The sequence below is a fragment of the Oryctolagus cuniculus genome, chromosome 16 (assembly GCF_964237555.1).
Source record: "Oryctolagus cuniculus chromosome 16, mOryCun1.1, whole genome shotgun sequence".
NCBI lineage: Eukaryota > Metazoa > Chordata > Mammalia > Lagomorpha > Leporidae > Oryctolagus > Oryctolagus cuniculus.
Window position 1 is genome coordinate 2926301 of NC_091447.1, and position 61326 is coordinate 2987626.

General features: G+C 43.1%; 2 protein-coding genes across 2 annotated transcripts; one reads left to right on the plus strand and one right to left on the minus strand.

Moving 5' to 3' along the window:
• The first annotated feature begins 9355 nt into the window (after positions 1-9355).
• On the plus strand, positions 9356-11510 carry LOC103352222 (serine/threonine-protein kinase MARK2-like). Its single transcript, XM_008274104.3, has one exon. The coding sequence runs from the start codon at positions 9859-9861 to the stop codon at positions 11473-11475; it is 1617 nt and encodes a 538-aa protein (XP_008272326.3). The 5' UTR covers positions 9356-9858; the 3' UTR covers positions 11476-11510.
• On the minus strand, positions 11507-44235 carry LOC103352529 (translation initiation factor IF-2). Its single transcript, XM_051834435.2, has 4 exons — positions 44179-44235; positions 43792-43935; positions 37594-38631; positions 11507-19150 (listed from the first exon to the last, which is right to left on the minus strand). The coding sequence occupies exons 1-3, from the start codon at positions 44233-44235 to the stop codon at positions 37636-37638; spliced, it is 1197 nt and encodes a 398-aa protein (XP_051690395.2). The 3' UTR covers positions 11507-19150; positions 37594-37635.
• Between the last annotated feature and the right edge of the window lie 17091 nt (positions 44236-61326).

Consider the following 61326-nt stretch of genomic DNA (forward strand, 5'->3'; position numbering starts at 1 on the left):
CTGTATTCTAACTTGGCTTTAGGAGGCCTTTTGTGGAGGGCTTGCTTTGGATACGTAAGTGAAAATCCTAGTGATTAATGATAACTTGAAAATATACAAAACATTTTTGTCAAATTCTTAAGATATGAATTTTAAGATCCTTGAAATCATCAAAACTTATGAAAAAGTCTCTGATATTTTATGCTTTGAACAGGTTTTGCCTAGGCTAAAGTTATAAATATTGCTTGGCAAGTATTTAACAGACTTTTCCTTGTTAAAAGGCTTTATCATTTTGTTTCACTGGGTTTTTTTTTTTAAATTCAGCCCAATCCAGCCTCCAGTGTTGGGGAAAGGAATTCCATGAACTGAGCAAGAAAATTCAATCATGTGTCCACTATGGCTCAGAAGGCTGAGATGCCGGCTTGTAGCAGCTGGATTCGCTTTCCTCAGGGATGAAGATTGAACATGAGATCAAATGATTTCAGCCATCGCCAAGGACAATAATTTCTTTCTTATTTAAATATTGAACACAGAGCTGAGAAATACCATGTAGTTTATACATTTTGTTTTTGCAAACATTAGAAAGGGGTTTCTGATGCAACATGTTTTTATTTTAATGCTAAAGGAACACTTTTTTTTTTTTTTTTTACCTTTAGTGATGAGTTCCAGTTATAACTGGAGACAATTTTATTAAGTCCAGTGTCCCTTTTACAAGTGAAGAAATAGAGACCGGGGTGATGAAGGGACTTCCCGAGGACACTGGTAAGTGTCCATACATACTGATACGTGTCCATGTATCACACATTCCTCTCTTTAAAGTCCAGGTGTGTTCTAACAAACGGTAAGATTTTCAAAGACATTTAAAATTTTTACTTTTGATAAATTGTGAGGCCATCAAAGACATTTCAGCTTCTGAGTTTTGACAAAGGGTAAGACTGTCGAAGACATTAAAATAAAGACCAGTGCAACCACTTGGAGAGGAGTTTATGCTTTCACTGCATACATTCATCCCAACAGCTGGCTCTTAGCAGCAGAGTTTGGGTCTGTGGATCCTGGGTTTAGGGACAAGCACCTGAGCCTTCAACCGTTCCCTCTTTCAGCTCTTCAGAGACAACTTTTGTAGAACTATTAGTACTCACCAGCTGCCTAGCAATACTCTCAAATATTGATTGCTGCCAGATATCCTGTAATCTAACTTGGATGAATTGATTTAGAAGGAAAAATGTCTACGAACAATTATATAACTCTTAAGTACTTCATTCTAACAAACATGTCTTATATATTTGGGGCAATTTCAGAGCATTATTGTCAAAGAATAAGAATGTGTAAATCTGACACTTCATTAACGTTTGAGTCAGGTGCCTGCCAGTTGTGGTTCTGATGTATTAACTAACGCTTTAAAAGAGCGGTCAGTGAGCGTTCGTAATGTGCTGTGTGCTTCAGCATGTTTCTGTTATTACAATGTATATTATAATGTATTCTGTTACTATAATGTATTTTCTGTGTAGGAAATTTAGAAAAGATAAGCAGAAAAGGAAAAAGAAAAACTCATTGTAATTGTGCTACTCAGTGAATAAATATGAATATATGTCATTTGAAAATGATATTGGGAAACAGGCATTTTTTTATGTGGTTATAACACCAGTTAGGATGCCCATGTCGCATAGTGAAGTGCTGGGGTTGAGTTCCAGCTCAGCCTCCTGATTCCAGCTTCCCGGTGATGCAGACCCCGGAAGGCCGTGGTGATGGATCAAGTAGCTGGGTTCCTGCCACACGTATGGGAGATGCAGATTGAGTTCTGGGCTCCAGGTTTTCAATACAGGCTATCAAGGATATCTGTAGAGTGAACCAGCAGAAAAAAGACCTCTCTGTTTAATCTGTCTCAGTCTCTCTCTGTTTCAAAACAATTATTAAAACAAGATTCTCCTGTCTAGTGGTCCTGAAATAATTGTAGTAATTATGCATGTGTATGTATATATATATATGTCAGACAAATTATAAGAACTATTTATTATGATGTATTATGATGTCATAATTTTCTCATCCTCATTTAAAATGCCTTTTAAAATGATTGCTATTGTTTTTACATTTTTGTACTTTCCCCCTAAAGAATCCAATCCATTTTCATGTTTTAGATTTTAGACAAAATTAACATCAGACTATTTAATTTTTATAAGTTTTGACATCTCTGTACTGTGTAGGTAATGAAGATAATTACTCTCTCTCATGCTCTATTTTCTTGTCCCCTTGTCCAAGTAGTATTTTATAGCTGAGATAAATGAGGGTCAACACTTTAAACATGAAGTATGATTTTAAAATGTAGAGGGCAATGATTTCCTAATGTGTTTAACAATGTATTATCTCTTATTTTTAGTGCAAGCTGCTTTTCCTCAGGGAAAAAGTCAACCTCCACCCTTCAAAATATATATCCTTGCATGGAGGTATCTGTCAAAGCCATTAAGGCTGGCCTTGTAAATATTTACCAAAGCTACTTTTAAAGTATGTTCCTTGTATTAATCGTTACCCATAAACCATTTGCAACTGATATGTTATAGGGAGTAAACAAAGAGTTCAATCTAAATGGTCTGTTGGTTGCCTAATGACCTGCAAAAGCCCTGTTAGAGAGGTAAGAAGTATGCATGTATTGTGGAAATGACATGTAATTTTAGTGAATCACAATCAATACAATTTTAACAAAATACATTTGTTTTATGAAACTTGAACTAATTTACTTATAAACTAGATGGTTTATCAATGATTATTATTTAATATTATTAAAAACTAAATCTCCCTGAGTGATAATTTCATGTTTGTCTGATGAATAATCAGCTTCTTTAAATGGTTCCAACATTTGATTCTTGAAACAAGGAAAAGAAAAATGTTATTTAATACAATCTGAAAATTATCTTCCATGTTAAAAAATGAATTAATCAACAGTAAACTATTTTTTAACTGTTTGCAATGTATGGAAAATTGAAATTGTTCAAATTGTATCAAAGTATTAATGAATGAGTCTTATTTAGTTGTCATTTAATTATTCTTCTGGAAACATATTATATGATATCTACAGTTTGTTTTCTTATACACATAACTAAAAAATCTCTTGCTTTTCAAGCACCCATAGTGCATTTCTACTGTTATGCCTGAAGTGCATATTAACATATACATATGCATAAGAAGTCCTACTTGTGCATATACATTGCAACACTACTTTATTCTGATTTTGTATGTTCTCTATTTTATTAGTCTTTTCTTATTCATCTATCACTCTTTCATTCCTTTAAGAATTTTCAGGAAATTACTGTGAGCAGGAAAGAATGGGAAATAATTACTAAATTAAATAACTACTAAGGGCTTTTTCCATCAATGAATTTACATATAATATGTAGCCAATGCATCTATTTTATTGATGAATGTAATTGTTAAACATGGTGAATATTATTTAAAAATTCTTACTCTAAGATGTCTATTCCTGCTCACTCACTTTTTTTCCCAGCAAAGGAACTTAGGTGAATTTTAAAATGTCAGTACAGTGTGCTTTATCCTTTCCCAACCAAAAGTACCAGCATGGGTTCTTTCAGTCTTTTCAACATTGTGAAGAACTTGACAGAAACCCACCATATCTAGTATCAAGGCATTGCTTCACAAAGAGTAGTTGCCTAACAATGGGGATGTGTGATGTATGTAGATCAGCACCTAAACCTTACAGTCTACTGGGCCTTACCCAGCTGGAGATTTGTGTAAATAAAGCTTTATTGCAGCACCACCATGTCCATTCCTTCAGTGTTGTCTGTGGGTGTTGATGCAGATGTGGGTGCTGTAACAGAGACTGTCTCCTAAAATACTTGGAACCTGGTTGTTTACAGAAAATGTCTCTGGGCTTTGACTTAGATGGAACAGATTTCTGACCATAAATTAATTTTATTGCTTAGTAGTCTGTGTTTGTGAGAGACATATGTAGGCATATATAATATTACATAGTAGTATCAATTTAATATTAATGGATGACCCTAAAAATGATACAAGGGATACACAAGATATTACAGTTATGAAGTCAGATTGAGACACTTGTCTTATAAACTAAACTTTCTGTTCTGTAAACTTTCTTTACTTCACACAAGTTTCAAAGACTGGGAGTAAACAGGAAAACCTTGGAATGATGATTAGAAGATGGAGGTTTGAGTGTGGACACAGGAATTCAATGGTACTAAACTGCCCAACAAGTGGATAGATACACAAACACAACTATATACATACTGAAGGATACTCATGGCAGTGGAGAGACAGCAATACAGAAAAAAAAGGAAGAAAGAAGAGAAGGAAAGAAACTAGCTTGCTGTTAATGTACAAAAATCATTCTGTAAAACAAAAATGTCTTTCCTGAACACATACAATTTCATCATTCGATGTTTTACAAATATTTTATGCTGTACTTCCAATCCCATCCTCTGTGTAAACGAAAATTTTAAAGATGTTTATTAAAGGAGGGATGGTAGGGTGGTTAGTATCACTATGTTTCTAAATTGGTATACATGAAATACGTGTAGTTCATATACTTTAAACAGCACAACTTTAGGGAAGGCTTTGGAATAAAATGGCAGAGAAGAGGCCATATAAACTAGGGGGACACCGTGGATCTAGGTGGAGGGAGTAAAAGTACACAGCTCGGGACCCCAGGAACCAACAGCCTCAGCACCAGCTTTGGAGTGAGGTGAGACCAGAGTGCAGCAGCCAAAACCACTGGCGATAAAGTTGCGGAAGAACCTGGCTTGAGTTTGGCTCGGAGCTTTGTGGGGGACAGTGTACCTGCCAACCTAGAGAGGAAAAAAGGGGGCACATTTCTCTCTCCTTCACCACCCGGCACTGGCATACTATAACAAGTTGAGAATGGTCAGGTGCCATTTTGGAATACATAACAGCTGTGCCAGCTCATGTTCGTGTGCCTAGCAACCAGTTGAAAGGAGACACCTGAGTCTGGCTGGAGACTTGACAGGCACTGTGAGCTCGTGACTGTGAGGGCCCTGGAGTGCTGGGCCTGTGAAAACACTATGGCTGTGTGGGAAGTCACAGGGTATGGTTGGGACTTTGGGCAGTTGCTGTGGGTGACTCCATGTGTTCCACCTCATTCCCTGGTAAGGGTCATTGTTGTAGGATTCATGTTCACACCAAGGACTGTATGGATCATTTGTGTGGTTCTTGTGGCAGTGTGGATGAAAATTGTACCCACTGGGGCTGCCACACAGGCATTGCTCTCCCATGAGGAGAGGAGATAAACACGAGACTATGCCAACAGAGCAGAACAAATCTGCCTTATGATAAAAAAAAAAAAAATGGAGATTTACTATACCCAAATTGGGAGTCACCTTGGACCTCCCTTGTACTGGAGCACTGAACAGAGCTCCCTGACCACACCCAGCATATGACTCTGGGTATTCACTGAAAGAGCAGACACCCCACTAAGCCACAGAGGCATAGTCCAAAGATAAAAACGATCACAAGGAAAAAAAGAAAGAATCACCACAAATGCCTAATAATAAATGCAGCAATTCGAGAAACAAGAATAAACCACTTCAAAGCTAGAATGTGAAGATGAATAGACTGACAAAATGACAGAAAAGGAATTCAAAAAATTGATCCTAGAATTACTGAGAAGGAATCAGAAACAAATTCATGAACTAAAGAAATCCATACAAGACATGAATGAAAATTTTTCCAAAGAAATTTTGATTTAAAGAGAAATCAAAACCAAATATTGGAAATGAAGAAATCAGTAGAACAAATAAAAAATATGGTAGAAAACCTTAACAACAGATTTGGTGAGGCAGAAGAAAGAATATCCAAGTTAGAAGAAAAATTTCTGGAACACTTACAGTCAGACCAAAAAAAGAAGAAATTAGAGGGGCTGGCACTGTGGTGTAGCGGATAAAGCCGCCGCCTGCAGTGCCAGCATCCCATATGGGTGCTGGTTTGAGTTCCAGCTGCTCTACTTCCAATCCAGCTCTCTGCTATGGCCTGGGAAAGCAGTAGAAGATGGCCCAAGTCCTTGGGGCCCTGCACCCGTGTGGCAGAACTGGAGGAAGCTCCTGGCTCTTGGCTTCGGATCAGCACAGCTCTTGCCATTGTGGCCACCTGGGGAGTGAATCAGCGGGTGGAAGACCTATTTTTCTGCCTTTCCTTCTCTCTCTGTGTAACTCTGACTTTCAAAGAAACAAATAAATCTTTTTTTTTTAAAGAAAAAATTAGAAAACTAAGAAACAGTGTCAGAGATTTAGAGATTTATGGGATACTATCAAACAGAAACAACTGTCAACCCAGAACACTGTACCTGCAAAGCTGGTACAGAAGTGGATCAGAAGTGGAGCAGCTATGACACAATGCAGCACCCATATGGGATGCCAGCAAACAATGGCTTTACATACTATGCCAGTACACTGGCCCCACTTTCTGTATTTCTTTTCTTTTCTTTTTTTGCAAGATTTATTTATTTATCTGAAAGAGTTACACAGAGAGAGGAGAGGCAGAGAGGTCTTCCATCCACTGTTTCACTCCCCAATTGGCCGCAACAGCCGAAGCTGTGCCAATCTAAAACTAGGATCCAGGAGCTTCCTCTGGGTCTTCCCAAATGTGTGCAGGAGCTTGGGCCATCTTCCACTGCTTTCCCAGCCATAGCAGAGAGCGGGATTGGAAGTGGAGCAACAGGGACTAGAACCGGTGCCCATATGGGATGCTGGCACTGCAGGCAGTGGCTTTCTGTATTTCTTAAAGAAACATATTACTGGCTTATCTCAGAGATAATAGTCCTATAAATTATGGTCACCCTATGATGTTTAGTATATATAAAATCTTTAAGTCAACTTTAATGATTTCTATTTTGGAAAATTCAGGTTAAAAATGAACTTGAAATGAAAACATATTTCTAGATATTGTAAAATCAAAATTGATGTTTAAAGATACTAAAGTAAGGCAGATTCTTTTTTTATTATCATTCAAGTTTAATTTCACATTCTACTGGAAATCCTAGCTAGAGAAATTAAGCAAGAGAAAAAATCAAAGATATCTAAATTAAAGCGGGAGGCCCAATTTCCACTTTTGGCTAAGGATATGACCTTACATATAGAAAACCCACAATGACTCCACCAAAAACCTGAGAGGACAAATATAGTGTCAGAGTGCAATGTCAACATACAATAATCAGTAGAAAGCAATACCATGTTCAATAGCTACACTAAGGAAAAAGAAAAGAGGTGGGAATACATGTGACCAGAGAGGTAAAAGTTCTCTACAATTAAAACTATGAATCATCAATGAAAGAAATTAAAGAGTATTTTAGATATGGGATTAGCATGTACTACTTGGAGTTTTATGGCTACAGTTCACTGTTTCAACACATACGCTCAGCATAAATCGATCATACCAGACAACTAGCCTTCCCAGAGATCTTATTTATTTTTGGCTTTGCCGTCCTGTCCAGGGTCCTGTAGTTCAGCCTCAGATTCCTTTCATGCAGAGCAGGCCTAGTGGTGAGAACTGTCCATGTCCCTCCAAACTTCATGTTCAAACTGCAAGGTCAATGCTACAGCATAAAGAGGTGGGGAATCCAGGACCAAGACTCCACTCTCTCTCACAGGATGAGTTTCTTTTTTTAAAAAAAAAACAAGAGAATTATTTATTTATTTGAAAGTCAGAGTTACAGAGGGTGGGGGAAGGGGAAAGAGAGATATCAACCAACAGCTGGTTCATTCCCCAAAGAGCCACAATTACCATGGCTGGGTCAGGACAGTCCTGAACTCCATCCAGGTCTCCCAAAATACTTGGATCATCATTTGCTGCTTTACCAGACATGATACTAGGGAGCTGGATTGGATGTTGAACACCCAGACCTCAACCAGCACCCACATGGGATGCTGGTGTAGCAGGGTTTAACCTGCTGGACTGCAGTGTCAGCCGCAGGCTACCTGTCTGTCTAAAGGGCTTGACGGGGTGAGGTCTGTGCTTTCACCATCTGAGGACACCCCAGGAAGCCATGATCTTTCCTTAAAATTTACTGGGGAGTTTTGGACTAAGGTGTGGTACTTTTTTAAGGACTACAACGCCACTCTCCACACATGTACTTGGCTTCAACCAGCCACAGCAAACCACCAGCCTTTCCATCTTCCCATCTCTCTCTGAAGAAGGCTCAGCAGCAGCAGAGAGGGAGCGCTTTCCAGACAACGAGTCTGCTGGAGCCCTGACCTTCACCTTCCAGCCTGCAGAACAAACACTGAGGAATGAAGTTCTGTTCTTTATCCAGGACTCCGTTCAAGACACTTTGTGAGAGCAGCCCAGGAACCCTGAGACATCAAACATGCATCAGTTTCTCCCTGCTTTTCTAAGGACAATTTGGAGAATTCGGCTCTCTCAGCTGACACTTGGTTGGCCTCCGTACCTGGACTATACCCACCCAGAGCTCCCTCTGGTCCTCCAGGGGTTCTAACAAGAAATCTGGTGAGGATCTTAGGGGGAGAGGATGATGAAAGATCCCTTCATCTCAGTTTTGTTGTTTTGAATAATGTGCCTGATGGTGTCATGGGCAACAGAACACTTTGTCAAGGTTATGAGGATGCCAGAGAAGTTGTAACATCATTCTGGGACCTATCATTCAGAGGTTCAAGGAAATGGGACGTGTATCTTGAGTGTAGACAATCGGAGGTCTTAAAGACCCAACAGTTTTTTATCACACTTTAAAGGAGAAGTGAAAAGGCCATCGGGGCATCTTACTTTTTTTTTTTTTTTTTGACAGGCAGAGTGGACAGTGAGAGAGAGAGAGACGGAGAGAAAGGTCTTCCTTTACCATTGGTTCACCCTCCAATGGCCGCTGTGGCTGGCGCACCGCGCTGATTCAAAGCCAGAAGCCAGGTGCTTCTCCTGGTCTCCCATGGGGTGCAGGGCCCAAGCACTTGGGAATCTTCCACTGCACTCCTGGGCCACAGCAGAGAGCTGGCCTGGAAGAGGGGCAACCGGGACAGAATCCGGCACCCTGACAGGGACTAGAACCCAGTGTGCCGGCGCTGCTAGGTGGAGGATTAGCCTAGTGAGCCGCAGCACCGGCCAATCTTACATGTTTTATTGTCTCAAAAAATAAACATCAATCTGTATCACCAACCTAAGCCAAAAGATCTTGGAGTTCTTTTTTTTTTTTTTTTTTTTTTTAAGTGGAAGCTTGTTGAGGAAACGCCTGAGGATTAGCCGTGGCTGTGATTGGTCCCCGCCTGGCTCTGACTTCATAAAGACCAACTGTGGTGAAATGGAAATTCGTGCAAGTCCCTGCTGGACTGCCATTGGTCCATTTCTCCCTCTGACTTCATAAGGAGCCTTGTGATGACAGGATTCCACACGCCTATATAAGCGGCTGCGTGGCCCAGGTTTTTGTCCGCTTTACCAGGGAGCTATTTCGGTGACCTGTGTGCTTGGACCCCTCTTTGCTTGCGCTTGTGTTGGTTGGTGTTGGTGTGCTGTTTTGTTTGTTTGTTTGTTTCTTGTTCTATTTGGTTTTTTCTTCCCCCCATTTTGTTTTAGTTTGTTTTTTTCCACCTATTTATTTTTTTGGCCCACTTTGTCTTTTTTTTCGCAGTTTTTTTCATTTTTGGCTTCCCCCATCTTTAGCTAGAAAGTGCTGCTAGATCTCTGAGTGTTAGTGTAGCTATTTAGTGTTTGTTTTTTTGGAGTTTTTCTGGTTTTTGTTTTCTGTTTTGGTTAGATAGGACTTAGTCTTGCCACTGTGTGTGATTAGTGTAGTTAGTATAGCTAGTGTGCCACTATAGTCAGATCAGCAGGTAGTCCCCTTGTTGTCCCTTTATTTTCTTAGTTATTGTAGTTAGGGTAGCTCCTTAGTTAGCGTCTATGGACAGGAATATTAGCCAGAGCAGAGCAGAGAGTGTAGTTAGGGACACCAGCCTGGAAGGCCGTGAGGACCTGGATGTCGACACCAGCCGTCAGCTTGATCTCCAGTTTCTGTCAGTCCTGGGCAGGGGCAGCTTCAGCAGGGTGCTGCTGGCCTGCCAGCCGTCCAGCCAGCGGCTGGTGGCCGCGAAGCTGTTCAAGGAAGACGAGAGGGACCCTTTCGGCGCCAGGCGAGTGATGCAAGAGGCCAGCATCATGCAGCTCCTGAGGCACCCGAATATCGTGCAGCTGCTGGAGGTGGGTCGCGTCGGCCATTACCACTGCCTGGTGATGGAGCTGATGGACGGGGGCGACCTCTTCCAGCACGTGTTGAGCCGTGGCAGCCTGCCAGAGCCCGAGGTCATGGTCATGTTTGACCAAATCCTGGCAGCCGTGGGCTACTGCCATGCACAGCGGGTGGCGCACAGGGATCTCAAGCTGGAGAACCTGCTGCTGGACTCTCAGCTCAACGTGAAGCTGGCGGACTTTGGGCTCAGCTGCCATCTGCCGGAGGGCGAGCTGGTGCAGGGCTTCCGCGGGACCCTGGAGTACAGCGCCCCGGAGGAGTTCCAGCGGGAGCCATATGATCCATTTGCAGCAGACATTTGGAGTCTGGGGGTCATCCTCTTCACCATGCTAGCGGGGGCCATGCCTTTCAATGGGGAAGACCGGGTGGAGCTGCGGGACTGCATCCAGAGGGGGAGCTACGAGCTCCCGTGTGCGGCCAGCCCGGCCCTGGAAGAGCTCCTGAGTTGGCTGCTCAGCATGGACCCATACGACAGGCCTACAGCGGAAATTGCCCGCCAGCAATGGTGGTTTGAGGGAGACGAGGGCGAGGAGGTGACCCTGGTGCAGCCCCTGGGGGTTCCGGAGGACCCAGAGGCCCAGGAGTACCTGGCGGGCCTGGGTCTGCTGCAGGGCGCTGGAGCAGCAGTGCCATCTGGCCCTGGGAGATCCAGGCGGATGTCCCTGCAGTTGGACTCCCGGAGCCTGGAGCAGGTGCAGCCCCGTTGGCAGAGCAATCGTCTGACAGCGGCCTCGCTGCCCAGCCTTGCCGTCTTGTGGGGCTCACTTGCACAGGCTGCCGCAAGGGAGATCCACAGTGCACCTGCCCTTCTCAGCTGTGAGCCCCTGGTGCCTCAGGGCCTCAGGGAGCCGAAGCCCGAGCAGGAGCCCAAGTTGCAGCCGGAGCCGGAGCTGGAGTTGGAGGCGGAGTCAGAGCCGAAGCCCAGGCCGGAGGTGGATCCTGCAGTGTCCGCCCCTGTGCTTGCCTCTCCCCTCCCTGGACAGCTACAGGAGAGGAGCCCTGGTGCCAGCCCAGCCCCCGAGCCCGTCCCTGTGGCCACCCCCTCCACCCCCAGCCTCGGGAGCAGTCCGCACCTGGTGGTGCCAGAGGTCCCAGCAGCTGAGCCTGAGGAGGCTGGGAACTCAGCATCAGCCTTTGTCCCGAGCAAGGGCCGGCAGGGGCTGGGCAGGAGGATTGGCAGGAGCATCCTCAGATTCCTCCTGCGTGCCTGCTGCCTGCCGGCCCCAGCCCGCAGCCCTGGCCCCCGCAGCCAAAAGGGGACCCCCAGGTAGCCTGCCTCAGTGTGCAAGCTGAGCTGCCTGAGGGCTCTCATTTGATTGAGACTTTTCTGTGCTTCTCATCAATAAAAATCTAAGCTTTATCCATGGAACTGTCGTGTGTGGTGTTTGGGTCCTGGTGTGCACCTTGGCATGGTTGGATGGAGTTGACTACCAGATGGATCTCCCCTGTACAAGGACGGTCCCCTCTCATTGCTCTGGGGCTGACACACAGGCTGACCTCCTGGACCTGAGAAGAGAGGGATGGCTCCCGGAAGCTGACTGGGGGTGGGTGGGGTAGGGAAGGGAGGTGGAGGGGGTGGATGGTGGAGTGTGGGGGGTGGAGGTGAGGGGTGGTAGGGTGTTTGTGATGAGTGGGTGGGGAGAGGCTGTGGAGGGGAAGGGAGTAGAGGGAGGGGAAGGACAGGCTCAAACCTGCTTGGTTGCTCCTGCACAGGAAGGAGGGTCTATGGATCTGTGACACAGCAGGGAGGTTCTAGTCATTAGTGATGTGCATGGAGGCGGAGCTGAGAGTGTCCATACCAATGTGCACCTGAATTGGCAATGGAGAACAAGACCCCACCCGAAGGCCAAGGACTCTGACATCACAGTGTATGGGATTGGCTAGGTGTGGACTCAGACAGCAACAGGTGGGAGCTGGGCAGGAATTCCAACTGTGGCCTGGGTTCAGCTGAGGACAGAGGGGGCCGTGTACCAGGGGTTTCTCTGCAAGTGTTCAGGACACTGGGTCACCTGGCTCATCGTGGCCTTCCAAAGGTACCTGTGCAAAAGGAAGTGAACTTAAAGGAGGGTTAGGGGCTGCCTTCCAAGGAGAGGGCCCCTAGGGCTCCACCTGATGAAGCTGTGGACACAGAGCACACCACACCCCAATGCCGGTTTGTCTTTTCCTCCATGTTTCTGGGGACGGGAGAGAGTTCTTAGTTAAAAACCCTGTCTTTCAAATCTGAAGGTAACATGGATGCTCCACCAAGATGGATCACAGCCCTTTTGCTGTTCTGCCTCCTCCTGGCACAGAATCAGGGCTGTGAGTGCTCCAGCTTCAGCAGGTGGTCAGGCCATTCTTGGAGGCCTCAGGGAAGTTACAGGGAGAAGTGACTTCAGAGAAATCTCAAGGTCACCCCCAAGAGTGACAAATGGTTCATGGTGATCCTCACTGGCAAAGTCTGTGAGCCATGTCCAAGGCAGACACGCAGACACTCCGTGTGAGCTCCCTGCACATACGTGACCTGGCTACTGTTGTCAGAGGTGCAATGGGAACACAGGTCCTGCTGGCATGTGTGCACCTGCCCCAAGTCTACAACACAGTGACAAGGTCCCAAGAAACAGGCCCTGTTGGGAGTCACAAAGGTGGCCTGGGCGGTGCCCCCAGGAGGCTTGGTTCTCTTAACCTTGCTGCTGCTGGGCCTTTCCTCCCGATGTGTTCCCTTCCTGGGAGCTGTGGCTTGGAACAGTCCTGGGAGGCTTCACCATGTCCCACCTTCAGGTTCCCTCAACCCTGGGCACCAGAAGGGAGATTGATGGTGAAACACAGCAGCCAGATGGGCTGGTGGCTGGCAGGCAAGTTCCAATGCCCCAGTCACCTGCATTTCCATGAGAGGCAGTGGTTAGTTTTGGGAAGTGCCTCAGGGGCTTTCTCTGGGGAGTCTTTCTTTTGCAGTGCCCTACAGTGGTCATGGCCAGGTATAGACCTGGGTCTCCCCATCCACGTGAGATTGTCCTTCACCCTGAGGGCAGGGCTGGGGGACAAGAAGCAGGCAGGGATGGGGTGGCAGGCTTGTTACCCTTGTCTGTTCCCTGGTGTGGATTTTCTTTATGCCCAGCAGCCCAAAGTGTGGACTCCCAGCATTGCTGTCCTTCAAAACCATGCCAGGCTGTGTCCTTTTCAGGGTAGGATAGAGCTCCTCCTCTGACACTGACCTATACTCACCTGCCCCCCTGCCCACCTTCCCTCTGCACACATTGGACGGCCTTGTTTGGCACAGATCCTGGGCCACCTCTGGGCCAATGCATGTACTCTTTCCTCTCTGAGAAGCCAGCAGGCTGAGGTCACCAAGCGTGAATCTTGGAACTGCATCTGGGTCTCTCATGTTGGGTGTCAGGACCCAAGAACTTGGGTGTTCACCTGCTGACTCTCAGAGTGTGTGTGAGTAGGAATGGGGAATCGAAAGTAGTGCCAGAACTAGAACCTAGCCACTCAGGTATGGCATGTGTGCATCCCAAGTGGGGTCTTGACATCCCCAGACACCTACACCTCTCTTGATTTTATTTAAGCTCTAATGAACTATATCTCAGTGCTGCTATAGAGAACAGTGCTTTTCTGTTTTTGAATCTTTAAACATGCACTGCATGCAAAAATGATTCCATGATTGGAATCATGATTCAGGTATTACCTACAGAAATCATACACTTGGGCTTTTCTTCAAAAGTCTGTCCAAGAGACACCAACAATCCTTTCATCCACTGTGCAGTGGTTAAGGGATTAATTAAAAAGTAAAATGTGACAATATTAAATTTGTATACACCTAATTATAGGGCACCTGGCTACTTAAAATAAATGTTAATGAATATAAAGGGAGATATAGACTCCCATATAATAGTAATGGAGGACTACAATATTCCATTTTCAGCAACGGACAGATCAATCAGACAGAAAATCAGCAAGGAAGCAACACAGATAATTGACACTATAGACCAAAGGGACCTGACAGTTGCAGAAAACATATTCTTCTTACCAGTACATAGAACTTTCTCTAGGATAGACCAAATGGTAGGCCATAAAGCAAGTTCAGCAAATTAAAAACATTGACATCATACCATGCATCTTCTCTTATCACAATGCAATGAAGCTGGAAATGAGGACCAGATTGTTTGACTGCTGAATTCTACCAGATATTTAAAGAAGAACTAACTCCAATTCTTCTCAAGCTATTCAAAACAATTTAAAGAGAGGGAATCCTCCCAAACTCCTTCTGTGAAGCCAGCGTCATCTTAATTCCTAAACATGAAAAAGATACAATAGATAAAGAGAACTACAGAGCAATTTCCCTGATGAACACAGATGTGAAAATCCTCAACAAAGTACTAGCCAGTCAAATCCAACAACACATCAAAAGATCATTCACCCAGACCAAATGAGATTCATCTCAGGTATGCAGGAATAGCTCAACAATCGCAAATCAATCAATGTGATACATCACATTAACAAATTGAAAAATAAAGCCATATGGTTATCTCAATAGATGCAGTGAAAGTATTTGATAAAATACAACCCTTTCATGATGAAAACTTTAAGCAAATTGAGTATATAAGGAACATTCCTCAACACAATTAAGGCAATTTATGACAAACCCATGGCCAGCAACCTATTGAATGGAGAAAAGTTGGAAGCATTCCCAGTGAGCTCTGGAACCAGACAGGGTGCCCACTCTTACCATTGCTATTCAGTATAGTTCTGAAAGTTTTAGCCAGAGCCATCAAACAAGAACAAGAAATCAAAGGGATACAATTGGGAAGGAGGAAGTCAAACTATTCCTATTTGCAGATGACATGCTTCCATATATTGGGAATCCAAAAACTCCATTAAGAGTCTATTGTAATTCATAGAAGAGTTTGGTAACATGGCAGGATATAATATCAACACAGAAAAATCATCAGCCTTTGTATACACAGACAATATCATGGCTGAGAAAGAACTTCTAAGTTGAATCTCATTCACAATATCTATGAAAAAAATCAAATACCTTGAAATAAATTTAATCAAGGATTTCAAAGATCTCTACGATGAGAATTACAAAACATTACAAAAAGAAATGGAGGAAGACACAAACAAATAGAAAAATCTCCCATTTTCATGGATTGGAAGAATCAATATCATCAAAATGTCCATACTACTGAAAGCAATTTATAGATTCAATACAATCCAAATCAAAATACCAAAGACATTCTTCTCAGATCTAGAAAAAAAATGCTGAAATTCATATGAAAACACAGGAGATCCCGAATAGCTAAAGCAATCATATACAACAAAAAGAAAGCCAGAAGCATCATAATACCAGTTTTCAAAACATGCTATAGGGCAGTTATAATCAAAACAGCCTTGTACTGGTACAAAAATAGATGGATAGAACAATGGAACAGAGTAGAAATGCCAGAAATCAATCTATGCATCTACAATCAACTTATCTTTGACAAAGGAGCTACCATCAATGCCTGGAGCAAGGACAATATCTTCAACAAATGGTCTTGAGGAAAGTGGATCTCCACATGCAGAAGTATGAAGCGAGACCTGCACCTTACACCTTACACACAAATCCACTCAAAATGTGTTAAAGACCTAAATCTATGACCAAATATCATCAAATTATTAGAGAACATTGGGGAAATCCTGCAAGACATTGGCATAGGCAAATAGTTCTTAGAAAAGGCCCCATAGGCACAGGCAATCAAAACCAAAATTGACAAATGGGATTACATCAAATTGAGAAGCTTCTGCAGTGCGGAAGAAACAGCAAAGTCAAGAGGCAGCAGACAGAATGAAATTATTTGTAGACTATGCAACTGATAAAAGATTAATAATCAGAATTTATAAAGAGCTCAAGAAATTCAACAACAAAACAAAAAAACCCATTTAAGAAACGGGCAAAGGTGTTAAACAGGCATTTTTCAAAAGAGGAAATTGAAATGGCCAACAGACACATGAAAAAGTGCTCAGGATCATTTGCTGTCAGGGTATTGCAAATCAAAACCACAATGAGGTTTCACCTTACCCCCATTAGAATGGCTTTCATACAGAAATCAACAACAAATGCTGGCTAGGATGTGGGGGAGAAGGTACCATAATCCACTGTTGATCAGAATATAGAATGGTACAGTCACTGTGGAAGACAGTATGGAGATACCTGAAAAATCTGAATATAGATCTACAATATGACCCAGCCATTCTTGGGAATTTACCCAAGGGAAATTAAATCAGCATATCAAAGAGTTATCTGTACTCCCATAGTTATTGCAGCTCAATTCACAGTAGTTAAGGTACAGAATCAACCCAAATGTCTGTCAACTGAACTGGATAAAGAAATGATGGGATGTGTACACCATAGAATACCACACAGCAATAAAAAAAAGTTAAATCCTGTCATTTGCAACAAAATGGATGAAACTGGAAAACATCATATTTAATGAAATAAGCCACTCCCAAAGGGACAAATAAATACAATATGTTCTCCCTGATCCGTGATAACTAACAAAACACCTAAAATGTAACCTATAGAAGTGAAATTAACACTTTGAGATGCAATGACTTTGAAAAGCCCTTTTCTCAGCTGTTGAGGAACAGTTTTTTTTTTTTAATACAATTTGTTAAACTTTTTACTTATTATAAAGTTAATCATATGCATATAAAGGTAATTGAAAATATATTTTAGTAAAAAATAAGAATGGAAATATGAGAGGGAGGGGGAAGGAGGGTGGGAGGGTAGCTACAGTGGGCAGAATCACTGTATTCCTAAAGTTGTATTTATGAAATGCATGTTTTATTCCTTTTTTTAAAGATTTATTTTATTTATTTGAAAGATAGAGTTACAGAGAGAGGCAGAGAGAGGTAGAGACAGAGAGAGGTCTTCCATCCGCTGGTTCACTCCCCAGATGGCTGCAATGACCAGAGCTACACTGATCTGAAGCCAGGAGCCAGGAGCTTCTTCCTGGTCTCCCACATGGGTGCAGGGGCCCAAGGACTTGAGCCATCCTCCACTTCTTTCCCAGGCCATAGCAGAGAGCTGGATCAGAAGTGGAGCAGCCGGGACTTGAACCAGTGTCCATATGAGATGCTAGTGCTTCAGGCCAGGGCTTTAACCCCCTGCTCCACAGCGCCAGCCCTGATGTTTTTATTCCTTAAATAAAAGGTTTCTGGGGGAAAAAAACTAGCAAACAAAACAGTATTGTTTAAGTCAGGGTTCCCAATGTAAGACTTATCTACATTAATAAACAGTATGTGAATATTGATTAAAATGTAAATATGTATTGTTTAAGACTGTGCACCAGACTTTAATCTCAGTTTTACCTTGTGCAGCCACTCAGAGTCCTGAATGCAAGGGGACAATAAAGTGAGAAAAATTCCCGTTTTGGGTCCAATCAACTTTGCCTGTGACCACTGTGCACTGCCTGTGAATCACTGTTCTTTGGAGGAACAAAGAACACAGGGAAGGACAGGGTCTGGATGGCCTAGCACTCCCTGCACCTAGCAGCCTGCTGGCCCTTGGCACTGAGCAAGGCGTGAACTGAATGGTTGCCTTAGGAAGTGTGCATTATTTTGCCTTGATTTTCTATTTTTTTTTTTTTTAGTTTACTTAAACAGAAGGAAAATCAATGTCTTCTAGATCTGAAAGTTTACTATGAACAAGTTAGTTAATGATTTTTCAAAAGTAATTTAGAAATTCAGGGTGACATTTCTTAGAATATTAATGTTTTAGCTCTTGGTTTAAGAAGTACAGGCATAGATTCTAAAAAAGAAAAAGCCAAACATACTTGACCTGCAAAACTCTATAATCTGAGATTGGCTGGTAGAATAGCACTGTTCTGATCCTTCTCCACTAATCTAGCCCTCTCTGCTCCTGCAGGTTGCTGGAGTGAATGCATCCTTGACCCAGAATGAAATGTTTCTTCCACTCATTTAAAAGCTGCTTAAAAAATAACGATTTTGCTTTTAGCAGTGTCGTCCTCTGAAATACTTTGCTGATTCACAAAGCTGTCTGAGAAATTCATGATGTCGCTGCAATATCAGCTTGAATGAGGATAAAGTATCCATTTGGAGATCAGAAAATTTACTTTATTGGCTACAAGACTTCTCCCCTTTGGAATAAAGAAAGGCAGTCGAAAATCTATTAAGCCTGAGTTATCTTCTGCAGCTAGCATCTTTTCTTGGTGCAATTAGTATTTCATTTTAATTGTGCTGCTATATAATTTCTTGAGAAAAGATACTCGGTGTGAACTCTGAACAGTTTTTTTTTTTTTACTACAATAAACTATTTTTTTCATAGAACACTTTCCTACTCTGCCACATTGCAAAGGGGGGTGTTAAAGGAAGGTAGGGCATAGGTTCATTGCTTCTCCCTTACATCTACTTCTTCTTTCCATAAAAGGAAATTGATATCTGTGCTCTTTGTGGTTGAGCTGTATGCTGTAGTGCCCAGCAACTAAGAGTCTGGTTGGATTGCATTTATGAGGCTGTTTCATAGGTGGTCACAGGAAGCATGTTCTTCTCTTTTAATACAATGAAGCTAGCTCTTCCGCTTGAGAAAAATAACATCCCGTACACTTTTCCATGGTATTTTATTTATTTTTTGTCTGGTTTTACATACAAACCATCTCCAACTGTTCTATGTGGCCTCTTTCAGTTCCCCACCTGGTATCATTAATTAAGCATTCAATTTAACACGTGTTCCATGTGAAAGGTTTTTGTTGTTTATTTCACTTTGCTATGCTGGTTGAAATATACACAAAGCATCCTCTTCCCTAAGCATTCAGCGTATTTAGGGAAAGGCAGAGAGTTCAGTGCTTGAAGAGTTTTGGCAGTGATGTCTTTTCACGGAGGAAGGCTGAGGGCCTGGACTCTGGAGGTGAGCCTTGAGGATGGGACTTGTCAGGCCCAAGAGACAGCACTAGCAGGAGTGTCCTAGAAAGAAAGCATGGAGAGTTGCAGAAGAAGTGAGGAGTCTTGTTGTTCCGTGATGAGCCGCTAAAGAGACTGACAGTGCATGTGGAAGCCAGGCTATTGAGGGTTGCTTCAGCCAGGCTGCTGAATGAATAATTAAAATGTTAAATTTTATCCCTGGAGCAGTGGGGAGTCATTGGAGGTTTCCAAAGAACAGGGTAAAATGCTCTGACTTCCTTTAGGAAAGTAATTCAGTAGCTTTGTTAGACAACAAGTGGGAAAGCCAAAGATAGAAAACACAAGAGAAATCTTAATTAGACCCAGCAATAGGAAAAAAGAGTCATTTTTTACTGCTTTCTTCACAGAGAAGTATTGGGAGTTTTTCAATGGCAGTATCTAGCTAGTGTCCTCGAAGTCAGATGGGAGCAGCTTCCTTCCATCATGAGTCCTCCCATGCCCTCTTCAGAGGGACTGTATTGTGCCCTTGCCAAAGTTTGTGTTTTGAAGTCCTAACCCCCAGTGGGATAACTTGGGATGCAGATCTTCTTAAGGGTCAGGCCCTAACTTGACAGGACAGTGTCCTTTCAAGAAGAAGAGGAGACTCTCTGTGGGTGGGCACAGGGAAGACCACGTGAGCATCCAGCAAGATGGTGGCCCTGGGGAAGCCAGCCCTGAAGGCACCTTTGGCCTCCAGAGCCACAGAAACTGGATCCTGCTGTTCAAACTGCCCATCTGAAAGTGCTTAGTTATGGTAGCTGGATGTGACCGACAGACCAGGAGCAAAGCCTCCTGTCTCCAAGTTCTGATCGTCCATGCTGCCTCTCTGTGGGGATCTGCTTCTCCAGGTCTAGGGCTGAGAACCTAGAGAGCATCCATAACAACATCAGGGGTTCATGGCAGTGCAGAGAGAGACAATTGGATTTGGCAAGTGTGTGTTTCAGATTTATAATTGCATCTGTAGTACTGTATCTTCACGGATTTGTAATTGGATCTGTAGGACTTACTCTGTCTTTATGGTAATTTGTTGCATAGGGCCTCTTGACTACAAAGAAGCACCTGGGTACCTGTCACCGCTTGTGTAGTTTTCCATGATGGACCTGATTTCAGTTAGGTCTGGTGTCACTGGTGCCCATGCACTGTTTTCCTTTCACATTGTGGATGCTGTCTCACTGTTTTTTTTTTTTTTCTTTTTTTTAATCTGCCTCTTTTCCATTCCATGGTATCATAATTGTTCATGTGTCTCAGATTCAGTCTTTAGCTACTGTTCCTTGTCTCTCACTTCTGTTTTTAGCTAGAGGAAGTGAATTGCTCCTAAGATTTCTAGTAAAACTGTGTTAAACAAAAGAACATAAGGGGAAGGGGAGCAGGCATTTGGCACATTGCTTAAGACACTGCTTGAGACATCTGCATCATGTGTCAGTGTCTGGGTTTGAGTCCCAGCTCCACTTTGGATTCCTGCTTCCCGCTAGTGCCCACCCTGCAAAGCAGCAGGTGATGGGTCAAGTGCTTGGGCGTCTGCTGTCTACAAGGGAGACCTAGATGGAGTTCTGGGCTCCTTGCTTGAGCTACAGCTGTTGTACACCTTACGGGAGTGACCCATAACAGATCTCCTGCTGTCTGTGTCTTTCTGTCTCTCAGATAAAATAAATAAATAAATAATTAAAACAAATTAATGAAAAACACTTATTTTTTTCATTACAAGTCTTTTTTTTATTTATTTATCCATTTGAAAGTCAGAGTTACACAAAGAAAGGAGAGGCAAAGAGAGAGAAAGAGGTCTTCCATCCAATGGTTCACTCCCCAACTGGCCGCAACGGCCGGAGCTGCGCTGATCCAAAGGCAGGAGCCAGGAGCCTTCTCTGGGTCTCCCACATGGGTGCAGGGGCCCAAGGACTTGGTCCATCTTCCACTTCTTCTCCAGGCCATAGCAGAGAGCTGGACTGGAAGTGGAGTAGCCAGGTCTCGAACCAGTGCCCATACGGGATGCCGGCGATTCAGGCCATGGTGTTAACCCACTGTGCCACAGCGCCGGCCCAAAACAACTAACATTTTAAAATCTACAGTGTTGGGGCAGGCGCTGTGGCACAGTGGGTTAACGCCCTGGCCTGAAGCACCGGCATCCTATATGGGTGCCTATTTGAGACCCGGCTGCTCCACTTCCAATCCAGCTCTCTGCTATGGCCTGGGAAAGCAGAAGATGACTCAAGTCCTTGGGCCCCTGCACCCACATGGGAGACCTGGAAGAAGCTCCTGGCTCCTGGCTTCAGATCAGCGCAGCTCTGGCCGTTGTGGCCAATTGGGGAGTGAACCAGTGGATGGACGACCTCTCTCTTTCAAGTAAATATTTATTTTCAAATAAATAAATAAAGGGGCCAGCACCATGGCTCACTTGGCTAATCCTCCGCCTGCAGTGCCAGCATCCCATATGGGTATCAGATTCTGTCCCAGTTGTTCCTCTTCCAGTCCAGCTCTCTGTTGTGGCCCAGGAGTGTAGTGGAGGATGGCCCATGTGCTTGGGCGTCTGCACCCTCGGGGGAGACCAGGAGGAAGCACCTAGCTCCTGGCTTCGGATTGGCATAGCTCCAGCCATGTGGCCATTTGGGGGATGAACCAACAGAAAAAGGAAGACTTCTCTCTCTGCCTCTCTCTCTCTCTCCCTGTCTAACTCTATCTGTCAAATAAATTTAAAAAAATACATCTTTAAAAAAAATCTACAGTCCTATGCCTTCAAGTTCCATTTATACAAACGCCTCTGGATAGTTCCAGCTGAATGTCCTCCTAGCAATATCATTTATTTTTGTAACTTTCTGTAGTTGACAAAGCACTTTCATATACATAATGCCATTTTTCTCTCAATATATAAATTTATTTATTTATATATTTATTTTATTCATTTTGGGGCTAGAAGAACACACACACAGATGTATGAAGAGAGCTCTCATCTGATTCACTCTCCCAAATGCTACAGCTATGTGGGCCTAGCTGACACTGGGAGCGAGGAACTCAGTCTGTTTCTTCTACATGGGTGGCAGGGATCCACTTCATTGAGCCATCACTAAGGTGGGCATGAGCAGAAAGCTGTGATTGGGAGCAGAACCAGGACTTGAATCCCGATTCTCCAACATGGGATGCTCACATCCCAACAAACATCTTAGCAGCTAGGCCCAATATATACCCCTCACTTCATGGTTTTAAAGTAGGGGGTATTAGTTCCATTTTATTTACAGGACACTGACTCTTAAATATTAGTTTTCCATGTCATTAGGTCAATCATACAAGCAAGGAAGGTTTAGATGTCAAACAAAGAAGCCCAGAGCTATTTAAATGTCAAAAGATGATCTAGGCAACTCTGAACTGGTCAAGACACATCGAAGAAGGAACTTTGAAATGCTATCCATGTTACCACAAATGTTCTTCCTTCTTCAAATGTTTCCATTAACAGTACTATAATTCCCTATTCTTTTTTATTAAAGAATAATTTATTTATTTACTTATATATTATTTCAAAGGCAGAGAGTGACAGAAAAAAGAAGAGACAGATAGATATCTTCCATTTACTGGTTCACTCTCCAAGTGGCTAAAACAGCTGGGGCTGGGCCAGGCCAAAGCCAGGAGGCAGGAACTCCCTCTGGGTTTCATGCACACATGGCAGGAACCCAAGTACTTGGGCTGTCTTCTGCGGCCTTCCCAGGTGTATGTGCAGGGACCTGGGCCAGAGCCATAACATTTGGAACACAAATGGGCATTCCAAACTGAGATGCACGCACCCCAGTCATCGGCCTGTTGCACCACAACATCCACTCCAGCACTATTATTGTTTAATCGGCCTGTGATCAAGGCTGGTATTTGAAACCTAATGAGAAAGTGTTGAAAATGTGATAAAAAAAAAAAAAAAAGAATGGTTTTTAAAATTGACTATGCATTGTCTTTACAAAACCTCCCGCAGAGTCATTAATGCCTCCATATCATTGGTTCCTACTGCATTCACCAAACGAATTAGGAGAAAACAGGAGAAAGAGCATGAAGAAAGATGGATTTAGTCAGGAATAGCTTATCTTTTACAATCCAGTGGGGCAATGTAAAAGATATTTAAAGATAAATTTATCTTTAAACAGGTCTTCAAAGAAGGAGGTACCTTTCTCTGAAGGGAGGAGAGAACCTCCACTTTGACTATGACCTTGTCTAAACAAGATAAGAGTCGGAGAACTCAGAGGGCTTCCATAGCCTTGGAAACTCATGACTGGAGCATAGGGAGATTACTGATGCCATAGACAGGAGTGTCAATTGGTAAAGTCAACAAGAGGAGTCACTGTGCACTTACTCCTCATGTAGGATCTCTGTCCTTAATGTGCTGTGCATTGAGATTTAATGCTATAACGAGTACTCAAACAATATATTTCACTTTGTGTTTCTATGGGGGTGCAAACTGTTGAAATCTTTACTTAATGTATACTAAACTGATCTTCTGTAAAAAAAAAAAAAAAAGAAATTATCAATTCCCAACTTGACTCTCACTGGGATTAAACATGACAACAGGTTTGATCTGATTTCATCATCATTAAAAAAAAATCATCTATTATTTTTCACTTTATGTTTCTGTGTGGGAGCAAACTGTTGAAATCCTTACTTAATGTATACTAAGCTGATCTTCTGTATATTAAGATAATTGAAAATGAATCTTGATGTGAATGGAAGGGGAGAGGGAGTGGGAAAGGGGAGGGTTGTGGGTGGGAGGGACGGTATGGGGGGGGGAGCCATTGTAATCCATAAGTTGTACTTTGGAAATTTATATTCATTAAATAAAAGTTAAAAAAATTTATCTTTAAACAAGTACAATAAGAACAAATCTTTGATTTTGGATTCTGTATTGTTTTCTGGAAATTGAAAACAATTGTATTCAATATTGTTTCAATATTGAAAACAATTATTACACAAAATAACCTCATATTGTCATGTAGTCTCTCATATTTGTATTGGTCTTTTTTACCAATTAAACTTATGTTTAAAAAACAGTGGCACAAGATATCATTAGTGGGTATAATCATGTAGTTTTAAAGATTTAGGAAGTAATATTGGTAACTAGTGACAATAATATAAGGAAGGCTGAGCATGTCATAATCACAATGAATGTTTACTCTGGTCTGGAGACCATTTCTTATTTGATCATGCTTGGAAAATATAAAATGTCAGAGCCATTATTTTTTATTAACTGGATCTGGCATGGGCATAAATAGTAAATTGAACTATCTTTTTTGTGGTGAGCATTAAGAGAAATAGAGTTGAAAAATACTCAGACTTAACATACATCAATGTAGATCTTAGAGATGAGTGAAGTTAATTTTTAAAAGAATTTTTAATTTATAAATGAAAACATCAGGTAATTTTCGTAAAATGCTAATAACCTGCCTTGTCACAAAAGGAATAGTTTGTATGTCTGGCTCATCACAATTTTAATTGTAAATCTCAGGAAATGCAGAATATGACAATTAAGTTAGGAAGTGCTCAATGGATTGCAGAGTAGTAAATTTTATTAAATTTCTTCATAAAATAACATTGACAAATAATCTAATACAGAACTGTTTGTGCATTACTAGGTATTGCTGAAGGAACAAATAGGAAGCTTCAAACTCACTCAGAAAATGAGTTGTGGAAGGCAAATAAGGACATATGTGGCCTGTCTCTCCTGTCCCAAGAATCAGGCGATTATGAGAGTTCTTGAGCATTGATATTTCTTAAGTAACCTCTTGGTCACCATGACTATCTCCAATAATTCACTAGGGGGTTGAGTGGCCATGTAACATCCGCTTCCCTTCGGACTGAAGAATGTCTGAACGCTTAAGGAGCCATGGTCTAAGGCCAATATCTAACACTCTCGCCTTGAACTTTCCAAGCCAGGAAAACGCCTGCTGTTCACACTACATAAATATCTGCCTGAGCAGAGACCGGGCACACACTCAGGTACTGTGTCTGTCTCTCTCTGAGGTCTTCACACGGAATGAGAACCCGAGTCATGCTTCCCTGTGCACCCCGGAGTGTGCGTCATCAGTAATGTCACCCATTCTGCTACAGCCGATGGAAACGTGTCCTGTGCACGCCGACAGGTCCCCGTCCCCAGGCTTTCAGTTGGGGTTATTTCTCCTCCTCCAGCTGTGTCCGGCAGTCTCCCGCTGGTGGGCTACCCCCACATCTCCCACCAGAAGTGTCGCTCCGTGGTTCCTGGCTTCCGTCCGTCGCCGCTGCCCATGCTGCTGGCCCACCCACGCAAGGGGGTCTCCGCCATCTCAGTAGCAAGCAGGAAAACGCAAATCCAAGCTTCCCAATCAGGCACACCTGTGTTGCTACTGAACAGTTTGGTTACACGCTTACACGTCAGGTGCTGCGTCTTCTACGGCCTGGGGCCCCTGAGGAGAATATTAGATAGTGCAATTACACCCGCTCGGGCTGTGTCAGGGGAATGCCTTCTCGGGACAGAATGGCGGCGTTGCTCCGTAAGGTCGCCGGTGTTAACCACGATGGAGTCTGACTGATCTGGCAGTGGACGGATCAACTTTCCATGCAGGCCGCTGTTGCCCGCGGAGCCAGAAACATGAAGATGAGAACAGCGAGGGGACAAACATACATGGAGAAACACACAACACAAATGGGCCAAAGGGTTGCCCGTAAACTAGGGAAGAAAGGGAAACCACGACCTGCAGATACAAGGTCTGTCCAAGAACAGAAGGGCGGCAGAGTGAGGACAGTCTGTTCACAGCCGAAGTTCGCGTGCCAAAGTCCATAGCCACCCACTCGGCACTAGCTCCAAGTCAGAAACAGCCCTTGCCACCCCCGCCTTCCGCTCCTTTTATAGCCTCGTTTTGCGCAGGTCCTGGATGTTTCGGTGCATCATGGGAAGGCGGACCTTTTGATTGACAGACACACGGTGGAGAGGGCAGTGGTGGCTCCTGACATCGGGTTCTGCAGCTCTAACTAGCTGCTTGCCTACCTGGATCCACAGATGTAACTAGCCGCTAGCCTATTCAGATCCACAGACCAAACTAGCTGCCTGCCCATCATGTTCTTGTAGAAAAGGAAGGAGGGCTAGGTGATGCACTTGTTTCTTAGAACTGTTTGTCAAATTCTAAAACTACAACACAATTCATTCTCTCACAGGTCTGAGGGTGTAAAGGTTGAAACAAGCCTTCCGCAGGGCCTGCCTTCTTTGAAAGTGTCTTCCTGTGATGGTGGCATCTTTCGCTTCCCTTGGCTTCCAGGTGCACTGTTTTGATGTCCGTCTCCGTCTCCACATGCGCATACTCTCGGTTGGTGTGTGAAAACTCTCCCCTTACGAGGGCATCATTCATTGGATTTGGGGCTCACCCGAAGGAGGGTCAGTCCTCTTGTTTACATCAGTGAAGACATCATGTTCACAGGCACTGCATACCTGTGGGTGACACAGTTCACTTAGAAGAGGCAAAGCCTCATGGCCAAAGCCCGCAGGTGGAGGCCTAGGTCTCCTAAGCACTGTGTGAGCATCCCATCATGGGCAGTGAGCTCCTCGTGAGAAAACTGGCCTCTGTGTCCACTTGGTGACAACCACTGGGCCCTTGGTTCATCATGTCCCCTGGGGTTGGATGCTTATTGGGTAAATTCACATGATGACTCCACATACAGTTCTTCAGAAATGTCAACTTTCAAGCATCTACCCTAGATTATTGTCAAATAATGTCAAAAACTTTATTTTCAACAACTTTCTTTTAAGGTGTCTGCAAACTTAATTGGCATATAAATTGGCAGGTGCAAGTTAATTTTATGGATACTTAATTGCTAATTTCCTATGCAAATCAATATTTGAACTTTTAATTCTAAGTTGAGCATTCATTGAAATAGGATTTTAACCGCTTAAAGTAACTAAAATTTCTAAGTGTTGTTTTTTTTTCTCAATATAATCTCACTCTGATGCTGTCAATACAGTCTCTTATTCGGAAGCATAACACTAGTAAACACTATTCAATAGGTAAATGTCTTTTTATAAATTCTTTTATGTCTGGAAATACAAATTTCTTGTCAGGTGCTGAAACTATATTTATTTCTTAAAAGTTTATAGTACCTACTTTGGATAAAAATTTTCAACCTGATTTTAGAAAGTGAACATTAAAATCTAATTTTCTCTCTCTCTCTCTCTCTCTCTCTCTCACACACACACACACACACACACACAGGTTGAGTGCTTGAGGCCAGAAACATTTAACACTTTAGGTTTTTCAAACTTTGGAATATTTGTTTATAAATAATGAAGTGTTTTCAAAATGAGACCAAAATCTAAACACAGAGTTCATTTATGTTTCATACACACTTTATACACATGGCCTAAAGCTGATTTTTGCAATAGTTTCAGTGTGCCTGCATTTTGGCTTATCTGTCACATGAAGGCTGCTATGGAATTTTCTGCTTATCATATTGGTGCCTGAAAATTTTTGGATTCTGGAGCATTTTGAATTTCAAATTTTTGGAGAGGTAGTCTGAACAAGTAAATACATACATATATATATCTCATATATGTATAGATATGAAACAATATCTACACCATCCACTGTTACCAGTCCTGTATCTATGTTTACAAAAAGCATGCATTTAAGTTAGGTTTGTATGTATTTCTTTTTTTTTTTTTTTTTTTTTTGACAAGCAGAGTGGACAGTGAGAGAGAGAGAGAAAGGTCTTCCTTTTGCCACTGGTTCACCCTCCAATGGCTGCCGCGGCCAGCGAACTGCAGCCAGTGCACTGCGATGATCCGAAACCAGGAGCCAGGTACTTCCTCCTGGTCTCCCATGCGGGTGCAGGGCCCAAGGACTTGGGCCATCCTCCACTGTACTCCCTGGCCACAGCAGAGAGCTGGCCTGGAAGAGGGGCAACCGGGACAGAATCCGGCGCCCTGACTGGGACTAGAACCCGGTGTGCCGGCACCGCAGGCAGAGGATTAGCCTATTGAGCCGCGGCACCGGCCTGTATATGTTTCTATACCTCTAAATAAATAGGGCCATCTGTGTGTTGGTCTGCTATTGGTGCACACACTTTCAGTTACTCAATCAAATACTAAGTTAGCTACTGAAGAGATTTTGCATATCTAAATGTAGAGAGTTTATTCTAAGTACTCCTTTTTTATTGTTTAGGAAAGAATAATCTTTTAGTTGTAACACACACAAAAATAAATTTGAGATAGAACAAGAGCTAAATGAAAAGCATACAAACAATAAAACCCTCTAATAGTATTATTTTTAAACAAAAATAACAAAACTTTCATAAATATAAATAAACACAATTCAACATCTCTTATAAAAGGTGAGTAATGGATCAGCAGAAAGTATTTTCTCAACATAGATAGCAGGCTGCAGTTAGTATTCATAATATATAAATAACACAAATCATTAAGAAAAACATAACCAAAATTTGTGAAATAGACCCAATAATAGACATTTCTAAGAAAAACAGTAGTTCAAACTTAATGCAAATCAAGGAAATCTAAGTTGAAGTAAAATTTTATAAGTCTATATTTTTCATTCATCATGTTCATAAAGTTTACAAAGTTTACCAAGGTTTAAGATAACTGATAGGTTTATTTGCTATTTGTATGAGTGTATATTTGGAAAATTTCAATTCTAGGTAATATAGAACTATCCACTGTGTTATTTTGTTTTAGCTTGTAAGTAATGAGATTTTAAAAATTATTTACTTATTTTAATTGAGATGATGAAGAAGTGTGTGGGGAGAGAGAGAGAGAGAGGGAGAGGGAGAGAGGAGAGAGAGAAGGTCAGAGCTGGGGAGAGTTGAGTTTCTGAAATTCCAAGTGTGACATTGGCCTGCGGTGGCCTGAGCAAGTGGTCCAGTCACACTTTGCCAGACTTCTGATCAGCAGAACCCTGAGCTAATAAATGGATCTAACTTTAAGCTGCTAAATTTGTGGTGTTTAACCCCAAAATGGAAAGCCAAGAGAGTGTCTTGTTTTCGAATGTAGTGTTAGAGCATTTCTATTTCCCCACTGTCTGTTATAAGTTAGTAGCTTCATCCTTCCCAAGCGCTGGTCAGGTCAGTTTTTCTTAGGATCAGTTTCTGCAAGGGAAGTTTCTGAGTAGAGGTACAGTCATAAACACTCCAAAGTTTTTATTTAAATTTCTGCAATTTCTCACAATAATGTCTTACAGTTTATATTTATATCAAAATAATTTGGATGTCTGTTTTCCATGTCAACAGGATGAGTTATGATTTTTTCAGTGTGATAATAGAAAATGATATTTCAGTTGTTTAGTTTATATTTTTTATTGCTAAAAATCACAATTCACACATTTATTAACTATCTGTGGCATTTATTTGCTGTCTTATTAGTTCATTTCAGCTGTTATTTCCTATAATTTATCTGTAAAGCTGATTATCCCTTAAAGAAAATATTTCCTTTTCTTCTAATGTAAGTTGGAAATAGTTTCTGCCAGTGTATCATTTCTGATATTTCTGTTTACCATAAGAGCAGTTTAGGTAATTTGTAGTGAAAAACTGTAAATTAATCTTTCCTACAAGGTTTTGCTCTTGGAATCCTTCCTATTCATAATTTAGTTACATTATGTTTTAAAGATTATTTATTTATTTGAAAGGCAGAGCAATAGGAGAGCTAAAAGGGGGAGTGAGCAAGGAAGAAATCTTCCATCTGCTTATTCATTCCCCAGTGAAGTAAGCATGAAGCCTGAGGCTGTCTAGGCAGAAGCCAGGAGTGAGGAACTCCATCCAGGTCTCACATCTGGGTAACAGTGATCTAAATATTTGGGCCATCTTCTGCGGTTTTCCCACGTGCATTAGCAGGGAGCAGGATCAGAAATGGAGCAGCCGGGACTCAGACTTGAAATCTGAATTGAGATGCCAGCATGCAGGCAACTCAGTTCACTGCACCACAATGCCAGCCCCTAAATTATTTTTCAGAGCAAATATTTTACAAAAATATTACATTATTTCTGTCTCATATTATGCCTCATTTTTTTGAGAGTTTCTTGAACTAATCATGCTTACATACATTGTAAAAATAAAATTTAGAGAACTCTATTAAGAACAGTTTTTGTTTTTAACTGACAGAAATGTGGAGGGGAAGGCACGGCGATGTCCAACAGAAGTCCTGATCCCGTGTATGCGTAGCCTCCACGTTTGTCAACATGTGAACCAGACAGGAGCAGTTATTTCATCAGAGGATGACAGAGGGTTTCACTGTCCATAAAACCCCATGCTCTATTTATTCCTTTGTATTTCCCCTTTAACCCATGACAATTATCAGTCTTTACACCGTGTCCATAGTTTTTCCTTTCCCAGCACATGGTGTACTTGGACTGAGACACTATGTAACCTTTTTCAGATAGGCTTATTTCAATCTGTGATGTGCATTTAATTTCCTTAAGAGTTTCCGTAGCTTGAATACTCCTTTCTTTTTAGTGTTGATTATGAATGATTCTACTGTCTGAATGGACTATAGTTTGTCCAATCACCTGCTGAAGACATCTGGGTGGCTTCTCATTTAGGAAATGCTAAATAAATCTTATATTAACTTTTATGCATAGACTTTTGTGTAAATGTAAATATTCTGTAGGTTGGGTAAATACCAAGGAGCATGATTGCAGATTGTATCATATGAGTGTGTTCATTTTGTTATAAAATGCAAACACTTTAACAAATTGGCTCTACCATTTGGCATTACCATGAGCTTTATATGTAAAGTGAGCTTCTCATTGACAACATGTAGTAGAGTCTTAGCAAAAACCAACACTGTTAAAATCTATGTCTTTCAATGGCTGTATCAGATACTTGACTTTCAATATGATGTGGTTGGGTGGATTTAGCACATTTGTTGCTCTTTCTTTTCTATTCTTTTTCTGCCTTTTGTGATTTTAATTGAGCATTTTATATGATTTCACTTTCTCTCTTTTCTTAGCATACCAGTTATACTTTTAAAAATTTCTTTTAGAGATTTCCCTTGCAGTTTGCAAAACCACATTAGCAACTAATTCAAGCACACTTAAAATTGTACTCTATTGCATTTCAGGTAGTGTGAGTTCCTTATAATAACATAAAGTAGGAATCTCTCACTCTTGTGCCTCACTTCATTAGTATCATTTACTTAACTTTAATATATAAGGATACATAAAATGTTCAGTAAGAAATAATGGATATGTGTGAGTGTTGTGGCTCAGTGGTTTAAGCTGCCATGTGGGACACCTGCATCTGACACCGGAGTACCTGGTTTGAGTTCCGGATACTCTGATGCAGCCCCTGCTAATACTCCTGAAACAGCAGATGATAGCTCAAGTACTTGAATACCTGTTGTCCATGTGGGACACCTCAATGGAGTTCCTGGCCCTGGCTTTGGACTGGCCCAGCCCCAGATGTTCTGGGTATTTGGGAAACAGCAGATGGAATCTCTCTCTCTATCTCTCTCTTCTTATCTCTCTCTCTCCCTCTCTCTCCTTCTCCCTCTTTCTCACTGTCATCTCTCTCTCCTTCTCCCTCTTTTTCACTGCCATTCTGTCTTTCAAACAAAAAGTAATCAAGTAACTATTTTTAAAAAGTGATGAATGTTATATACACATAAAATATGCACACAAAAATAATCAAATACATTTTTCCTATTACTATTTTGAGCAAACTTATCTGTTGTCGCTCCCCCTCTTCATGGAGGAACGACACTAAACCCTGCCTAGGCTTCCTATCAGAGTCACAGCACCATTATGTCGCTCCCCCTCTTCGTGGAGGAACGACACTAAACCCTGCGTTGTTCTTTTGCCTGCTCGGCCCTCCCCGGGTTTGCTGCTGGTTCTTCCCGGGTTGGCTACCGTCCCTTCCACCTCCGTGGAAGGGCGGTTCCCCCTGCCACTTTCCCCACTTCCGCGGGGGAGCGGCACACCGCCGGCCGGCTCTCTCGGGGGCTGCACAGGTGTTCCTTCAGATAGATGTTCCTGGTACATGTTGTCTCTCTCCTCCTTTATAGTCCTCTTCCACCAATCTCAACTCTGCTACCCACACGCCGAGTACGCTGCTCTCCTCGAATCAGGAGCAGGATCAGCTCCTGCAGGTCATCACTCAGCTACGTAGCTGCGTAGAAGTTGTTACTCCCTTCTCAGCGCCATATTGTGGGAGAGCAGATGCATAGAATAAGTCTTAATTCCAGTAACAGTCTAGTCCGAGTTGCTCCCCACAATCTGTTAAATTAGTTAATAAGAGTTTTACATTACCTTCACATGTTATTCCTTGGGTGATCTTCCTTTCTTGATGGTAAGTCTACTGGTAATAGATTTCTTCAATTTCTGTTTGTGTGATAAAGCCTATGCAGCTCCTTCAACTTAGATGACTAATTTTCAAATATTTTCTAAGGAGTCCTTGGACCCCTGCACCCATGTGGGAGAACAGAAGCAGCTCCAAGCTCCTGGGCCTCTGTAAGTAAGGCATTTTGTCCTTTGGCTTTTTTTTTCAGGATTATTCCTTTGTATTTCATTTTCTGTTTGTGGAATATGATATGCCTTGCTGTGTCTCTGTTGTCTTTGCTTGCTTGCCTTGTTTTTGCATTTATACAGCTTGGTTTTCTCTGAGGTTTTTAGATTTCTGATATGGTATCTGATTTTAGTTTGGGGGAATTCCTAGTTATTATTGCTTCAAACACTTTTTGCTTCTCCTGCTCAATGTCTTTTTCTAGTATTCACATTATGCATGAGTTGTACCTTTTTTAGTTGTCCCATAGTCCTTTGATATGGTGTCCTTCATTTTGTGTGTGGGTGGTCTATTCTCTTTACTTTGGAGTTTTGGACATTTCTATTGATGTGTCCTCAAGTTCAGAGATCCTCCATGTGAAATCTACTACTAGCCCATCAATGGCATTCTTCATTTTTGTTATTGTGTTTTTCATCTCTAACATTTCTTCTTGATTACTTTTTATGGTTAAGAGTTACATCTTTCTGCTTGCATTGCACATCTGTTTTTGTTTGCTGTCTACTTTAGCATTTAAGTCCCATAGCACATGATATATTAATCATAGTTCTTTCAAATTTCTAGCCTGATACTTCCAACATCACTGCTGTGTCTGGTTCTGATGATTACACTACCTTTTTTTTAAAGATTTTATTTATTTATTTGAAAGGTAGAGTTACAGACAGTGAGAGGAAGAGACAGAGAGAGAAGTCTTCCACCCGCTGGTTCACTACTCAAATGGCCACAATGGCTGGGGCTGAGCCTCTCCAAAGCCAGGAGCCAGGAGTTTCTTACAGGTCTGCCACGTGTTTGCAGGGGCCCAAGCATCTGGACCATCTCCCACTGCTTTCCCAGGCCATAGCAGAGAGCTGGATTGGAAGAGGAGCAGGCAGGACTAGAACTGGCACCTATATGGGATGCCAGTGCTGCAGGTGGAGGATTAACCTACTGCACCACAGCACCAGTTCCTGCACTGCCTTTTAAAATGATTTATATTTTATTTTTTTTTTTACTTTTAGAATACCTGTTATTTTTTCTTGATAGTCAGACAATGTAAATGACCTTTATTAATAATTAAATTGTAGAGAGAGAGGCAGCATTCTGTACTCCTATGGTCTGATTTTTGTCTTAGCGAGCCTGTGTCTCTAGACTGAACTTTACAAGTTATTCTCAGTAACTTCCCCTTCCCCTTCCCCACCTCTACTAAAGTTTGGACAGGATGGCTGAAGTGGCCTGGGGTTGGGGAATTTCCTTCCCTCAGGATCCTTAGACACTTAAAAAAACAGTAGATTTGGCTCTGGTAAAATAGTTTCTTCTGAGGACATACCTACTCAATATTTTTTTTAAAAATCTATTTATTTAAAAGTCAAAATTAGAGAGAAAGAGAGAGAGAGATATCTCCCATCCACGGGTTCACTCCAAATGGTTCAATGGCTAGAACTGGGCCAGTCAAAAGCTACGAGCCAGGAGCTTCTTCCAGGTCTCTCATGTGGCAGTATTTGAGCCATCCTCCACTCCTCTCCCAGGTGCGTTAGCAGGGAGCTGGATTGGAGGTGGAACAGCCAGATCTCAAACTGGCACCCATATGGGATACTGGCATTGCAGGTGGTGGCTTCACTGGCTATACCACACCACAAGCCATAAATTTCTCAATATTATCAACTATAGGCAATGTCAGATGTATGTCCAAGAGTTAAAGTAATTATTATGGGTTTAGTAAGAAGATTATATATAAAAAATACTGATAACAAATTTCATTTTTTTTTTTTTTTTGACAGGCAAAGTGGACAGTGAGAGAGAGAGAGAGAAAGGTCTTCCTTTAGGCATTGTTTCACCCTCCAATGGCCGTGGCCGGCGCATCGCGCTGATCCGAAGGCAGGAGCCAGGTACTTATCCTGGTCTCCCATGGGATGCAGGGCCCAAGCACTTGGGCCATCCTCCACTGCACTCCCTGGCCATAGCAGAGAGCTGGCCTGGAAGAGGGGCAACCGGGACAGAATACGGCGCCCCGACTGGGACTAGAACCCGGTGTACTGGCGCCACAAGGCGGAGGATTAGCCTATTGAGCTGCGGTGCCGGCCACAAATTTCATTTTCATAACCTTATTATGCTAACAGAGTAAGTTTGATATTGCTGAACATATTTTTTATACTTTTCTGGTAAGATTTTTTTTTAATTTTTTTTTATTTGAAAGAGTTACAGAGAGAGAGGGAAGAAGAGAGACAGAGAGAGAGAAAGCGAGAAAGAGAGAGAGAGTTTACATTTACAAAACAAAACCGTGAGGTGGTGCAGAGTTCTACACACCACACCCGGCTTTCCATATTATTAACATCTTATATTAGTATATTTATTGTCATTAGTCATTAGTGAGCCACACTCAGCTTCCCCTCTTGTTTCTCTTAATCTGAACTCACTATCCCTCCCACTGCCACCAGCCTGCAGTAATCAGCATTCTGAGTGCAGATGGAGGGTTTTTTGTTTTTTTCTTGAGCTCCACATCTAAGGGAGAAATGCAGTTATTATCCTCCTATTACAGAGAAGAAAACGTGGGCTCAGATAATCAACAGGCCACAAAGCTAATACATTTCAGTGCTTGTTTTCTTTTCTTAAAGGTTGATTTATTCATTCAAAAGGAAGAACAATAGGAAGGGTGGTGGGGAGAGAGATCCCCCACCTGCTGGTCACTCCCCATGTATCAGCCACAGCCAGGGATGGTATAGGCCTAAGCCAGGAGCCAGGAATTCCTTCCATGTCTCCCACGAGGGTTGCAGAGGCCCAAACACGTGGATCTTATCTGCTCCCTCCCAGAACACACTGACAGGAAGCTAAATCGGAAGTGGAGTAGCTGGCACTCCTAGTGGAACTCTGCTATGGGGTGCAATCACCCCAAGTGGTGAATTCACTGCTACACCACCATGCCTGTCTCACGTGTACGTTTTCAGTCCAGGTTTAAACGTGTGACTGAAAGATGCAGACTGTGAAAGAAAGGGCAGGCTCTGTTTCCCGTGATACTGTGGTGCCGAGTATAACAGAGGGCCATGCAGAGGACCAGATGAACCACAGTGGAGACTCACAACCGGCCTCAGGAAGCTGGCCATCCTCAACAGTCAGGCCTCCTTTCTTTGTTCCAATTTCAAAACATGAAAGTTATTTCTCGTCACTATTAGAACATTTGGACTGAGATTGGTTATCGTGGTTGTATAATCTGGGGAAACCTTCTACTTCAAGGGGTAGGAAAACAACAAACAACAGGTATTCATTTCTGTAAAATTATAGGAGCTGGAACTTCAAGATCAAAATGTCTGCAGGATTGATGTCTTCCAAGGCCTCACTCGTTGTCAGAGCGGTGTGGTCAATGTGTTTTCCCCCTGTGTGTGTCTGCGTCCTGATCTTGTAGTTGGACAAAGGATATTAGCAGTGAGTGCTGTGGTCAGCAGGTTAGATCACCTTTGTTGAAGCCTGTGTGCCAGGAATGCTGGCTAGAGTGCTAGCTACTCTGCTTCTGATCCAGTTCCCTGCTAATGCCCCTGGGAAAAGCGGCAGGGGTTGGCACAGGTACTTGGACCCCTACTTATCCATGTGGGAGACCTGGATGAAGCTCCTGGCTTCTGGCTTCTGCCTGGCTCAGCCCTGGCCATTGCAACCATTTGGGGAGTAAACCAAACCTTCTCTCTCTCTCTGTATCTTTCCATAAATAAAAAAATAAATAAATGTATATACATATATATGTATTTTTAAGTATAGGACTCCAGACATATTGGATTAGGGCCCAATGTAATGGCCTTCTTCTAATGTACATACCTCTTTAGAGACCCTGTGCCCATATACCATCACACACACCAGACTGGGGTTAACTATTCTGAATAAAATAAAATGTTGATTTCAAAATAGGGGAATTAAACAAGAAAGTCAGCCTCCCTCCTCATCCCTCAGTATGCTCAGTAATCTGTATCTTCTTTTGTATTTTTAAGATTTGTTTTTTATTTGAAAGAGAAAGTTACAGAAAGAGAGAGAGCAAGAAAAAGAGAGGTCGTCCATTGGCTGGTTCACACCCCAAATAGCCGCAATGGCCTGAGCTGTACTGATCTAAATCCAGGAGCCAGAAGCTTCTTCCAGGACTGCCACGTGAGTGCAGGGGCCCAAGGACTTGGGCCCTCTTCTGCTGCTTTCCCAGGTGCATCAGCAGGGAGCTGGATTGGAACCAGCTCAAACTAGCACCCATATGGGATGCAGGCTGGAGCTTTAACCCACTGCACCACAGCACTGGCTCCTTCTGAGTAGATGACATGACTCAGGAATTTGCTAAGCCCAAAATTTTTTGGAGACTTTGTGAATTTCCTCTTGTACAATCCACATCTCAAATGTCCACAAACCCTCTGGTCATTAGATTCAAAATATATCCAGAATCTGACCTGTTCCTACTAATTCAGTTTTGACAATCATGATCTAGTCCAGAGCCCTTCATATTGGAATAGGCACCATTAAGAACCCCAAACGCAAAGCAGGAGTGTGGCACAGTGGTTAGATGCCAGTGAAGCTACCTATGTTCCACATTGGAGTACCTGGGTTCAAGTCCTGGCTCCACTCTCACTATGAGTCTTCTGCTAATGAGGACCAAGGAAGGCAGCAGGTGATGGTTCAAGGAGCTGCATTCCCCTGCCCCTATGTCAGAGACCCAGATCTAAATAGTGGCTCCTGGCTTTGGCCTGGCCCACCTGCTCCTAGGCATTGTAGGCATTTGGGAAGTAAATTAGTCTCTCTCTCTCTCTCTCTCTCTCTCAAATAAAAAAATCCTATAAGTTATTCAACACAGTGATAGCTTTCAAGGAATACATTTCTAGCAAGAAAGGTGAAGCCAGATATATCAATATAACCTGGGATGTGAAAGCGTCTAAGGCACAAAGCAAAGGAACATAACTAAACATTGGCTTGAGAAGATTTCTGTAAAGATTAATGAGTGTATTTCTTTAAAAAAATTAATTAATAAAATAATGATTTACCTGAACGATGGATGTGGTGCTGTGGCGCTTCCAGGGCCGGAATTAAGCCGCTCCAGACGAGGGACGGCCGTTCATGGCCAAGGTTGCTGAGCTTCTCCTGGCCTGCAGGCCCCTCGTTCTGCCTTCCCCACCTGTGGGTGGTGTGTGGGCGGCAGGGGTGCGGAAACCGGCCCGACCTCCGCTCTCCCGCCTTCTGCCTCGTGGCGATGGCGGGGGGTCGGGGTCCTGTGACGTGGCGGGGCATCGCTCGCCGTCGCCCTGCCTCCACGCGAGCCGTGCGGGGCCCCAGGAGCGGTCCAGGTCCTGCCTCAGGTGCCTGAAGCCCAGCGGTGGCGTTACTCCTGTCCCCCAGCGCCCTCTTCCGGGTGTTGCTGCTGCACGTGCCCCTTGGGAGTCTTGGAGGGGTCGAGGCGGTAAGAGAAGGGGAGACCCGTGGGTGCCTCGCTTCGCTGGAGGGAGGCTGCCGGTGTCGTGCCGTCCCCACGTGGGTGGGGAATTGGCTTGGCGGGCGCATGCCTGTGCGCTTGCCACCGCCCCGCCGGGGTGGTGTGTGCAGGGTGTGTGGAGCGGTCGCGGTGTGGTCCGGTCCTGCTCCCCGTTGGTCGCGTACCCGTGCGCTTCCGGGGCCTGAGGAGCGCGGGCGCCCGAGGGGCTGTGGGAACGGGATTGGTAACGAGCGCAGCCTGCGCTGGCCCTGGCCGCGGGTGCTCGAGGTGCCGTTTCTTGCCTATACCGCAGACCCCTCGCGCGATCGGTCTGGGGGGCGCTCCCGTGGTTGCCTCCTGCCGGCCCGGCGGGGGCGGTTGGGGTGGGGAGTGGCCCACCTTCGGTGAGGAACGCCTTCTCTAGCGATCCGAGAGGGGCGTGCCTTCTGACCGGGGTACCCTTATCCCGCGGCCGCCGTCCCTCCTGTGCTGAGTGCGTTGGGTGGCGTGTCCCACCCGTGCGCCCCGCTTTCCGCTTCTGTCGGGGGAGCGTAGTTGTGCGGGTGGGTCTGCCGGTCCCCGCGGTGGGAACCGGGGCGCTGCTCTTCCGGCCCTAACGGCCACGGCCCGCGCCTCCCGCTCCGTGTTGGGGGAGGGTCCCGCAGGGCCGGGCTGGCGGTCCGTCGCTCGTTTGTGTCGGGGGCGGCGCGCGCGCCCGTGTGTGCGCGCGCCTTCCGTGTCACTCTCCGTGCTGCCTTGTCGGCCGGGGCTTGGCGGGGGCGCGCGTGGTCTGTGGCTCAATAGGCTAATCCTCCGCCTGTGGCGCCGACACACCGGGTTCTAGTCCCGGTCCAGGCGCCGGATTCTGTCCCCGTTGCCCCTCTTCCAGGCCAGCTCTCTGCTGTGCCCGGGAGTGCAGTGGAGGATGGCCCAAGTCCTTGGGCCCTGCACCGCATGGGAGACCAGGAGAAGCACCTCGCTCCCGGTTTTGGATCAGCACAGTGCGCCGGCTGCATCACACCGGCCGCTATGGCCATTGGAGGGTGAACCAACGGTAAAGGAAGACCTTTCTCTCTGTCTCTCTCTCACTGTCCACTCTGCCTGTCAAAAAAATTTATTTATTTATTTTAAAGGCAGAGAGAGAGAGAGAGAGAAAAAATCTCCCATCCAATGTTTTACTCTCCAGATGTTAGCATCAGCCAGTGCTAGGACAGGCTGAAGCCAGGAGCCTGAAACTCTTAACTGGGCCTCCGACTTGGGAGACAGAAACTCAAATACTTAAGCCATTATCTGCTGCCTCTCAAGGTGCACATCAGCAGGTACTTGAATCAAGAATGAGAAAGGATTGGAACCCAGGCACTTTGATATGGGATGTGGGTGTCCTGAGGAATGTCAGCCTACACCAAATGCCCAAATCTTTTATTTATTTTTCTAAATTCTACCCATGGCCTATTAAAATGATATTACAATCCGCTAATCTGTTAAGATCATACTCTGGTTTATCAGCAGAACCTACAGGAATTGATGTTAAACTAGATACAGGGAATACGACAATAGAAGCAACAGGAATACTCCCAGGTATAAGCTGTGCAAGGAACTTTGACAGAGCAGATGAATAGACCCCAGTGCACTGCAACAAGCCAGCACTGCAATGAAAACATTTAGCAGAATATCTAACAAATCTATGAATTCATATGATGTGTCTGTACTAAGCAAAAATAAATGTTATGAACACATATGTGCTAGTATTTGCTTGGATATATGACTTCACTTCTCTTGGGTGAACATGAATGGCTCGATGTATGGTAAGTAACCAAGTTTAATTTTTGGAGAAGCAGCCACACAGATTTGCATGTTGGTTTGTGCCATTTTTTTATTTCCACCAGCAGTATAGGAAGGCTTCATTACTCTGCATCTTTGAATTATATCCATTTCAAGAGGTGCAAAGTAGCTGTGGGTTGCACATCCCTAATTACTAAAGGGGGTGAATATTTATGTCTAAGTACTTATTTGCCATATGAATGATCTATAGTGTGGTGTCTCTTCAAATCTCTGGCCCATTTTTAAAAAAATTACAGTAGGTGGCCTTTGAGTTTTGAATTAGCTCTTTGTTCTGAACCCAAGACTTTCATTAACTGTGGATTTGCAAGCATTTTTCTCAGAATGTGAATTACCTTTTCATTTTCTTGACAGTGACTTTCGAAGGATAGAGCTTTTATACTTTGTTGTTGTCCTGAGTTAATTAGGAAGAGGTGCAAGCCAAGTGGCTTTGGGTGTGTTTGTGTGAAAGGTCTCTGCTATTATTTTGGAGAATTATTATTTAGTAGTTTTTTTAAAAAGATTTATTTATTTATTTTAAAGGTAGAACTAGAGAGAGAGAGAGATAAATGTTTTGTCTGTGGATTCACCTGCAAATAACAGCAAGAGTCAGGACTGGCTAGGCTTCAGCCAGAGGACAGGAACTTCACCAGGGGCTCCCATGTGGGTGATAGGGACCCAAGCACTTGGGCCATCTTTTGCTGCTTTTTCTGGGCATTAGCAAGGAGATGGATTGGAAGCAGAGCAGCCAGGGCACAAACAGGTGCCCATGTGGGATACTTGCATCACAGTCAGTAGCTTAACCTACGGTGCTACAATGCCAACCCCCCAAGGAGGTTTTTCAATAGTGACAAATGTGTCAAGCAGATCCTAAGGCCTCAAATTCATTCCTTTGAACAAGACAGGTGACAATGAAGTACAACCGTGTTTCAGTGGTGGTGGTGAAAAATGACCAAAGATACCTTTCAGATATTCAGAAATAGCAGACTGTTTGAGGCTGCAGCTTTCAAATCTTCATAGGGGGCTGGCACTGTGACGTAGTGGGTAAAGCCGCCACCTGTAGTGCTGGCGTCCCATATTTTTGCTGGTTCGAGCCCCAGCTGCTCTACTTCTGATCCAGCTTTCTGCTATGGCCTGCGAAGGCAGTAGAATATGGCCCAAGTCCTTGGGCTCCTGCACTTGCATGGGAGACCTGGAAGAAGCTCCTGGCTCCTGGCATCAGATCAGTGCAGTTCTGGCCATTGCTGTCAATTGGGAATGAACCAGCAGATGGAAGACCTCTCTCTCTCTCTCTGCCACTCCTTCTCCCTGTATGACTCTGACTTTCAAATAAATAAATAATAAAATCTTTAAATAAAATCTTCATAGAGGGAGCATGTTAATCACAGATAAAATTATGTCTTGTTTACAAGTCTGTGAAACATACCATAAGCTGTAATATAATTCATCTGTCCTGAGAATCACATTCTGGGCAAGCCTGCATCTGTTTCGCTCTTCTCCTATGTAAGTCCAGTAGGCAGCCTGGTCACTCAGAAGCTAATCCTGTCATAATAAATAGATATTTCTCTGGCCTATTGTTAGCCATAGTGCCTCATGGGCAGATAATCCATTTTTCTATCAGTTACTTGCTTATGTGACCATACAACAATAAACTTGATGTAACAACATATTTTCCAAATCTACTAAAAAAAAAAAACGCACTTAAAACTTGTGAAAAATTCTGCTACTGACTTACATATTAACGACTTGAAAAATAATCACATCTTTCATTTCATTTCCCCTCCTCCTCCGGCTTGTTTAAGCAGAACTGAAGGTCCAATCCTTCATTAGAATGCCGGGACTTCAATTTGTTACTTCCTCCCAGTGTCTCTGCTTCCATGAATTGCAGGCTCCCCAGAGAAGTTGTAGTCTCAAAATAAATATCTACAGTGTGTTTGTTTTTAATGGGTTCATTTATTCTGTAGAAACAGCAGATGATAAATCAAATTGCAATAGGTTGTAAAGATAATTTAATAGGAGTATTTTCAAATATGTTGGGACACCACTGTCTTAATACTTGTGCACCTCGGCCAGTTTTCGGTGTGTCGTTGGCTCTACTATGTTGAGCCATACATAGGGACGCTTGTACAGACTGTGGCTGCCATGGAATGTGCCATTCCTGAACAAGAAAGTTTCAACTTATAAAATACAAAAAAATAAAGAGGAGGGCCCGGCGCCATGACTCACTTTGTTAATCCTCTGCCTGCGGCTCCAGCATCCCATATGGGCACTGGGTTCTAGTCCCAGTTGCTCCTCTTCCAGTCCAGCTCTCTGCTGTGGCCTAGGAGGGCAGTGGAGGATGGCCTAAGTGCTTGGGCCCTGCACCCGCATGGGAGATCGGGAAAAGGCTCCTGGCTCCTGGCTTCGAATCCTCGCAGCGCCAGCCGTAGTGGCCATTTGGGGGGGGTGAACCAATGGAGGGAAGACCAGTCTCTCTGTCTGTAACTCTACCTGTCAAATAAAAAAAAAAAAAAAACACTAAAAAAAAAGAAAAGAAACTATTTTTAAAAATAAAATAAAGAGGAGGAAACTGAGCTTTTCTGAAATGCCTTTGACTCCTTAGGGTGAGGCAGGAGAATGAAGAACATCGTGTTGTGGCTTTTTCATCGAGGCTGTAGTCTCCGAGACAGAGCTGCCCTGGACGTGTCCATAGAAAACTGAGCACATGGCATTTTGGATGACGACTTTAACAAGCAGTTATTCATTATGCAAAATCAGATCTCTCTCTCTCTCTCTCTCTCTCTCTCACTGCCTCTCCTCTCTCTGTGTAACTCTTTCAAATAAATAAATAAAATCTTTAAAAAGGTGGGGGAGCTGGTGCTGTGGTGCAGTGGGTTAACACCCTGGCCTGGGCACTGGTTTGAGACCGGCTGCTCCATTTCTGATCCAGCTCTCTGCTATGGCCTGGGAAAGTAGTAGAAGATGGCCCAAGTCCTTGGGCCCCTGCACCCATGTGGCATACCTGAAAGAACCTCCTGGCTCCAGGCTTTGGATCAGCACAGCTCCAACCATTGTGACCAATTGGGGAGTGAACTATTAGATGGAAGACCTCGCTCTCTCTCTCTCTTTCTCTCTCTGTGTAACTCTGACTTTCAAATAAATAAATCAATCTTTTTAAAAAAAATCAGAGATCAGTGAATTTAAATCATCATCATAACACTTTATTACAATACCATGATTTTGGGGTTTTTGTTTGTTTGTTTTTGTTTGTTTTTTTGGACAGTCAGAGTTAGACAGTGAGAGAGAGACAGAAAAAAAGGTCTTCCTTCCGTTGGTTCACCCTCCAAATGGCGATCTGAAGCTAGAAGCCAGGTGCCTCCTCCTGGTCTCCCATGTGGGTGCAGGGGCCCAAGCACTTGGGCTGTCCTCCACTGCCTTCCCGGGCCACAGCAGAGAACTGGACTGGAAGAGGAGCAACCAGGACAGAATCAGGCACCCCAACTGGGACTAGAACCTGGGATGCCGGTGCCGCAGGCGGAGGATCAGCCTAGTGAGCCGCAGCGCTGGCCTACTATACCATATTTTATCAACTGGAAGAATAACTTTAAAAATACAGCATGCAAGGAAAATAAATTTTTAAATCCTATTGGTTTGTTAATTATATTGCTAAGGAGAATACCTCCTTTCTTCTTAATTTTTACTTATGGTGCCTTATAAATACTTCGTTATTAACTGCAAAACTTCAGAAAGTGTCCTTAAACTAAACTTCTTTAATGAGTGCAAGTTTCATTATTTATTAGCCTGGATTCATGTGCTTATTCAGCAGAGAATACTTTTCTTGCAAAATAAAGAGTAAAGGAAACACATTTCTTCCAAATATATTATACACTATAAAATTTACAGTTTTAAGTTCATTGTAAAAAGAAATGAAGTTGCATGAATGGTTTATACATATCATGTCATAACTAAAAAGTACCAGAGCAAGTGTCACTTGCTTACAGAAGGTAAGGACTGTGTCATCTCTTGTGTGATTAGTAGCAAAAGTTAGTATTCCACTAGATGGAGCAAAAGGGGCGGAAGCATTACACAGTGCAAGTTCCTGAGTCAGGTCAAAGGGATTCTGAAATTAAAAATGACAAAACTTTTCAGAGAAATTACATATACATACATATTTATTTATTTTCATAGATTTTCAATATATTTACAACTTTCTGGAATTTTAAGGATGTTTGTACTTATTCATTTAAACATTGATACATTTCCTATATTATTGGGGGAAAATCTGTTTTATTTTCTTCTGCTTTGCACAATCTAACCAAATCCACAAGCACACATGGCAAAAGCTGTAAGGCTGTCTGCTGACTTCCATAACTTTGAAAGTTGCTTTGAAATTATAACCACTTGCAGCGATGTCACCCATGCTTGCGATGACTGGAACTTGTGAGTATTTGAGAGACAATTCACTTGAGCATCCATTCTTCCTAGTCCTTTCATATCTTAAATTCAGTTTTCTAATGTGAGATCCTGAAAGTCTGAGTGACACATCCAGTGTCATGTTTCTACTTTAATTGATGGGTAAATTCAGGCTGAGATGACTTCGAAAACTAATGACCTTGTGATCCTCAATCCCCAAATAATCATTCTATTCATCACTTTTTAATGTCATCATTATTATAGAATTTTATTTTTAAAATATCCAAGGTCAGCCTTGAAGAGTAGTTTATATCTTATTAAATTTTAAAGCAAATTGCATATTTATGAATTACTTTCCAATGAGAGAGAGAACACGTCACAGACAACACATAACACATTGTGTTACTAGTTAGAAAAATAAGCTGCCTTTCCTTTGCCAAAAGATATCCTTCAGGCCCAAGACAGAATCACTCTTTGGGGGATTTGTGAAGCAAACAGGCCAGTGGAAGGAAGGTGTGCAAGCCCACAAGCTGCTGATGAGAGGATTCTAGTGTCCTTTTATATTTAGGCTGTTTGCTTAGTTTATGCACACTTAATGAGTGCAGGGGATCTAGCATGAGAGGACTTCAGAAAATTCAGGGGGAAATGGGATGAAAAGATAAAAGTACTTGGGTGCAAAAATATTGAAAATTCACACATTGTTTTTGTGCAGTGTGCACTTTTGGTGAACTTTGTGCAAGCCCTTGATATTTGTTAATCTGTGATAAAGGTCACTGGCTGAGTGCGTATAAACACAGGGGATAGGCTCCTACCAGAGGGATTTTGGAGAGTTGAGGTTTAAATTGCTCAGTGCAGAGTCACCTGCTCGGGTTCAAGGTGGAGGAGGAGTTCTGGTTTATGACTCTATGGTGGGAGCATTTTGGAAAACACAGGTGCTCTTTCCTGCCTTCAAGGGCTTTGCAGATCCTGATAAAGATTTCCCTGCCGGATCCCATTGGTGAGCTGTGTCTCCTTGTGGAAAATTTAACTTCATGCCAAAGTGTGAAACCCCTACAATGAAGATTTCTCCCATCCAAATATCTTTGTTGGCAAGGTTGAGAAACATACAAAACTTACCAACCAAGCTAAGAAATGTTCAAATGAACTTTGTTCTAGCTCCCCACCCAGATAGAAACTTGGAGGGCAGGTTTTAAATATCCAATTATTCCTTAGAGTTCCAAACTACTGAGGGAGCCCCCAGCTCATGGCCTGTCCTGCTTGATGAGGGCAGGTGTGTGGACATCCACTAGATCTTATTCCAGCTCTGCCCATGCTTTGTCCGGTGTAGGAGGCCACACCCTGTGGAGTCTGCCCTCGGGACTGGACTAGGAACCGGTCCCCGCACAAGCCCTGCAAGCAGGTGCAGGGCAGTGTCAGCAGGAGATGCTGGAGTGTGTAAAGCAGGGTTCAGGCCAGGACTGTGGGAGGGATCCAGCCTGGGCTGCTCCTTTAGATCAACCATTTGCTACTCGCAGCCACGCAAGTTTAAAGTGGAAAACAAATCTTAAATAATGTGCTGTTTAGTCCTGCTCAGAACTACAAGCGTTAGACAATTCTGGGAATCATGTATTTAGTACAGTTGTGAAACAGCCTGCTATTTATTTTACACATTAAATAATAACTTAGAGCACTCTAAATACCAGAGCTTATGAAGTTACCAGAAGTACAGTCGTATCAGAGCTAAATTCAGGAATAAAGTTAAAGACAAGATTCTCCAAAATATCTACCAAGATGCTTATTTCACAAGAACTAACCATAAAATGCTACATTTAGTATTAAAACAAATTTTATTAATATAATGATCTGAGCTGCTTCTTCAAATTGCATCTGGGATTTGAATATTTAAGAATTTCCTCAGGACTTAGAGTCCCAAGCTTGTTGAAGGCTTATCAATCAAACATTATTGGGCAAAATGACCGATTCATTTTACATTTCAATAATAAATATGGAAGGAAAATTCAATTCATTTTTTTGTAATTGTTAAGATAAATAATTATTCTTAATCTGATCTTAAATTTGACCATAGAAATGTTAAAAGAAAAATGTTAAAAGAAAAAACAAACTGCAGTTTATAAAATTGAAGTACAGTATCATGATTTTGAAAATTATTGAAATAAGAATTTGTAGACTGGCGCCGCGGCTCACTAGGCTAATCCTCCACCTAGCGGCGCTGGCACACCGGGTTCTAGTCCTGGTCGGGGTGCCGGATTCTTTCCCAGTTGCCCCTCTTCCAGGCCTGCTGTGGCTCGGGAAGGCAGTGGATGATGGCCCAAGTGCTTGGGTCCTGCACCCCATGGGAGACCAGGATAAGTACCTGGCTCCTGCCTTTGGATCAGCGCGGTGCGCCAGCCACAACGCGCCAGCCGTGGTGGCCATTGGAGGGTGAACCAATGCCAAAAGGAAGACCTTTCTCTCTGTCTCTCTCTCTCACTATCCACTCTGCCTGTCAAAAAAAAAAAAAAAAAAAGAATTTGTAGAAGTTTGATAGAATTCTAGTATCTAGGTTTCAAAATAATTGTTTATTTCAACTAGGATTGTATAGCATGTTTCTAGAGAAATAGTCTCTCCTAATACCTGGGATGTGCTAGTGTTTATTCCTTACCAGGAATATTGAAATTCTATGAGATTCCTACATGTTTTTAAAGTACTCTATCCACAAAACATTGAATGGGTGTGTATGTGCATATATAAGAGAGAGAGGAAGAAGGAAAAGAGGAGGAGGAGGAGGGGTCATCATTATGTTATATATACTTCTGTTGTATGGGTTCCATGAAGAGTGTTTTTTAAAAGATTTATTTATTTATTTATTTATATGAAAGGCAGAGAGACACAGACACAAGGGGAGAGAGAGAGAGAGAGAAAGGTGCTTCCATCCTCTGTTTCACTCCACAAATGGTCCCAATGACTGGGGTGGGGCCAGGCTGAAGCCACCCAGGTATCCCACCTGAGGGGCCCAGGTACTTGGAGCCATCATCTGCTGTTTTCCCATGTTCATTAGTTCATCAGTAGGGAGCTGGGTTAGAAGCTTAGAAACCAGGACTCTCCCGTGGGATGCTGGATTGCATGCAGGCAGTGGTTTAACCTACTGCACCACAGTGCTGGTGCAGAGTATTCCATGAGGAGTATTTCAAGAGACAAGGGAAAAAGAGCCTCCTGAATTCCTCAGAGTTGAGCGGACACACAGCTAGTACTGGTGCTGCCTGTGAAACACAAGGAAACACCCTGCCAATCAGGGAAGCAGGTCTCTAAAATGTGATGCAGCACAAAGTGGAAGGAGGAAAGGTTTCACATCACTGGGTGAGTGTGTTAGTATTTAGGTGCTGTCTACAACACTGTAGCACAATCTTATGTATAAAATGTGGTGTAATCCTTGCTTCTGAATTTTATTTTCCAGACTGTTTTTCAGGAGCATTGATGTGACCAGTTGTATTTATGTCTGGGAGAACTACAGGCTCTGCAATTTGCCTGGGGATTCCCTGTGGACTTGGTACTTGACCTTCTTAGGAGTTGACTTTGGCTACTGCTGGTTCCATTGCATGGCTCATGGTAAGGAAGCTTTTATGGTCACTGATACTGAACTGCATTTGGTGCACAGTAGATTCCAGTAAATATTTATGGACTGAACAGGTAAGTGAACCAAATATTCCAGTTCAGAACATATAGACTGATTTTATACGTTAACTTTGAAATTTAAGAGTAATCAGAAGACAGTTTTCAAAAAAGTGTGGAATCATTGGAATTATATTCTCCTCACCCCTTGCTTCTAGTTTTAAAAAATGTACAGCTATAGCACTGGCCTAATAACATACCACCTTACCTAGTTCTTATGTGAACCTGCTTGGTAGAGGCTGCACACACTTGCATGTGGCATCAAACTTCACGTCCGGATTGTCAGGGTCATTCAGCAAAGCTGTGAAAGGTGTGGGATTCTGGGGATTGTGGGATGCCACAGTCCACTGGATTCCACATCTTGGCTCTACTTCAGCATTACAAATGAACATGCAATCGGCTAGATATTGGCCATATGCACTTAAAAGCTACTGCAGTTTTGCAAAATTTCTCATCTGAGGCAAAGACTTCTTAGGGCACAGCTCACTGAATTTGATTTTGGGGATTCTTGAATGCGGTTTCCACAAAAAAAAAAAAAAAGAAAAGTTTCCTTGTTGGAAGGGTCTGAACCTCTACAGGGGAAAGCATGGGTTGAGAGTGATTGCAGAGCCAAGTGGCATCAGTGATCTCTGGAGGAATCAGGCTGGCCAAAGGATCTCTGAAGGGAAGCACTTGTTTGGAAAAAGTGTTGCAGAGCAGAACTCAGGATTGCAGTGGGTGGTTGGTGGGGAGGAAGGAAGATGAAGAAAGCTGGAATAATAATAAAAAAGAGATGAGAGAGGGAAACGAGAGGCCTGAGAGCAGGTGACTTGCCAAGCCTTGTGTGTAGGAGTGTGTGTGACCACAAATCCTTCCTCAGCAAGGATGAAGGAAAACAGGAGTTGTATGGGCAAGTGTCACGAGCTTTTTATATAGCAATATTAGAGAGCACTTGAAACATACGCTTCTTCTGAGACTAGAGGGAGTGCTAATTTATTAAAACAAGTTGTAGTAAATAGAGAAGCTGTGGGGAGCAACTCGGACTATACTGTTACTGGAATTAAGACTTATTCTATACATCTGCTCTCCCACAATATGGCGCTGGGAGAGGAGAAAACAGCTTCTACCCAGCTGCCTCTCACCAACTTGACAAGCTGCAGGAGCTGCTCCTGATTGGAGGAGAGCAGCGTACTCGGCGTGTGGGTAGCAGAGTTGGGATTGGTGGAAGAGGACTATAAAGGAGGAGAGAGACAACATGCACCGGGAACATCTATCTGAAGGAACACCTGTGCAGCCCCCGAGAGAGCCGGCCGGCGGTGTGCCGCTCCCCCGCGGAAGTGGGGAAAGTGGCAGGGGGAACCGCCCTTCCACGGAGGTGGAAGGGACGGTAGCCAACCCGGGAAGAACCAGCAACAAACCCGGGGAGGGCCGAGCAGACAGAAGAACAGCGCAGGGTCCTGTGTCGTTCCTCCACGAAGATGGGGAGCGACATAATGGTGCCGTGACTCGGATATGAAGCCTAGGCAGGGTTTAGTGTTGTTCCTCCATGAAGAGGGGGAGAGAAAAGAAGCCAGAAAAAGTTATTGATTTTTGTGGATGACAGTGTTGTCTTTGAAAATAAGACACCGGCCTGCACCGTGGCTCAATAGGCTAATCCTCCACCTAGCGGTGCTGGCACACTGGGTTCTAGTCCCGGTCAGGGCACCGGATACTGTCCCAGTTGCCCCTCTTCCAGGCCAGCTCTCTGCTGTGGCCCGGGAAGGCAATGGAGGATGGCCCAAGTGCTTGGGCCCTGCACCCCACGGGAGACCAGGAGAAGCACCTGGCTCCTGCCTTTGGATCAGCGCGGTGTGCCAGCTGTGGCGGCCATTGGAGGGTGAACCAACGGCAAAGGAAGACCTTTCTCTCTGTCTCTCTCTCTCTTACTGTCCACTCTGCCTGTAAAAAAATTAAAAAAAAAAAAAAAAGAAAGAAAATAAGACACCAGCTACTGACATCATTTCCTTATGTAAAAATGCAAGAGGAGACACCCAAGTCAAGCAGGATTAAGGCTAAAATACAGCCTATCTAGCAAAGTCTTTGTATTTTATTGCAAAGTCATATCTTTCTCTTTAAAATAACCCCATTGACAGTATCTCTCATTTCCTATGCAATAAGGGGCACTGCTGAAAACGTTTTCATGGTATTACAAGTTTGGAAAATCTGCAAATTTGCTTAATATAACAAGAAACAATCAACTTAGTATCATAAATAGAAAACTTCATAAGTATGTCAATTGCAAGTGTTCTTAGCAAGAGAAGAGCAATAAAATAAACAATAGAAATGTGGAATCAAGGCCATTAAAATTATGCTTCCCATTAGAAAATTTTGAGCAGATTCCAGTGAAGGCAGCATTAAAAAAAATGAAAACCTTCTGGAAAAACACTCAGGACCTTCAGGCTGTGGAGCCTAACCAGAAGTTCAAAGACTTGTGACTTGTAATGGAAAGCTCATAGGAAAGAAATAAATTATGCAGTTAACTGTGTCAACCTTTGATATCATAGTGTATTTTAAAATTTTACATGCAAATAACAATGTAAAATACAAACATAAAGGTATGTGATATATAGAAATACACAAGGAAAAGAAAGAATTTTAGTACCAAGTTTCTTGAGCCTTTAAGATTACTGAGCCTAAAAAAAGAGTAATTGGCCTAATTTATTAAACTGAAAGTTTTCAGCAGCTTCAAAATACAAATCTCATCTCAAAATACTGCCAAAAAAATCTGGCTTCTACTTTAGGGTGTCACTTTCTTTCCACTGCTCTCAGTAAAATGATAGAATAAAAAACACACCCCACATCTTTATATGTTAAATATATAAGTGTTGAAGACACACAATAGGAATGCTGTATACTTGAAATTTTGTTTTCTCATGCATTTAAAATCACTGCTGGGTTCTTGGCTGTTGTTTGTGTTGTTTGGATTGCAGATATAAAGCTTTTTATTTAGAGGACAGACACATATTAGTATAAAGTAGTTTATTCTTAAAAATTTAATTCCACATTCATCTCTACATGAAAAAACAGAGGGATATTTGAAGTTGTATGTGTTCTTTATATTTTATTTTCTTCGTCTGGAATGAGAAAGAAATTGGTCATGATTATCAACACACCCAAGCAATGGTAGTACAATACTCTCTGCAGAGTCCTTTGATACCTTTAAAAGTAAACAGGAAATAAAATTTAATCTTAAAAGTATCCTGTTGGGGGCATGCGCTGCATTACAAAAGGGTGCATATTTTCCTTTGTACTTGTTGTAATCTATGTGAAATGTGAGAAAACAGGTAGGGATCTTGAAAGGGATTACTTGGGAGAGGCAAACAGGAAGCTCCCTGGGTGTGCGTAACAAACTGTGTCTACTCTTGTCTGGTGGTTCCATAAGTGTATTCAGTTGTAAAGATGCACAGAGTTAGTTATATACTTAAAATTTTTAAAAACTCATTTATTTATTGGAAGACAAAGAGAGAGAGAGAGAGAATGCAGGGAAAGAGAGAGAATTCTTCTATCTACTAGGGCACTTCCCAGATGGGGACAACAGCAAGAACTGAGCAAGGACTGGGGCTTATTGTTTCTCCCTGTTAATTCCTGCTAGAAAACATAGGCACCGCTTCCCCTCTGAGATCATTTCCAGGAGAGGCCCATCTTCTGCCTCTGAAATGTGGAGGCAGGGAAGGAGTTTGGTGATTCTGCTCCAAAACCCCATTGGAAGGGGATGCCCTCCTAGATGGAGCTTATTCTTATTTTTTTTTTATTTGACTGAGTTAGACAGTGAGAGAGAGAGAGACAGAAAGGTCTTCCTTCCATTGCATCACCCCACAAATGGCCACCACAGCTGGAACTACGGTGATACAGAGCCAGGAGCCAGGTGCCGCCTCCTGGTCTCCCATGCGGGTGCAGGGACCCAAGCACCTGGGCCATCCTCCACTGCCTTCCCGGGCCACAGCCGAGCTGGACTTGAAGAGCAGCAACCGGAACCAGAACCGGCGCCCATATGGGATGCCGGTGCCACAGGTGGAGGATTAGCCAAGTGAGCCATGGCGCCGGCCCTGGAGCTTATGCTTAATCATTGGCAGGTGCAGTCTTGAAGTCAGAGCCTCTACTGCCTTTGCTGTCCTTAGATTCAGTACATAGAAAAGGCACAAAAAACACATTTCAGGAACTGGTGGCATGGTGCAGACACCCCCTGGGACACATGCATCCTGTATGGGAGTGTCTGGGTTCTAGTCCTGGTTCTGCTTAGGATCCACCTTCCTGCCAGTGCCACCCTGGGAGGGAGCAGATGATTCTGAGCCCCAGGCTTCAGCCAGGCCAGGTCCCAGCTCTTACAAGCACGTCAGGAGTTGATGAGCAGGTGGAAGCGATGTCTTTTTCTCTCCTCCTCTCCCTCTCCCTCTCTCTCTTTCCTTTCTGTGTCTCTGCTTCTCAAATAAAATAAGAGTAAATAAATGGATTTTTAAAGGTACTTTTAAAGCAAAACCAATAACTGTGATCAAAGGGTTGGCACTGAGTTATTAAACAGGGAAATCATAGACTTGCTAATAAACAATATTTTAATAGTTTTGTGAATAAATTTAAAGGAAAAATTATTTGAAAGGGGAGGAATTAAGAAGACATGCTTTAACAGGGGAATACACCAATTTAAAGAAAGCTAGACAGAAGCTGATGTGGGGAGGCTTGCTGCGTTTCAAATGAGTTCAAGAGGAAAAGGCTTATATATGTAGTAGCCTTTAGAATTGTCTGGGAACGATATTCAATAAATATGATCTGAGTAAGCAAGGTTTTGTCCCAAGTAATTTGTTCAAAAGGAGAATTTTAGATAATATTTCCTTGATGTATATGGTACAGTAGCAAACAAAATATTTGAGCACGGAGATTTTAGACCACAAAAAGCCAAATTGAGTGGTATTCCATCCTCTTTCATTTTCTCAATAAGTATGCATCTGATTGAATTTAGCATACCAATCCTAAAGGAATCATCAACTAAACTCAGATCATTCTGAAGTCACAAATTTCACTTCTGCAATAATTTCTTCCACTCATGTTTAAGACCAGCTATCTCACACTGATTCCACACTAAATGCCAGAACACCTGTCTTACAAGCAGGTATGATCACGACTATTTACTTTTTCATGTTCATAGAATCAGTACATCATCACTTTAGTGATGTGCTAAGTGCAAAGATGAGTATGAAGTGAATAAATAAATATATAAATAAATAATTATATATAAAAATAATATTTTTAAAGATTTGTTTATTCATTTGAAAGTCAGAATTACAGAGAGAGGGAGAGACAGAGATATCCATCTGCTTCACTCCCCAGATATCTGCAACAGGAAAGCTGAAGCCAGGAGCCTGGAGCTTCAGCAAGGTCTACCACGTGTGTGAGAGGTGACCAGGAATGTAGACCATCTTTCACTGCTTTTCCCAGGCCATTAGCAGGGAACAGCATCAGAAGTGGAACAGCTGAGACGCAAACTGACTTTGAGTGTATCTGATGAGCTGGCTGCTGAGTATCTTACTCCAAAAGCAAACCTACCTGCTCCTACCCCCTTCACTTCAGCCCTTGTGGCCCTACTGTCAGCATCGCAAAGGAACTCAGCAACTTTGAAGCTCATTTTGACCTCCACCCTGCTACTTTTCTTGGCTTTTCTCATTCCTTGTGACCCAGTGTAAATGTTACCTCCTTCGAGTTGTCTTTTTTGAGTGTAAATTGACTACTGACTATCCCCACTAGAATACTCACACACTGTCAAAACAGAGCATGTAAGTCCCGAGCCATGGGTGCTCCTTCTTGTTCGCCATTCATATAGCACCATCACCAAAGCTGAAAATCATTCCTATATCTCTACTTTTGTGAAGCTGGTTGTTCTTAGAGTCAGAATATTTCTAGACTCTATTGTATCTTCCCTTCTCCCATCCTTCTACTACCATAAGCATTCTATTTCCAAATCTTGCAGATTCTACTTCTACTGTGTCCAGGTAGATATCTCTTCTCCATCAAGAGGTTAGTACATCAGCTTTATGTATGTGAAAATAAAGGTGGGAATGTTGAAGCATACAAGTTCCCAGGACTTTTCAACTGTTTGGGTTTATTATCATACTATGACATAAATAATAATAACCATGCTATCTCTAGGACTGTCCAATGTTCAGTTAGTAAGTGCACCCATGACTTGGGATAGATCATGAACCCAGATTATGCCTACATTAAGGCAAAAGTCTCTAAGCCCAGCAGCAAAGAGAGGAGAGAGTCTTTCTGGAAAATTCTAGCTTTGTATCAGCTCCAACCATCGCCCAACCTTACTCAAGTACCTGGCACTCTTGAACTTTCACTTTTATTTAATCCATCAATAAACTCATGATTTCTTCTGGTCATTTTTTGTCCGCATCTTTGTTTTTCTCAATATTCTTTTTAAGATAAGAAATGTTTATCAACTTAGTTTAAACTACCAGCAAATTTAAACCAAATTGCAAATCAAACTTATTTGTAATATTTTCTAACAATATTATAATTTTTTCTTAGAAATTCTCTTTTCAAGAATGTTTATTTTCTAGTTCATGTACTGAACATTTTATCTCTGACACATTGAATATGTCAGAATGAATCTTCAGCTCTGTGACTTGTGGTATGTTTTTGGTAATTCATCCCATCTTAACTGTTCTGAGGTTAGCCAATTTTGAGATGTCTCCATTTACTTCCTATTATATTAATAACTCTGTCTTTTACCTTCTTCCTCTTTGAGGCAGTAAGTCATGGCCATGATGTTAACTTTGCTCAAATGAGTGGTATCTCTAGATAAATTCAATTAGTGTCTTAAAGGAACTGCCATTCTCAACTTATTATAAATGGCTCAATATTCTACTAGAATTTTTTTCATACTGAAATAAAGATGTGATTTCTGATAGCATGCATTTCAACTGAACTGAGTAAAAGGGAATTTTTTTAAAGTTATTGGCTGGAAAGTTCATTTCTCATTAAAAGTGAATATATCACTTTAGGTGACTTATCCAGGAAAATCTGGTGACAAAGAAAAGCAGTATTCACACTGCTGAGTAGCATTTTCAATAGGTACCAAGGAATTCAGGAAAGAGAGAGAAGTTCGTATATAATCCAGAAAAGGTAAGAAAGGCAGCCAAAATGAACTTAAAAGACAAACTAGGAAAATTCTCCTAAAATACATGTATGTTCCTTGATAGTAACCCCCCAGTCAGTTGTATTGTAGATGTATTTATGCAAATTTATTTGAGAGAGTGATTTCATATACAGCCAATGACAACTTGGCTGCAAAGAGGCACTGAGGAATGACAAATGAAACAAAAACATGTAAATTAATCCATTAATACTGAGTATCAGCCAGTGCCACAGCTCACTAGGCTAATCCTCCGCCTTGCGGCGCTGGCACACCGGGTTCTAGTCCCAGTCGGGGCGCCGGATTCTGTCCCGGTTGCCCGTCTTCCAGGCCAGCTCTCTGCTGTGGCTCGGGAAGGCAGTGGATGATGGCCCAAGTGCTTGGGCCCTGCACCCGCTTGGGAGACCGGGGGAAGCACCTGGCTCCTGGCTTCGGATCAGCATGGTGCGCCGGCCGCGGTGGCCATTGGAGGATGAACCAATGGCAAAGAAAGACCTTTCTCTCTGCTCTCTCTCTCACTGTCCACTCTGCCTGTCAAAAAAATTAAAAATACTGAGTATCTCTGGACTAGAACTGGTATATAATGACAGTTGAGGACTGCCATGGTTTCCTTTGTATGAGGGCCCCAAAGCTGTGATGGGTCATAAATGCTCTCTATTCTGTCACCATCACTGCTACAACCACTTTGCACAGTACTGAGAACAGCCTGCACAGTGGCAGTGGTTCTGCCCCAGTGAAACGTTGTTTACAAGTATTCCCAGAATCGTATCTATGAACTACATGAAATCTGCTCTTTGTATAATAAAAATATAAATTAAAAAAAGAACAAGTTTGATCTCAGGGTTCTCATTCTCTAACTACCCTTTTACACACTGATGAATTATTTGATATAGGTGTGATCCTGTATTTCTTTCTGTTTACAAACAAAAACAGAGGGGCTATCATTGTGGCATAGCAGATAAAGCCACCACCTGCGAGGCTAGCATCCCATGTGGCACTAGTTGAAGACTCAGGGCTCCACTTCTGATACAGTTCCCTGCTAATGGCCTGAGAAAGCAGTAGCAGATTGCCCAAGTCCTTGCGCCCCTGCACCCATGTGGGAGACCAGGAAAAAGCTCCTGGCTCCTGGCTTCAGGTCTGACCAAGACCTGGCCACTGTGGCCATATGGGGAGCGAACCAGTGGATGGAAGATTCTCTCTCTCTCCCCATCTCCTTCTTTCTGAAACTTTCAATTAAAAAATAATAAAAGTATAAAATTGAGCATTACAACATTTTAAAGCCATACTATAGAAAAAGTAGCAAAAGAGAATATCAAATTTAGATTTTATTTTCAAGTCTTTCTGAAAGAGTCAGCTGATAATAGGAGATACAATGGACTATCTCCTTTAGTTCAGTCTTTCTCTGTTGCCTGTTGTGTTAGTTGGGGTCTCCAGAGATACAAAACCAGTAGGACAGGAATGGAGTCATGTGACAAGGGAATAGAAATCTCACCACAGATCATCTGCAGGCTGGAGACACTGGGGTGCTGGTATCATGACTCTGTCCTGACAGCCCCCAAAATGGAGAATTTGTAGGTGTAACTCTCAGTCAGAAGCTGAAATTTTCGCCTGTATATCTGGGAAAAGGTCTGTTTGGGAAGGCCCTAGAGTCCTATAGTCAGCAAGCCTGGAGTTCTGATGTGCACAGAAGAGTGTGTGTGAGCTCTCAAGGGAAGAGACCAATTCACCTGGTGGATACCTTTTCTCAGGGCTGCCTACATGGAGGGGGTCTTCTCACTTGGTGCACTCAGACTCACCTGAGAATCTGTTCTGGAAATAGCTTCATGAACATAACACAAGCAAGTCTTTTCCAGCTTTGTGAGCATTCTTTAGGCCAGTAAGGTTGACACCTAAAATGAACCATCATTGTCACAGGGCATTGTAGGAGAGCAGAGAGGATTTGGGGGAGAACCAGGACCTGTTCAGATTTCTCACTGAGCCACTTAGAAAGCATTCAGGACTGTTTGCAGTTGCTGCCCAGTCTGACAGTCTCCATGCTGGCAGACACAATCTCTGTACACTCAGGGTGTTGCCAAATCATCAGCCTCAAGTGGAGTTGCATAAAGGAAATGCTTCCTTACTTGTTACAAGTAAGGGAGACTGTGGGAACAACTCTCCAAGGAAACCACCTCCTCGGGAGCAATTTACTAGGGCTTTTAGAGGAAGTGGTAGGGGAGGGTCAGTATGTGAAAAAAAGTGAGGGTGGATAGGAGGGTCTTTCCTGCTCAATCAACACACATCTCCATACTGAAACCAACATGCGTCTCCATACTCAAACACACATCTCTATACTCAACTATCATGCATCTACATACTCAAACCAACATGTATCTGCACACTCAAGCACACATCTCCATACTCAACCATCATGCATCTCCATACTCAAGCAATGTGTTTTTCCATACTCAAGCAACACAAATCTTCATACTTTTTCAAAACTCACACACTGCTTTCTTGCAGTTTTTATCTGTTCACTAGTGGCCTGGATCCCTCCCATACAACATAGCAAGATGAGCTTTTTCCTCTAAAATACAAGCTGTGATGGGAAAAGTGTGACAGTCTCTGCCCCTGTCCCTGTTCTCCTCTCTTGCCTAAATGCCACACTCTTGGTGACAAAGTGGCTGGTGGCTGCTGACATCCATGCCTCATGTGACTTGAGCAGAGGCCACAGGATGATGGCACTCTTCCACCACTGGGATTGGCACAAACAATGTGGTGCTATGGAGGTGATGGATACCCCTGGCCCCTCAATCTCCTTTGTGATTTTTTCTTCCCCAGGGCAGCCATGAGACAACTTAGGAGGATGAAGTAAGAGCAGGGATTGAGTCGTTTTGAATTCACACATTACTCAGATGTCACTTTCCTAGAAAACGCAGGTGACGCAGGAGGCAGATATGGCTGCATGGGTCTTGTGAGGGTTGTGCCTGGTCTGTGCCCCCTCCATTCATAGTGTGACTGTCCATCTTTATAGAATTTTTAGTCATTCTGGGTATGGTGTGATTATTCCTGCCACACATCCCTGGTGTTTGGTATCCCTGTGCTAATTGCTACAAAAGAAAACACCAGAACATCTTACAATAAAAGCACTTATCTTCATCTCCACAGAACAACAGTCAGGAATTTTTTTCAGTCACACATTGTATAAATTAGTTTTTAATTAACTTTTATTTAAGATATTCTTATTAGTTAAAATATTTAATGACATTTTATTTTGTTGTATTCATTCTTAAATTACCATCAGCTTAAATTAAAGTAATACAGAATATTCACTTACATTTATTTATAACACAGAATTTCCTCTTTAAGTCATTGAATGTATTTTCAAAATGGAATTAAAAGCATTTTACATAAATGATAGTTCTGGCAATATGCTATGTTGATACTCATATGATTAAAGTTTGATTAAAATTATATTCATTATCTTACTTAAAACTTTGCTTCTTATTGAGCTCACCTAAAGTGTGACTAATATTCTATTTCCTGACAACTATTTGGATAAACACAGGAACTCATGATATCTTTCAGACTTGAGTAGTATCAGAAGTGTAGCAGGCAGCACTCCAGGTCTCACTCTATTGCTGTCCCATTCACACTCCAAATCAGAATCCCAGATGCTTCGCAGAGTACTCAGCCTGAACTAGGCACAGCTCATAAAGTTTAAATTGGAGCGAGGCTACCCAGCGCAAGGTGAACTGTGCAGCCACTTGCTCGATTTGCAGTGCTATTTAGAACTGAGCCAGTGTAATTTATTTCTATCATTTAACAGTATCTTGGAATATTAAAGGAAATAGCCTTGAAAAGATGACTTTTATATTGTTTTTCCTAGGCATACTATATCAAAACTGGCACTGCTATTTTTTTTTTTTTGACAGGCAGAGTTAGTGAGAGAGAGAGACAGAGAGAAAGGTCTTCCTTCTGTTGGTTCACCCCCCAAATGACCACTACAGCCAGCGCACAGCGCCAATCCAAAGCCAGGAGCCAGGTGCTTCCTCTTGGTCTCCCATGCAGGGGCAGGGCCCAAGCACTTGGGCCATTCTCCACTGTACTCCCGGGCCACAGCAGAGAGCTGGACTGGAAGAGGAGCAACCAGGACAGAATCCAGTGCCCCTACCAGGACTAGAACCAGGGGTGCTGGCGCCGCAGGCAGAGGATTAGCCTAGTGAGCCATGGCACCGGCTGGCACTTCTCTACTTTTAGGGATTTGCATGACACTTATTATGTTATATTATTATGTTTTTTAAAGATTTTTATTTATTGGCCGGCGCCGCAGTGCAATAGGCTAATCCTCCACCTAGCGGCGCCGGCACACCGGGTTCTAGTCCCGGTCGGGGCGCCAGATTCTTTCCCAGTTGCCCCTCTTCGAGGCCAGCTCTCTGCTGTAGCCCGGGGAAGGCAGTGGAGGATGGCCTAAGTGCTTGGGCCCTGCACCCCATGGAAGACATGGAGAAGCACCTGGCTCCTGCCTTCGGATCAGCGTGGTGTGCCGGCTGCAGCGTGCCACCCGTGGTGGCCATTGGAGGGTGAACCAACGGAAAAGGAAGACCTTTCTCTCTGTCTCTCTCTCTCACTGTCCACTCTGCCTGTCAAAAAAAAAAGATTTTTATTTATTTATTTGATAGGTAGAGTTACAGACAGTGAGAGACAGAGAGAAAGGTCTTCCTTCCGTCGATTCATTCTCCAAATGGCTGCAACGACCGGAGCTACACCGATCTGAAGCCAGGAGCCAGGTGCTTCTTCCTGATCTTTCATGCGGATGCAGGGGCACAAGCACTTGGGCCATCCTCCACTGCCCTCCCAGGCCACAGCAGAGAGCTGGACTGGAAGAGGAGTAACCAGGACTAGAACCGGTGCCCGTATGGGATGCAGGCGCCACAGGTGAAGGATTAACCTAGTGCGCCATGGCACCAGCCCCATGACACTTATTATTAATCTGATAACCACATGTAACACAGACCCTTGGTATGCCAAACCAGAGCTGCCTTTTGGCTGGCAACAGTGGGTTAAGTGAGGTTTCCATTGCTTGGTCTGTGTGTGCTGTACTTTAAAAATATGGCACTGACATAGCATACTGAAAATAGAATATACTTGGATTAAATTCTCATGACTGAGCCAAGTCACTTGGTAAAGCTTCAAATTCAATGATAAGTCAAGGCCCAGTTTATCCCTTAACAGGTGGCACAATAAAAGACAGGCGGTCAAATTCATGTAGTTTTTCAGAATGCCATGCATCATTGCTGCTTCTTAGAAGTATCCTTATGGGAAAGTGGGTGTTGAAATGTGCATCGATGGGACTCACCTGGATGCAGCACAGTCTGGGAATGTGACTCCAAGAATCAGACTGTCAGTCAGCAACAGAACAGATACTGTCATCGGTACTCTGTTCAGGGGACAGACACAAAGTCATGCTCCTGAGGTCAAATAAAACTAGATCTATTTATTAAACGATGTCCACAGTACTGAACTATCACACATGTGGCTGCTGCAAGGGTCGTGATGGGAAGCCCCAGGCTCCGAGACAGACAAGATGTGCTTTTCCTTCCACTGCTTCTAGTAAAACTGAAATGATGTCACCCTGTTCTCATGCTTTCTGTCTTCTGCTTTTCAATTAAAACAGCATTCAAAAATATTCATTTATCAAAGGACAACATATTGAGATTTCCACGTGCCTGGCATTCTCTGGACTGTGACAGTTTTGCTGTCATAATTCATACAAAAAGTCATTCTGAAGACTTAATACAAGGACACAGGGAGCAAGGAGTAGGCACTCAAAAAATTACTTTCTTCCCGTCTTTTCTCCAAGACTGGCTCTCACGAGCTTTTATAATCCTGTTGTGTGTGCGAAATCCCTAGAAAGATAGGTGGGGAAGGCGTAATTGTATGAGAGGAAATTACGCACAGCATGACACAGGAGTCCTTGGGGCTGCACCGTCATCATGGCAGCTGTACATTCACTCAGTGCTTACTGAGCACTTACTTCATATTAGACATTAGAAGGTAAACAAGAAATAAAGTGGACAAACTCATAGGGATTAGACTTCAAAGACTTTGGCATCATTAGCGTAAAACCAATACATCGGACTCAATGGGTGCCCAGACGCGGAGGCACTGGCCCTGCTGAGGCTCCCGCTTCGGAAGCGTGGGAGGCGGAAGAGACAGCAGGTTTTGTTGGTGTTGGCACCAACGGGTTCCTCCGGGCCATTAGAACCCAGAAGAGGAAGAGGAGGCACCGCGGCAGGGAACAAAGGGCCTGAACTCTCCTCT

What these genes read in the sequence shown, in the direction of transcription:
- LOC103352222 (XM_008274104.3), top strand. Translation starts at nt 9,859, where the DNA reads ATGGACAGGAATATTAGCCAGAGCAGAGCAGAGAGTGTAGTTAGGGAC.
- LOC103352529 (XM_051834435.2), bottom strand. Translation starts at nt 44,235, where the DNA reads ATGGGTGACATCGCTGCAAGTGGTTATAATTTCAAAGCAACTTTCAAA. An exon ending in CAACTTTCAAAGTTATGGAA is followed by an intron (nt 43,936 to 44,178) that starts GTCAGCAGACAG and finishes TTTTAATTTCAG; the next exon opens with AATCCCTTTGACCTGACTCA. An exon ending in AGCAAGTGACACTTGCTCTG is followed by an intron (nt 38,632 to 43,791) that starts GTACTTTTTAGT and finishes CGTGGCCGTTAG; the next exon opens with GGCCGGAAGAGCAGCGCCCC.